General features: G+C 41.9%; 3 protein-coding genes across 8 annotated transcripts; 2 read left to right on the top strand and 1 right to left on the bottom strand.

Annotated features, from left to right (window-relative positions):
• Positions 1-1828: 1828 nt before the first annotated feature.
• On the bottom strand, positions 1829-3819 carry nkx2.5 (NK2 homeobox 5). The gene is made up of 2 exons (XM_010737507.3): positions 3235-3819; positions 1829-2670 (listed from the first exon to the last, which is right to left on the bottom strand). The coding sequence occupies exons 1-2, from the start codon at positions 3602-3604 to the stop codon at positions 2057-2059; spliced, it is 984 nt and encodes a 327-aa protein (XP_010735809.3). The 5' UTR covers positions 3605-3819; the 3' UTR covers positions 1829-2056.
• A 38976-nt stretch (positions 3820-42795) lies between these two features.
• On the top strand, positions 42796-49836 carry stc2a (stanniocalcin 2a). The gene is made up of 4 exons (XM_010737506.3): positions 42796-43297; positions 45371-45513; positions 46138-46349; positions 46584-49836. Exons 1-4 carry the CDS (start codon positions 43159-43161, stop codon positions 46948-46950), a joined length of 861 nt encoding a protein of 286 aa, XP_010735808.1. The 5' UTR covers positions 42796-43158; the 3' UTR covers positions 46951-49836.
• A 3462-nt stretch (positions 49837-53298) lies between these two features.
• LOC104924224 (cytoplasmic polyadenylation element-binding protein 4) lies at positions 53299-64314 on the top strand. Of its 6 annotated transcripts, none has more exons than XM_010737503.3 (12): positions 53299-53474; positions 54625-55744; positions 55851-55949; positions 56756-56846; positions 58194-58244; positions 59252-59275; positions 59665-59841; positions 59949-60038; positions 60129-60247; positions 60674-60788; positions 60922-61103; positions 61281-64314. In XM_010737503.3, the coding sequence occupies exons 2-12, from the start codon at positions 54680-54682 to the stop codon at positions 61506-61508; spliced, it is 2241 nt and encodes a 746-aa protein (XP_010735805.1). In that variant the 5' UTR covers positions 53299-53474; positions 54625-54679; the 3' UTR covers positions 61509-64314. The 6 variants fall into 6 exon arrangements, with proteins under 6 accessions (XP_010735805.1, XP_010735804.1, XP_010735806.1 ...); XM_010737502.3 differs by having other exon boundaries at positions 56753-56846; XM_010737504.3 differs by lacking the exon at positions 59252-59275.
• The last annotated feature ends 7775 nt before the right edge of the window (positions 64315-72089 follow it).

Genomic DNA, 72089 nt, shown 5'->3' with positions numbered 1-72089 from the left:
ATAAAGAGTGCGCACACTTCCCTTACCATCTCTGCCTGTGTTAGCTCGGCTCTGGTCAGCAGCGGAGCAGAAAAAGTTCAGAAAAACAGTGGCAGCGATCACACTGGCAGAGATAGAGCAGCATGCATCCCTGCCTTTCTTCAGATAAGACCCGGAAAAGCAGATTATTCCGACCCGTTTCCCTCTCCCTTTTCCAGTGTGGGTGGAGGGCGATGGGGGATATTTTTAGGTTTGTGTGGCGCTGTTATCTGACGTTGCCTTTTCAACACCTCAAAGGAGAGGGTGGCCAGAGGAGCTACATGACCTTGCTACCCCTTTCTGCAACTGCCTGGCATTGCCATTTTGTTTAATATATGTAAATGTTTGTCAGTATTGATTATGAATAAATACAAAGTCTTAACGTTTGACATGTTTCTCATATATATGTGTGTGTGTGGGGAGGGGGTGTGTATTGTTTAAAACAAGACAGAAGACAACAGTGTGTGTGGAGAGACCTGAGAGATGCCTAAGCATCTCTTACTCATGTAAAGTGGTGGCAGTTGCGCAGAGCCAGTTCCTAGCCTGTTCGTATAACTGCACACTTAGACAAGAGCTCTGGCTCTCTGTCAAGCAAATTGGACTATTCTTGCATTTAGCACCGCGATAGTGTCAATCAAGTGTTTGGATTCGTATCCGAACAAGTGGCCTCGGGTCTCAGCGGACTGATGGCGTAAACACAGGAACCAGACAAAGTCTCTCCAACGCTGCATTCGTGTGTTAACTTCTTCAGCTGAAGTTTAGTTATATATCTAAAGCATGTTCATCAGGAATCCGGTTAGACTTTATCAATCCTCAAATGAAACACAGTAGTTGACTTGATAGTTTCAAAAAGGGAGTTTTTAATAATCAAATATACTGTCCAAAAATATATATGCATATCTTGGATCAGGTAACATCTTGAATTTGTCCTCGTATTTACAGTGTATATATTGTCATCGTTCAAGGATGGCTTTTGACAAACTATAGAACATGGTTGCACACAGAATAAAATGAAATCAAAGAATATCAAAGCAAAGTTTGTACTTCCACATAATTAAAAGTTTAAATCAGGGGAAAGATTTTAAATACCTGTAAAACAGGTCAAGGTCACAGCTCACAGCAGTCCACGTCCCAGCAACTTTAACCAAGTGTGTGTCGTGTACATGTGGCTGACAGCAGGTTGTAAAATGTGTAAACTTGTAGCAACCTTTTAACCTTGTTTAAGCATATTGAAGGAAGCTTCCTAATAGCCACTTGAACAATTTAACCAGACACAAACCATATGAGGGTTGTACAAATGTTCAGGTCCTTTATGTTGATCTACTGTGTAACCAGTTGAACTATTATGTGACCCTGAAGCAGGGATTATATATTATCATAATTATAGTTTACTATTACATGCTGTCGACTTAATATCTGTCAAATATTGTTGTTTTTCTGATTCATTTTTAATGTATGGATTGAGTCAGGGCCAATTATTACATTAAACAACTTTAAATAATTTGAATTAAATGATTGCATGTCAGAAATATTAAGAAATAATAATAATAGTAATAATTATAGCCTGTATAGAATATTGATTTCCCATGGCCTAAATTGTTGCAGTCAGGTTTGTACTTTTTCATAGTCGGCCACTGTAAAAAATATTTAGCAATCCATCCCGAGACATAGTGTAAAAAATGTAAATTAAATTATAAAATAAAAACTGAGATTTAAAGTAACAGTTAATGGATGTGTTTTGCCCTCTTTTTTTTTATTTTATTATTTTTCATTACACGTCTGTGCGCTAACTTTTTTATTTTATTATTTTTCATTACACGTCTGTGCGCTAACGTCCCGAGAATAAATAAAAAAATGTAGACTATTAGACAAAAACTGGTGCGTAAAGCAAAAAACGACAAACTACTAAAAGTCAGTTATTAAATATAAGAGAAGTTACACAAACTCCGCAAAGTCTTGACACGTTTAAAAATTCATGCAGTCAGAAAACAACTCCGCTAAACTGAAAAGGTAACACGAGTATATGATTTTTTTTTCTTTACCATGTCCTAATGCCATGTAACGAAGACACCCCATTACTGGAGGAAAACGTGCTCTGGACATTATTCAGGTCCCCTACCCCAAAGTTCATGTAATTCCCGCTGTTGGAGGATCCTTGCATAGTTTGCATTGTGGCTGCAGGATAATTACAGGCATAGTTTGTGTTGCAGCCGGGGCTGGTGTAGTTACTGAAAGCTGGATAGTTGTTATAAGAGAAATGGTTGATGTGCCCCATGCTGTAGGGGGGGTTGTAGGTGGCTGTGTCTGCCGCCAGGCAAGGCTTCCCATCCCGCACTAGCACCGGCACCGACACCCTCCTGGGCGGCGGCAGGGACACCATCTCCAGGCTCTGGTCCTGCCTCTGCCGCTTGCACTTGTACCTCCTGTTCTGGAACCAGATCTTCACCTGGGTCGGGGTGAGTTTGAGCACGCCGGCCAGGTGGTCTCTCTCCGGGGCGGACAGGTACCTCTGCTGCTTGAAGCGACGCTCCAGCTCGTACACCTGCGCCTGGGAGAAGAGGACGCGCGGCTTCCTGCGTCTCCGTGGCTTTGGTCGGTCCGGGTCTTCGGTTTTTATGTCCTCCACAGGCTCGGTTGGAGGACTGAACTCCTCTGATTACAGACAGAAAAAAAGGATTTAAAACACACACACACATATTTAGCTATATATTTGACTTCTTAACACAGGGCTAGATGTTTTTTATGTATATGACAGCCTAATAATAATAATAACAATTCTAGAAATCATCATGCATTATCTTCTATAACATGGTTATTTGCTTGCATCTTCTGCCTGGGTTGATGGTTTATTTACCCGCCTATGGTGCATTCACTGTAGGCCTTGGACAACATATAATTTGGACATGTTTACAAGTGACACGTTGTTGAATAACTTAATTTAAACGGTATCATATTTGATAATGCAACTTTTTTTTGTCATGTTTTTACACTTCATAAATCTTTAAAAAGTCTAGCAGGCCTACAGAAAAAATGCTGACCATCAACTCAACTTTTAGATTTGTTTTAATTATTTTCTTTTCAATCCAAATCCTGACTGAATTTGTTTTGCATGTTGCTTCAGTGTATTTTTCTCTTGCGTTTTGCACAGAGCAGACATCATGAGTCTGCAGGCCTCATTTTGCACAGGGCCTACAAAACAGAATTTCGTCCTCTCACCTTTTCTACGTTTCCCCTCAAACGCGTCGGATTTCCCATCCCTAACTAAATCCATCTCCATGAGTGATTTCCCATAAAAGGCAGTAGCAAAGCTGAGTGCATTGCCCCTGCCGGCTCTGGAGTCGTGGGGGTCTTCTCCAAACAGCGAGGCGGCGGACGACATGTCCCGGAGAGGCTCCTGCTTCAGGCGGGCCAGCATGCAAGATGAGGAGGAGGAGGAGGAAGAAGAGGGGGAGGAGGAGGTCGGCACCGTGCAGCAGTCCACACGAGAAGAGACGTCCAGAGAAGACACCATAACGTCATGACTCTGCTCCAGGTTTAATATATCCTTTACAGAGAAGGGAGTGGACGTGCTGGGGCTGGGAAACATTGCCAAGAACTCCAAAAGTAACCAATTAACCTGTCATATGGAGGCAACGAAAAAGACGTGAACAAACTCTCTCTCCTTCCTGGTAATATTTACTGGATTTAAGTATTAGTTTGGTATAGCAGACTGATCTTGAGTGAAGTGTGCATTTTGAATGTCAACTCTTGTCTCCAAACTTTTTTTTGCTTGGCCTCCCTCTCCTCCCGGTGACGCAGGGTAGGAAGGGAGGGAAGGAGGGTAAGAGGGAGCCAGTGGGACCCTCTGTGTGGAGCCACTGGTACTCCCATTTCATGACGTAAAGTGATGTCTAGGGTTGATGTTGCTCTTAGGCCTGTATGTGTGTTTAATCACTACACACATACACAACCATCCCAGAGCTCATTGTCTGAGAAATGTCTTTCCAAAGCACCAAAGAAATATATTTGTAGATAATTTTCTAGATCCACATGTCTTGGTTCAGGGTGGTATTTATTCATAAAGTTCATAAATTAAGTCAAACTAAACAAATAACTTGCTAAATTGTTTTTTTTTAATTTAATGCAGTTGGTCATTACGCACAATGCAAACGCGTTTACTAGATAATTCTTCAAGCGCCGCGTTTGGACGGATGTTTACACATATCTTCAAGTAGCTACCGAGAGAAATAATTTGTCTAACTTTGTGTAAATCAAAAAAAATGTGTATATGTGGGCCAAACTTGTATTATTTAGGTTATAGAGGGGGATTAACAGAGATGAATGTGTCAGATAAGCCCAGTCTTGCGCGTGCACATGTTTTTGGGGGTGTCAGCCCCGTGTCCTCCATCCGACGGGAAACGGAGCAGACATGAGCTGCAGACAACAGGTTGGGTCCCTGAACGCGGAACCTGAAACCAGGAGCGACACACTCTGCTGTCTGCCCCCCCACCCCTACCCCAAGAGATTCTGGAGCCACTGTCTGCGTTATCAGGACGTGATAACAGATGACAACAAACCTGCACACACACTCACACACACACACATACTCTCCCACCCACGCTGCAGGCCACGTTATCCTAAAGATGTGTCATATGTGACACCTAAGTTTTAATCAATGAAACAGGCACATTTACGCGTATTTAAGATTTTATTATTCAATTCCATCTGCTTAAAGTTCACTCCTTTCACCTCAGGTGCGCACTCTTTAACACAAATACACGAAATGGTGTAAATTACGCACACAATCAGTTATTTCTAGGTTAATAATAACAAAGTGCAAATCATTTCACCGGACAGCAGTAAAAACCGAGACAACTGCGCATAATGACGCACACCCCTCATGTGTTTCCCCCCAGTTCGGTTGGCACTAAACCTGCTATTAATGCCTGTGGAGACGGTCACAGGAGACAGACAGTATTATCGTTTGTTTTATCTTCAGCGTTTAGCACAGCCACGGGGTAAATGGGTCCCCCTGTCTCCGACCTAGGGATGGTGTTTATAGTTTTAAAGACTATTTGTGCGCCTCGCGAGCTGATGAATGGTCGTAAAATCTTTCTCAGGCGCAGTGAGAGTCAACACTGGCCCGTCTCTTGCTGTAATAATTGGCGAAATAAAGTAAACGCGGGTGAGGTTGGATGGGGAGGGAGTGGAGGGGCAGAAGACATGAGAAAATGTTTTCATCATGATTGATTCTCACTAGCCAGGCGAGGTTTGAGTGTAATGTTTTATTCCCACTCTGTTTTTGCAAAAAAAGAAAAAAGAAATTCAAAATTCAAAACGATTTAACCTGCGAGATGATGAATCGTCCACCAAATTACGCACGTCTTCAGTTCTAGCAGATAGTAAACTGTAAATTGAACATGACAGGTCTGGCATGTGTTTCATATCCCTAATGCTTCGTCCTGCAGCAGCCCTGCGGTCCCCTTTGACCCGTCTTTCTGCAGCACATCTCCAACTCAGATAAAGCTTCAGATAAGGCTGCTTAAAAACTTCCGCTGCACGAACGCGTGGGTATTTTGAGGGTTGCGTGTTGGAGCCTCTCGTGTGCGCACTATGCTTGTGCGTGTGCATGTGACCCAAATTAAAATTTTTGTCTCCTGCCTAAACGTTCCTGGTGGCGCAAAGCGCAGCTTAAAAAAAAAAGTAGAGCTGCTATTCTCTGACCTGGAGGCCTATTTGGTGATTTAGATCCATTACCTGTTTTAGCGAGGAGACTCATTATGATACAAGAGGACCCATTAGGATAGTAATCCGGTTAAAAATGACATAGCAAACATTTTACACTTTCTCCACAAAAGCTGTTTAGTCTCGTCATGTTCTGCATGTCAGTGCGCGCTGCAGTGGTCGATAAAAGGCCAACAAAATCACAGCTCCTGCTCTCAGGACTTTGTATTTATAGTGGCTTGTTATACCCACATATACTATTATATGTGATTATGTCATTTTAAATGGCAAGGTAACTAACTTCATGTCAGAAGTGAGTAAAAAAATCCAACATTTCCCTTAAAATGTTGGGTTTTTTTTTTAAATAAATGAAAATAAAGAAATGTTAAAATAAAGATAAACATAAAATAAAGTGTCTCAAATGTTTAACTATCATACATTAGTAGACTACATGTATGTACTATCAAACTATAAAAACTAAAACATTAAAAGCATTAGAAACAGAAGCCTGACATATGTGTGATTAACTATTTGTAATCCACCTATATAAATATTTAACTGCATCTGTGCACACATACACCAACCGGCCACTTCATTCAGGTACACTCATACACTCCAGTGTGACCCAACACAACAACTCTGACATAAATTCTTAACTTTTACAAAGCTCATAATGTTTCAGTTTTTGTTGACAAAGTCAGAGAGAGAGAGAGAGAGAGAGGAGTCAAAATTCTTACTTTATGTTTATTATTGAGGTCTTAGTGGGTGCTGTTGTTGCACATGAGTGCATTTTGTAATATTGTGGCCCTCTCATGTATGTATACCTCTCAATATATTGCAGTCTAATTTAACACGAGTAGTAAACATAATAGTTAAATGAATATTTCTCTGACAGCATCAACAAAAACTGAAACGTTATAAGCTTCATGAAAGTAGAATTGATGGCGTTATGAAATGCTGTATTGGATCACATCGGTTTGTACAGCACAAGTGTAGCTAATGAAGTGGCCGGTTGGTTTACATTTCTACATATAAACACCAACGCACATAAATGTTCACACGCAGACATACAAATGCAAAAATATGTTCATGAATAAGGCAATAAGACCCATTAGAATGAAGTGAAATTAAGGGAAAAACATTTTACTTCACCAATTTAGAAAGAGAAAGTGAACTGCCCTGATCGTGTTCGCTCCTCCAAAGTCTAAATGCTTGAAAAGAAGAAGCTCATTTCTGATGCCTTTAATCTGGAACCCAGGACAGCCAGAAGAGCCTGTTTGAGGATCTTACAACACACCGCGGGTTCATCCAGAGTTACAAGACCTGTGATGTTGAAATCCGTAAAAACCTCATTAGCAACCAGTGTGTTGTTTTGGATACATCAAGAGTCATGAGACAATAATCTAGATATGAGAAATCTGTAAAAGTAATCTAGCCAACATTAGAAAGTTTTAATAGATGGTGGACAATATGATCGTATTGTGTTTTATTTTTTTTTCAGTCAAATTGAAACTTCATGGAAAGAAAAATAAGAATCCTAACACAACAAGTTCACACTGTACTAAGTCAGACATCAAATCATACAAACATACAACACAATGCCTGATTTCAGGTGTGAAGAAGTTTATTGTTTATTGTACACATTTTCTTCCAGACAACTTTTTTTTCTAACTTTAAACCCTGACACTAACAAAATGAGAATATAATGAGGAGAATACAACAATTGAACAAAATAAATGAATCACTTTCACATGTACAATAGTTAATGCAAACTTATGAACAAATACGATCTGAGAGTCCAAATGGGAGCTAGATATATACATATATATATATATATATATATATATATATATATAAAGAAAGAAAGAAAGAATCTGTGAATATATAATCCTAAAAAAGTCAAAAATTGGAATAAAATGAATTAAAAAAAAACTGGATGTCTTGCTGAATGAGTTGTCTGATGTGACATAGATTCACGTCTGCAGGGAATCTGATGGGTGACTGAAAAACCTACACAGATTTGAGGGTATGAGTCAGTTTTGTTCCTGCACAGTAATTATTAATAATTAATAGTAATCCATCATTGAATCAAAACAAAATGGGTTTCATAGTTTAAACAAAAATGCAGATTACCTGTTATCATTCAAGCAGCTTCTGCTTGACCTACATCTTAACAGTAATACAAAGTTATTTTTTATACTGACTGGACGTGGATTAAATCACCTTTAAAATCTAAATTTTATCTGATTCCCATCATCGTAACATCAGACATCACAGCTCTCGTGTGACCTGCATGAGGCCTGATACATTGTAAATCCATATCAGCACCTGTGTTTTTTCCATCCTTCTTTTTCGAGTGTTCATCATATATCATATTTCACATGATACTTTCTTATTTCCTCACACATCAGTTAATAGTTGATACTGTCCAGTTTGCTTTCAGTCCAAAGTCAGGCCTTGGCAACTGCATTCTCACGCTGTGTCTCCACCTCTGGATGTTTCATATAATATTAGTAACTGTGTTGGAAATATCATGAACTGACTCCTATTTAGACATGACTGATGTGGTTTACTGGCTGATCTGCTACATCTGTGGCTCACTGGCTCCGCCACTCCACTTTGAGTTACACCACCACCATGTGGCTGTTGCAAGAACGCACCCAAACTTTACTTGAATCTACTGAACATTTGCTTTCTTAATTATAACAACGTGGATGTTTATTATAACAGTGATCGAGGTGGAGGTCCTGTTGTGGCAAAGATTGCTCTGTGGTCACTGAGTGAGAATCATTTATCATGTGAAATAAGCATCCGCTGATCCGGAGTCGGTGTGTAACTGGAAACTAAACCGAACATGGCAGCGATGTCGAGTGCCATCTGTCTGTGCATCATTTGTCTTGTCTGTGACTGAACAGAGCAACATCCCCTTCATCTACCCTCCATCCTCTGCCTCCTCTAACCCTCACACACACACACACACACACTCCCCAGGTCATGTTCACAGGCTTGGCAAGGCTTCACACACTCTTCCACTGAGTTCAAGGTGGTGTTAGGGCCCCCGAGGGGACATAAGAGGATGCTTCTTACCCTGTGCCTGCTTTAGTTTTGTCTACAGCTGATGTCGGAGGTCAGTGGTGGGATACTGCTATATTGTAGCTTATGAGCTGATGAATGGATTTTAAGGGACAGGTTGTGCCTTGTTGACATATGCAAACTGGGTATGAAAAAAGGATTAAAGGATTTAAAGGAGTACTCCAGTGATTAAGTATTGTACTTTCATAAAGCTAGAAGACAAAGTTGCAGCAGTAGAGGCTGAGATATCCTGAATTTTATTCCTTAGTATGAGTCAAGCTTTAAAATAACTTGATGCTACATTTCCTGCTCAATAGCATGTTTTCCTGCCCCGTCCACGATAAATCAGAGACAAATAGCATGTTTTCCTGCCCCGTCCACGATAAATCAGAGACAAATTCATGTGAAAATTTCGATGCCCCAGGTTTATCTGTCCTGCTGTAAACCCGCAGGGTCATGATCATGAACTGTCAAAGCACTTCAATCAGCTGTGACAGTTTTTACTTAAAGGGTGTCGGTCAGAGACTGGTGGATCAGATCAACTTCTGGGTCACCAGAGATGCTTTTATCCAAAGCGACTTACAGAAAAGGGAAAACAACCCAGATGATGTCACCCGGGTTATTTTCTCAGACTTTAGAAAAGTCCCTCAACTTTATACATCATGACAACCAGGATTTCTTTAGTCCTGCTGGTATTTTATCCACCTCAGAATACCACTTTGTTTGTCTATTCACATATTTCTTATTACTATTAGCACTGTCACCTCACAGCAAGAAGGTCCCTGGTCCGGACCTCTGCTGCGTCCTTTCTGTGTGGAGTTTACATGTTCTCCCTCCTTCATAGGTTCATTGGTGACTCTAAATTGCCCATAGTTGTGAAGTGTGATGAACAGGCGACTTGTCCAGGGTGTGCCCTGCCTGTCGCCCAAAGTCAGCTGGGATAGGCTCCATCCCGCCCTGTGCCCCTGATGAGGATAAGCGGCTACAGGGCAGTGTGTAAACCACTGTGCCACTGTGGCTTGTGTCGGTTTTAGTACACAAAGTGACCAGAGGAGGGCAGCATCACACAGTCGTTTACTAACTTTCACAGTCAGACATCAAACTCATCATGTCTTTTTGTATTAAAGAAACATCACTGAAGGTTTGATCATCATTTATAATTAAATCAGATTGTAAAAAACAGACTTTTTTTTTTTTACCATTTTTTCCAAGTCCTCCAGGAGAAATTCTTTCAACGCTACATCAACAGCAGGTTTTGTTTCTTAGAAGTGTGTTTATCTGATCTGTTCATTGGACCTTTTCAACTATAAATTATGCTTGACTGGTGTGTTAGGAGCTATGTAATTTCCCTAATGCTCAGCCTATTTGTAAATATACAGTGTAGCTCGGCGTCCTCCTTTGTCCCCTCTTTAAATATTACTTTTCATGAGCTCATCATACCGCGGGCCTGCTTGTGCTGTATCAGCTGCCGTTGCTTTATGGCCCTTAATTCACCCAGCTATCCCTGAGCCCATTTAACATGCTGACTGCTCTGTTTTCCATGCAATTGGAGTTGACCAAGAAATGAGGTAAGAGCGTTGCTAATAGGCTAAATGACCAACATTGTAATAAGGCTTGCCGGTAGCATCTTGATTACCACACTTGGGCCTGATGGATAATTCATGTGGAGACAAAGGCGGTGTGGAAAGAGCCCTGGTCTCTGTGCACGTCTCTGGTCAAAGGATGAGCCCTTTGCCGCCCATCAGGTCCTGACACACAGACAAACTGTCAGCTGTGACGTACAGCGAGGCCACCGAGTCATTGGCATCATGATGACTGCTTCCTGTGCAAAAATAATGGCAGACACACACACACACACACACACAAACACCTCTTTCTGTGGCTCTGAATCCATTATCATCACTTCTAATTATGTGGCAAGTTCTGCAGCGTTTGGAGCATCCATCATTGTGTCGTCATCTTGGCACAGAGATTGTAGCTGGACAGGCTCAGACACTGCTTCATCCAACTTCAGCCCATTACTTTCAGTACTTGACAGTGGATTTCAGGGACACCAACGTGATGCCTTGACCCCGCAGTCTCTGGCACTCGCTGAGAAGTCTGTTGAGCAGGTTAAAATACGGCTGAGGAATTTAAAAGGAGAGCTAATTATAACGCACTGTGCAGTGAGAGCCACCAAGTCACCTTAGCAAGCACAGGGTTGCGTAAGGTTACTGTACGGGCACCGTGTGTGTGCGTGTGTGCATGTGTGAGAGAGAGACAGAGAGAGAGAACGTGTTAATGTGTGTCCTCTTCCTGTCTTTCATCACTGCCTGTCTCTCCATCTCTAATGGGGACAGTATGAGAAGAGAGCTTGTGCTCCGCCTGGACCTTTCTAATTGCCCCTGCCACAGAGGCCTGATACAGCAAGACCCTGTGTTCCCAACAGGTCAGGCGTGTGTGTGTGTGTGTGTGTGTGAGAGAGAGAGAGAGAGAGAGAGAGAGAGAGGTTGAGAGAGACTTGGGCAGACAGAATCATCACTCAGGTGGTGCTCCCTTTGGCTCCGCCACACACACACTTCAGGCCCCACATAGAGAACACCATTCATTATAAATATCAGAGCTACGGGAGCAGAGCAGGAGTGGTGGGAAGAGATATGAGAGGGGGAGGAGAAGGTGAAGGAGGAGAGGGCAGGACAGAGAGATGAGCAGAGAAAGTGAGTGGAGGAGTGCAGCACAAGTAGATGTTAGATATTTGTTAGATGATAGCTCGATAAATTCAACAGAAGTAAACTTTTTTATCAGCCTCGAGTCCAACCCACTTTCTGTAGGACACACACGTACACACACTCACGTATGCAGCTCCATCTTATGCTAGCACATAATCTTCCTGCAGTCCTGAAGCCCTCTGCTATACTGCCAGGCCAGGTTATGAAATCCACCCAGGGCCAGGTTACAAAAATCCTCTCTGTGGCATCTGCCAGGGAAGGCAGCTCCGTGTTGACAGATGGGCACAGCATTCCTGGGCCCTGGGCCTTGCCAGCACACTGCCAGGAGGTGGACTGAAGGAGCCATGGAGAGGCTGACTGGCATTTCTTTACACCTATGTGCTTAATTTCTGTGGCAACCTCGAGGCACGTACGACATGAGTTACATTCCCTGAATGCTGCTCCTTCAAACTGACACATAGGGGTAGTGATGGGTGTTACTGAGGAATGAATAGGGTAGTGATGGGTGTGGATTTATGCATGTGTCTGATTTAATTAAAGCTGCACTAAAATTGGATGGTAGCTATTGATTTGATCACCTCTCTGTGTTAATTCCCTGTGATTAAAAACTAAAATCAATAAAGGCACAGACACTGGGTTTATTCACACATCGCAGCACCATGTGAATGTTTACGAGTTCAGTTTTTCTAGCGGTTTACCTCCACACAGCTGAGGCAAGCTCAGTCCCATGTTGGCCCAGTTATGTGATCTATGTCCAGGCAGGAAAGAACAGTTCGACCCCTTCCCCCCCAATGCCTTCCACGGGGATAGTGTTTTGCATGCTCAAGGTGAGTGGAATACCAGCGCAGCTCCTGTTAGCCCTGTGCTTTACTCGCTCGGGGTCCACATCTCTCTGCAATATCCACTGACCACCTGCTCCCGACACCGTCCCCTAACCAGGTCACACTAATGAAACCTGCATGTGGCCACTTAGTAGACTGCACACGCGGACAAAAACTCAGACGACTTCAACAGCAAAGTATATTTAAATATATAGATATTTAATTCTTTGCAAAGTGAAGCCATTTCTTGTGTTTTCATGTGAAAAAATGTACAGTACATTCTACTTTGCAATTCAACAGAGCATTTGGAACACAAATATAGCTTTGGCATGGCTGAACTTAATAGGCTGACATTCTGCAAAACCATGCCACATTCTCCACAATCACCACTCTTTAACATCTAGCACTGCATGGACACAATGTTCCAAGACGCAGTGCACGGTGGGTGCCCCGCCAACTCCTCCGACAGTGAGAGATTACAGTGATTACTCCTAAAGCAATCTCACTATGGACTGATGTATGCACGGGGAGGTCAGAGAAGGAGACCAGACCAGCAAACGTGAGAAAGTCGTTGACCTCAATATCACTGTTAAAACACGGTGTCCCCATTTTGGTAATTATTCTCCCCCAGAGATGAGGTCAGGCTGAAAATCAGCTGAAAACAAAGTGGGATGATAATGGCAATGGTGACGGTGGGAGTGAGAGAATGAAAAGGAGAGGGGAAGAGGACATGACAGGGTGAAAATGAGAGAGAGAAAGAGAGAAGAGTGAGACAGAGAGAGAGAGAGAGAGAGAGAGTTTGGTGGAACTCACTGCTTGGTGTGAGTGAGCATGGGAAATGCGTGGGACTTCTGGACCATCACTGGCTCCAAGGGAATCTGTTTGGTGACTGACGCACACACACACATGGACGGACATATATGCATGGATACACATTCGCACACATACACAACTAAGTGTAGACCTATTCATTCCTCCTCTCAACAACCCTCCATTTAATGCTTGGCTACAGCAGACGGTTCATCTGAGCTACTAACCTGCGACGTTTTATAGCCGAATGTTTCTATTAAGTCTCCAGATTTAAGCTATAAAAAGGTGCTTTTAATCCAGAGCACGTTTCTTCATTTAAACACACTAAAAAAAAAAGCCATCATTTATCTGCAGCTGTTAGTGATGCTTTTCACTTGTCAAGGGGGTGGATGCAAAAACAGTGCTGCTCAAAGTGCACCACCAGAGGGCAAAATCTGGTCAGAAACTATAATGAAGAGCCTCTCAGACACATCCATGTGCCATGAGATGCACAGACGCACGCTCCCAACTATTTGACACACATACAGCGTGTATATCGGCATGTATATTATTCCACTTGTGGTAACATATAGTATATACAACATGAACCGTTTACGTTACGCATTCTGTCGAGTGTGTAGATGTATACCAGGCTTGGTGAGCACAGAGGTGATGATGAACAATGATTGACCCTTAAATACCAACAATATGGCATGTTTAAGGAGGAAAATGTGATGTATTTGGACCAGAATTCATTTTATTTCCCATCAGAATCAACACAGCACAGGTAGCTGTCATCTTTGAGTTGCGAGGTCTTGAGGCGGACTCCTAGATGAGCTCACCTCATGGTGGATTATGGGCCACCGGAGTTTGTCCACGTTTAAAGCCAAACTCTGGCAGGATTCAGCATGATGCGGTCTTTTCTCATGTCTAGGTTAGTTTTATGGCCGTGGTGGTGGTTGTGGAGCCATTGGGAGGTCTGATTACCCTTTGAAATAAGCCAATACAATCAAATCTCCTCTGCAGTGGCTGATACAGGGCGCTGCTCTGTGATTTCAACTTTGACGAAACTTAGACTGAGGGTGGTTGTGAGCGGCAGCATGTTATTATACAGAGTTTAATGTATGCTGCACATTCAGCTAAACCCAAGCCAGCCAGTACATTTTTATGTTTCATATACGTCTGTGCGGAGAAGTTAGCCATAGGTGGTTTAGGTCAGCTGTTGTCAAGCCCATGCTGAGGGCTGAGGGAAACAGCCGCTGAGGGCCATGACGTGTGCTGTTACTGCATGCGTGTGCACTTTTATACGGCTTTAATTACAGACTGTGAACACAGACAGACTTGTTTATTCTGCTGCGTAGTATACACTGAGGCCTGGTTGGCACCACAAACACACGTGCCACACACACACACACACACACACAGACATAGGCACACGCACACACTTTGTAGTAGTAAAAGTATCTATCCTGGACAGCGCAGCAGGTTGTACCTGCCAGTCGAGTGAGTCACATGTATTTTATGTCCATTTATTCAGTCATTTATGGATATCTGAACACAGGACATCATCACAAACAGGCGTGGTCCTGTGAAACGAAATTTTTTTGTGATAAAGAGCTCACATCTTTTTCTCATTTGTACGCGTTAAGCAATTCAAAGTTTTCCAGAATTATAGTAAGCTATCACCACCATAAAGTTGTATTCTAATTCCCTCAGCTTAAACAAACAGGCTATTTAAAGGGCATCAGCCTAACATAGGCTGCTTTATTTTGAGTAGACGAAGAAGGTATAAATAGACTTTGAGGAGTGCAACAAGCGAATGCTTCATATGAAATGGCTGGCGTTACATCATTGCCTGTGAGAGTGAAGTTCTGGAGAGGCGCTGGGCTCTCTGGGCCAGCCATTATGGTTTGTACTAATGTTCTGGTTTCACAATCCAAACATTCTAAGAGCTGTTATTTGCTCTCTTTTTCCCTTTTACTCAGTAATTCTGCTTCTTTTTTTCAGCCGAGCAAAGCTGTCAACAGAGAGGAGAAGCAGCTTTAAGTGGGAGACAGAAAAGGGATGGAGGAGGAGGAGGAGGAGAGAGACGGGAAGACGAGAGTTTGGATGGAGAGAACCGAAAACCCCGAAAAAAGTAAAACAACACAAACAGAATCAACGTCCAAGTCAATGTAAACTGCTTCACCTGCGGGGGTAAAGTTAGAACGTGCCACGTCGTCCGCATACGTCTTTCCATACGTGCGTTGTTTATCCAGGCATGTGCAGAAAGAAAAGAAGGTCAGTTTGATTAAAGGGTGAAAACTCCCTGGAGTTCTGGCACACTCCTCTATCCCCAACCATTCAAACAGCAAGGTGTATCTCTGTACAGACAGTCTGAGGTCTGAGGCCACTAGTGAGGCAGCGTCCACCATGTGGTTGGCATACTGCAACTCATCATTACTGTTGGCTTCAGCTCGCGCTACTGAAATGACTTGTATAAGTGAATCAGTGCCGCTGTGAGAAGTTCCAACTGGTAGCTAAATCACAAGACAAACCAGAGTCTCCCATCAGGCATCTCTGCTGCATTTATCCTCTGTCAGACACAGAGCCTGCTCTTTTTCAAACACAGCGTAATAAAGAATAGCTGAATCAGCATATCCCGACACCAGACTTGTGTCTCTCTAAGTTGGCTCGGAGCGTATTTCATTCGGTACGTCGTATGGTATTTAAAAAAAATAATAAAAAAATTCAATTTTGAAGTGCGGAGATAATGAGATGAAAATATAATTTGTGGTGGACACGTTTATGATGGCTGACTCTGTGTGTCATATGCAAAACTTGGCTTGGATGCGTCCCACTTCCATTGTATATTCTGTCTGTCTCTATAACCAAAATCAGACCACGTAATTTATGAATCTGGTCGATGCATTGCAGAACATATAGTCCTGCTCATGACTACATACAAATTCAACTTGTTACTTTAACACTTGTTAGTTAGTGAGCCTAAGAGGTGCTGGAGGACAGATTTTGTTACTTTTGGCCAGAGCCTGGCTCGCTGTTTCCCTATTTCCAGACTTTAAATGAAGCTGATCTAACCATCTGCTGGCTCGAGCTACATATTTACTGCCCAGATGTGCGGGCAGTACAGATTTTCTCAACAAGAAAGCTAATGTATGTATTTCCTTGTCATATTTTGAGCTGAGGACGCATAAATGTAGGTTTGGTACAACCTCAACGGAGATGAATACTTTCATTACAAAATGCTGCCTGTGAGTAAAATATTTGAATGCACAAATGGTATTTCTACAAACATGTTTTATTAGTTCATTGAATACAGCTTGGATTATACTACACTGGTCTCTTCTGTGTACCCGTGTGCAAGTATTGGGCAAGTACTAGCATCGTGCATGATTAGGAATTAAAAAACCACACTTGACGGACTGTGTTATTACGTTGTGGCCACCATCAGTCAAGTCAACAACTCTGCTGGACACTCAGCGATTGTACATAGAGTCCTTACAGAAGAATTAGAAATGTGATATTTTGACTAATAGTGTGTGAGTTGAAGGAAAGTCAAATCACCTCTGGTTCATTGAAAAAGTTATTGGAACACAATTTGTTTAAGCTTCGTTCAAATTTGGCAGGTCCCCCATCCCAAAGAAAAATTTCGGTTCATTACAAAGACAAATGTTGGAAAAATGAACCCAGTGTGCTCGCTGTGTTCTTTTCAAACTGGCATGCTGTTAAACATAACAATTCGGTCTTTCACCAGGTGATGGGCTGCTAAAGGCGTTTTTGTCAATGGGCTGCCATTATTTCATTGACACAACTCGTGTTTTCTTAATCTATAATTCAGCTGTAATTGCAAACCAGCTGTAATATCACAAGGATGTCTGTTCTCTGGTCTGATTTGCTAAACTGTTCCAGAATTTTCTTATTTATATAAACCTGAAGTGAACATGCTGGAAGTCACTAGGAGCATTGGATCCATTGGGTAGCTCTGCCATCCATCCTCTTAAATAACATTCCTAATGAAACCCTCACCTAAACAGAGAATCTGCTTGACAACAATGAATGCATAAACTGTCTCAATAGAAAATAGTAAAGCTTTGGCTACAAGCTTGATTAAAGATGGCAGAGTCTTCCAGATGCTTGATTGCAGTTCCAGTGAAAACAGCTCTTTGGGTAATTGTCCTGCCATCTCAATACCTCCCCAGTGATACATTTTATGAGGGAGAAGTGAAGCCTGAAAAAAAAAAAGCATGTACTCACTCGCTCAGGTTTGACAAAGACTCAGATACACAAATAGACAACAATGGAGGGCTTAGTATTTCTCTGTTATCATTCCTCGAGTAAGACACTATAGCCTTGCACGTCCAACACAGGGTGCATGTTGCAAGAGGCACCGAGGGAGTGCCTGGCATGGTTGGCATGGTGCCGTGGCCTGTGCTGCCTGGTGCATGCCACTCATTTCTGTGTGAAGCTGAAGCTGTCGCCACATGGACAGCTGGTTGTGAGCTGCAGATCCCTGCAAGAGCTCAAAGCGCTACATCCTTTCACGCCGTCAATAAGTTGGTGCATAATACCCATATATCTGCATCAGTTTACCCTCTCTAAATCACTACCAAAGACATTTGTCTTGAGACCATGAACCTGACCTTAAAACAGCGCCTGGAAATAAAATGACACCCTCCAGCGTTCCACAGCAGTGCAACAGGACCCTGTCCTGAGTTAGATGAGCCTGCTTTCAATCAGCACACATCAGGCTGTATATCAGGTCTAATTAGTGTACATGGGCCTGCAGCACAGAGCTTGCTGTGAGACATGAGCTTTCCGTGCACTGCGAGCTCTCCCCCGCACGGCACAGCCAGACCTCGTGCCTATACGGCTTGCATAGCGTGGGATGTGACGCACAACTTTTATGGGCTCGCTAGTTCTCATCTTAACAGCACATGTGTCTGAATAAGAATCCACAACAACTGGATCAAAAACATGAAACACGGATATCCATATCCGTGCTGCCCTTGCACTCACACACACAAACACACACACACACACACACCGTGGTGCTCATCAGTGCCAAACGTCGTTACAAGAGAGGGTGGATTTAGGCCGTAAAAAGATAACAGAGGGCTGTGGGGAAGGAAAGCTGTGAGGGAAAGGTTGGATGAGCGGAAAGGGGAGACATTACGTTATATTTGGTTTTCATGTTTTCCCGAAACTATAGTTCTTTCATCATGTAACACACACTTAAAGCTGCCCTCATCGATAGTTTCGCAATAACAATGGGTAAAATGTAAAGTGTAACGTGAAATCCGTCGCTCGTAGTGACAAACCCACAGAGAAACATACACCCGGCTCTGCAGATTTTCGTGTTGCTTTGTTTTTATGACTTTACTGTTTTGAATCAGTCATCGCTGTCATCAGTCTGCCTTCCTGCCCTGATAGGCAGATGTTTTCAGGGAGAATGCTTCAACAGAGCACCCCTATTATCCCACCATGTACTATAGCCGCTCATCTTCCCGGGACTTATTTTTGGCACACTGTTGACTTTTCTGCACATTTCTGCACACCAGTATTCAGCGTGTGAAACATATAAACCAGGGTTTGAACCTGCCTTTTCAAACACCGGCATAATTACAAACCGTGTGAAATGCAGGCCTTGCTATTAAATGATGACTACAGCTACAGCTTTATCTACTACATCACAAGCAGCAGATTATGTAGCCATATAAGCAGATGCTAATAAATATATTTAGTGTCAAAACTTTCCAGCGTACTGTTTTGCATTTCCATCTCTGTACTCTGTAGTCGACCAACGGGTGCAGACTTTTGGCTTCTACACATAAAGACATGTGGAGACTTATCAGATTGACTCTGTGCTGGCTTCCTGCACACTTGAATGGCAAGAAAAATATTGTACTAATACAGCTCTGTGAATATGCAAAGAGCCATATCTGAGTGACATGTGTCCATCATCACATGACCTGCACTTCCTGTTCCTGTGGGCCCCAGGTATAAGGAGTTAGGACAGTTCAGCAGAGAGATGTGCAAGTTTGTGACCAAGCTGCCCCTCTCAGTGTTGTGTACATCCCTAGCAGCTAAACGCTGGCCTGAGGGTAGAGATTGGCTGGGCTGTGTGACTTTATTGGGAAAATTAGGGTAAGTGGTGCGGTGGGGAGCATGTGGGCGGAAGAGAGGGGGCTGTTTGTAGCGGGGGTGGGTTACTGACAAGGGAATTTACTTACTGGCTCTCGGGAGACGTTCCTCAGTTACGTTGTGGCTGTTGAAAAACTAATCCTTGCAGTAAATCATGACATTATACATCCACACAGCTAAAATTATCCTGTGAAGGTCAGGCAGAAATTGTGACCAGGGTTTGGCTGCATTCTGACAAAGTGCTAGCAATCCAGAAGCAGACAAACATCCAGATAAACATAGTTCTATCACCCTGGCAGCTTCACACAGCTCTCTGACAATGTCCAAACATTGCAATTTCAATTTGCACGCCCTGAATCATTACACAAAATGCAGGTATTTTAGGTAGGCCGAAATTGTTTTATTATTTTTAACACAGTAATTGCAAGGCAAATGGTCTTAATTGTAACCCCAGCCTCTGAAATAAACAAGGCTGAAAAACGAAAGTGGTGATTATGGTTTCCCTGGGCCTGATGTGGGATTTATGAAGCTGCTGCCAACTGCGTTTTCATGTCACTGTTTCGAGTTCCTGCCCAATATAGACACACTGAATCACTCATCAGAACACATGCCTTAATGGAGGACAGTTCGAAGGCTGTCCAGCACAGGAGAGATACTGAATCTAACCACCCCCATCATTCCTCCTTTCGATGGAATGTTCCATAGGCTGTACCCTCCACAATTACCCCTGCCCCTGTGATGAATGGTGGAAAAACTGGATTTGACCAATAATAATCTACCAGTGCCTTCTTTTTCCCAGAAAACAGTTAAATCGTTATGGTGCAACCAGAAGAAATGTATAAATGTCATCATAACGTACAGTAAGGATTTCAACATATCAGTTTGAATAATGCTAAACGTCTGCGATATGATTGGATATGGGTGCCAGAGCTCAGTGGGACCGAGACTGCTGCGTCTCCTAACGTACATTTGGCAGATGCTCCTTTTTTCTTTTTTGAAAGATTAGACTACATTGGTTGATATTAGCATGTATGGTCGGTGTGTTAATTTGTCAGTCTAGCCTGTGGTGTGGCAGTGTGGACTGTAGGGCAGAGGTGAGGATGTGACCTTTTTGTGCATAGACTCGATTCTTGCTGCCTCAGCTTGGCGTTCTCCTCATAGATGCCAGGTGCTCGCTATGGCCATTTTGCTTCCATGCCAGTGTTGTGTTTGGCCAGACGCAGGAAGAACTGAAGTGTTGGCAGCACACAAACCTTCAAACACACACACACACACACACATACAGTCACACACACAATGCCCGTAGAGGTCCAAGCTTGTCACACACAGTTGTAATGATTTAAGACCCAAATTTTAATTTGGCTTCTGTCTGTTTGAGATTGTTTATAGATGATTTGCTGACTGATGAGGTGGCACAGTTTAAGATCCAGACTGGTACAAACGCACACACACACCACACACAGAGAAAACCTTTATATTCTTCCCTTTTGTAATTACTAGGCCTGCTTTATACAAAGTTACAGCTATAGCTTTAGTAACGGTTAATTGATTTTGGAAAGAGTTAAAGAATTAGATGACTGACTGACACTCACTTATATGAATGCTGAATATGGAGCTGGAGCCATTTAGCTTAGCTTAGCATAAATACATTACTGAAAGCAAGGACAAACAGCCTCTAAAGTGGCGTTTCTCAAACTTTTTACACCATGTACCACCTCAGAAAATATTTGCGTCTCCAGGTATTGAAATCCAGCAGTATAGGCCGACCCTGTTCAACTACAGACTGTTCACGCAGGAGGCAGGTTTATTACTAAGAATAATTCTAGTCCTAATTTTCTGTTTCTGTTCTGTTTTCAACCCTTTATTTCACCCTTTGCTTACTATCTCACACCAGATTTTAACTAATCCTGGATGTATCCGTGCACTACATGAATTACACCTACATAGCACATAGCAAACCTTTCTTAAATCAAATTCCAGTGATCCCCCTAGTTTAATTTCATCTTCAATTTTCCGTAAATGGTTTATATGTTTTTAGTTATTTCATTTAAAAAGAAACATTTCAGAGATTCCTCCAAGTACTACAACTACAGGAAGGTCGTGTACCACCAGTGGTACTCGTACCACAGTTTGAGGTCCAGTGCTCTAAAGTATAAAATTGACCAACCAGGACATCGAAATCTTTAAGGAATAAAAACTATTTCTCTGGCTGTATCTGAAATCACTCCATGGTTCACACATTCACCACTCCCTATACAACAGGTAATATAGATAATAATAGTTCAATTGTTTAATTGTTTATTTGGAGGTATGACAAATTACTGTGCCTGATGTTGTGGCGACCTCTGTGGCTGTGAAATAAAGCCAGTGTGGAAGAGCCAAAAACTGCAGTTCCTCAAACGTCCACTTGAGGCTGGCTACAGAACGAGTCAATTTCCATAAACCCCAATGTTAAAACGTCCAACTTCACAGCAGAAATAAACATGTTTGCAGTCTGGTACAAAAACCAGGCTTCATTCAGCCCGCCTCAGCTCCACTGATGATTGACATCTTTGGCCAATTTTAGATGGTGGCAGCCAGCGCCACATATTCTGAGCTTAAAAACCATCTTCACAAACCTGTGGGTGACGTCACGTATACAATGTCTACATTGATTACTCAGAAAAACCCTCCGCTAGTTAAATAACTTTCCATCTTAAAAAAGGCTGCAGAGTGTCTGACCCAAATCCATGAATTCACAATTTATCTACATTTATCAGGATAATTGTTGTTTATGTGTTGATTTACACAATCTATAATTACAGAGATGGTTGCTCTTTATAACGCGAGAAGCTTTATTAATGATTAGTTACTAAGTTCTGCTGTTAACAAGCCCATAAGTCTTATTACACCACAAATATGCAACGAGCCAAAAATATGTATTGTTATTGAGTTTTGGCTCGATTGCTCTACTGCTGCTCACTTGACTGTTTGTAGCCTTCCACATTCATGTATCCTCATTAATCATTGTGTTAATGAGGATACATGGTAAGTTCTCTGCCACCATGTCATATGCACCAACTCCAAATTCAATATTCCTCCAATATTTTCCTCGCTAGAATTAATTAACAGTGACTCTGGGCATAAAAAAACAGCATCTTGGCAAATCCCTGAATAGCCAGTGGCCACAATAGGAGCTACTTTGAATAAACCTCACTCTCTCTGCTCTCCCACTCTTTGTCTTTCTCTCTCAGCTAATTTGAAGCTGATATGAAGCCTTTACTGAGGGAACGCTGATCTACATAAGCCAGTAAGCAGTTTGCTGTGCTTTGCTTTGCTATTATACTCTTAACTTTCTATCCCCAACTTGTGCTCGACCTTTTATCTCTTCAGAGCTGCATCAGCGCCAAAGCTGTGGCCAGTTATTTGGAAGGGTTGGTATTAATTTTGGCTGACTGGTCAAGTACACTTTTCTCCAAAAGAGGAGAGATGATACCCTCACATTGTCTTATTTACATAATGTTTCTCCTTGGCTACCAGCTGGCCTTTAGTAGCTTTGCCTACATTAAGGAATCAGTCGGTTTTCTGTCACTGGGGCTAACAATGAGCAAGCTGTCCACTGTCAATATCTTGAAATGTGCTTTGTATCGTTTATGGTCATGTAACATGAAATGTGTTTGTGTGTGAAAGAAAATACTGAAGACTGAAGGAGGGAAAGTGAAGGCTGCTTGTGGGTTGTTTGGGGCTTACCTCAAATCAGCATCAACGGCTATCTCGAGCACAGGCCCCCCACAAGCTGCCAGTCCAAACGGTGTTTGTTGAAGACTTTTTTTTTGTTTTGTTATTTGTGGTTAGTCCAAAAAGAAAACAAATCTGGAGGAAGTCGGCTTAACAGTTCTCAGCAATAGACAAATAGGATGATCATATTTTTAAACCCAGAGACCCGGATGCTTAAGTGTACCACAAGTTCCAGATGTTTTCTGTCAGAATGGGCTACGAGTACAACCTTTCATTGTCGGGTACTTCATGAAGGTGTAAGCCTCTCGCTGATCTGACAATTAACATTAACATACTGACAGGATCAGAAAGAGCTGTAAGCGAATGACTCATAGGCTAGCAACAGGTTTGACACACATACAAATCATTGCTGAGCTGAGACACGTGTAGGACTGGACAAAATAAATGTGCACGTAGGCGATATAATCAAGTATGAATGAGTAATTGGTTACATTATTTTAAGTATTTAGCTTTATTTTAAGATTGTTAGATTTGTTCTTAAAGCAAAATAGTTTGACATGTTAGGAAATATTAGCTTTCTTGTCAAGAGATTGTTAAAGATTGGAAACTGCTACCCTGGTTTTGTTCAGTTAACAACATCCGGCACGTCTAAAGCTCACTAATTTGCTCAATAACTTGAGTTATGATGAGATGCAATCTTATGGGGGTTTATGTGCTGGAGTTTTTCTCAGCCAGACACTTCCTGAAGTCCCCGCTGGATGCCTGGCAAACTAATGGTGACAACAAGACTCCAGGAAGTTTCTGCACCAGACTGGAAGAATAGTCCCTCTTCATGCTAAGCTAAGCTAAGCATCTCTTGGCTGCAGCTTTGTATTTAGCGTACAGATGAGATCATCTCCTCATCTTACTCTCTTCCTTTAATACCTTTAGAAAATTGTAATCCACATTCTCCTCAAGAACTGGTGCTGTTACCAAACTACCACTGGTTTCCTTTGACCTCAACAGTAATAAGAGAGCTGAACAAAGAAAAGGCAACAGAAGGAGACAAAGGGAGCTGTCATTATTATCTGATGTGACCCGAGAGCTCAGATTCAGGTATGAAGCAATGAATGGAGTGAGGTAATCGTGGACCTCAGTGAGTTACACAAAAAGGAGTGAGTGCATTCAAGGACTGTCCCCCAACTGAACTTTAGTTGATCAATTAACTCCATTATGTTAATCTGGGATGCACTCCATGTTCCCTGTGGCTCTCAGTCCACCCAGAAACCCAGGGACAAGCCAAGACACAGAGGATGAGGAGACGAGTTCATACAGTGAATGAGGTCATCAAATGAGGAGCCTGGTGGCCATCCGTCCTCCTGTGAGGTCACCTTGGGGTCTGTTGCAGCCTGGAAATACAGCACATGTCCCGTGAGTGACCACTTTGATGTTTTCAGAAGAATACACGCTCAAATAAAGATTTATCAGGGACTGTCCAGTCTATTTTTATTTGTGTTGTCACTTGCCAAAGCTTTAATGGGGCCCAGATTCTTTTGTGCAAGATACCATTTAAACCTGATGCACTAAAGGCCACAGTCAAACACGCACACACTCTTACACGTAAATGTACACCCGACAACAGTCGCACGACAGAGCTGAAAAACAGAGACGATGCATTCTTTGTTTGACTACATCCAGGTGAGTGGTAACATCTGCTGCTTTTCAGCAACAACAAAGCAACACAAAGTGTTTTTTTGTTGTTTCAGTCTGAGATGTTGTGACTGCAGTGAAGCATGCATCAAAAAGGTGATTCATGACAGTTTAAAACCCAGGGTCCATTGCTTTGCGCTGACACACCACATCAAGACCACTTCAATGACCCAGAGAAGGAGCCGTGACTAAAAATAAAGAGGCAGAAAAGCCAAGAATAGCCTCGGCATGAGAGGAAAGAGTGAATTACTGCCGCGATAAGCCATGATTCCTACACATGCAGCTGGATCACGATGTGGCGGGGGCACGCAAATTGGTACCAGCTGTGTGGCCTTGGAGTATGCTGCTGCGGACAGGAGACAGGGTCCAACTATGCGGATTAATCATTTACTCATATAACACAGCCACGTTGGAAACCTCAGGCACTCATTGCATTTATCTCCATTCATGTGTGGTGGCACTCATGCTTGGCGTTTGCGCGGCAGCGTGTGTGCGTGCATGTGTGCGACTGCGAAAACAATGCCGCCCTCAGTGCCCACCACCTAGTTCATTAAAGTTGCCAAATGCTCAGGGGATCAATCATCCCAGTACTCCGAATCATGAGCAACATGATTATTATGAGACACCCCCTGCTCCACCTTCTCCTGTGTACCTCTCTATCTCGTCCCCGTATAATGCTCTCTATTGATAATCCAAAAAGTCAATCTGTTTCCAAGTTTGGCTTTCGTAGAAACCATTTCACCCACATTTTGGTTTTAGATACATTCCTGAGATTTAGCACCCAGTTTTCTAGGAACAACATATTCTGGGAACACTTCCACTATATAATAATTCAGAGAACTATATTTCACTAGAATTTGATTGAGGAAAGTGTGATTTTGAAAGTCAGGCCAGTGGGAGACACAGCCAACCAATAAAGTTTATTGCCATGAGAAACACAGACCTTCAAGGAAAAGCTGAGATGCCAGTAAAGTCACTGCAGACACAGCGCTAAGGAGACTACATCCACGCCGAATGCTATGGATGTGCAACACCTTCTGCCAGGTCTTATAAATTTCACATACATAGAGTCACGCCACTCATTTTACAGATGGGGGTTAAATACTCAGAATCATGATGACAGAATTTTAATGGCTGCACACACACGTGCACACATGTACAAAAAATCATTGCCTCTTTGAGATGTTAGTTCATAGGACAAGACCCCCATGTGTTACTCAGTGAAGCCTCTGTTTGTGGTGCTGTTTTTACAGGTCTATAAAATATTAGTCTGACCCACTCTGCTCTTGTGTGTGTGGAAAAGCCACATCTGAAGTCTGCTGGTTTGTCATGAGTGGCTGTGGGGAATAAGAGCTAATGCCGTGGCTTGGGACCCTTCCTGTAACAACACAGAGGGTCCCACCATGACAGCCAAGACCACTGCTTTGGGCCTTGCCTGCTGTATATACTTCAAACATCAAACGCTCTACAGGGGACCTGTGCCGTGTTTACTGACCGACCTGTGTGGCCCGATGCCAAGAGCAGCTCTCAGACATAAGTTGTTCCTCTGACATCAGCGCATGTCTCAGCCTGCGAGGGGGTGGTAGGTAGATCTGTGTGGGGAGACAAGAAACGGTCTAATGCATGCACGTGTATCTCTTGATAGGGAGAGGTTTGGTGAAAGTTGCCTTGTCATCCTGTCTCTGTCCCATATGTCTCTCTTGTGCAGGCTTCCTCTGCCTTCTCAGTAGAAGAATATGTTTGTTATATAACCGGATTATAATAATCCCCCCCAAGTCAGCTCAGGCTCCACAGGCTATGTCGCTAAAGCTACTCTCCTCCTGAGACCATTACCACTGTCTCTTCATCAGATAGAGCAGGAAGGAGACAGATAGAAAGTAAAGCAGAAGTCATCTGTATTCATTTATTCATCGCTCCATGCAGAGCCGAATCAGTTCAAACACAAACCTTTAATGGATTTCTACAAGCTACAGAGCGCAAACAGAAAAACTAAAATACCCACGTATAGCTCTGAACAGATTTCCATTAGCGAAGCCAAGAGCTCTGCTCAAATTGTGGAGGTGAACCCGGCTCACACCATGACAGGTACACTCAAAACCAACAGTGGAGAAAACGTCAACCTAACAGATTTTCTTATTTGTTTTTCTTGGATAGACAGCGGCTAACTATACAAACCAAAAAAATGCAAAAAGGATTTTGTTTTTCTGATGTGAAGCATTCACCCCCCAACCTCTGTCTGCAAACACACACACACAGCTAATGCACCTAATGCTTTGCGCATCATTACAAGGAGAATGTTTGGAATCTAACATACACACAACACATAAACAGACTGAGTTATATTTGTATATTCAATGAATAACTGCGTCTCTGAAAAATGTAAATAACTCAATAAGACAAACTGAATCTGTAGACGAGATATAAACCACGACGAGTGAGACAGGGAAAGAGAGAGGGGAAGAAGAAGAGTTGGACAATAAGGGATTATGATGGAAGATGGCCCACGGCATAGAATCTGGTGCACACATCCTATGCACCACTTTGTGTATTGCATGCATGCATTTAAACACACACAAACGCACAATACAAAGTGCATCCCATCTACCAACCCAGCAGGAGGAATGCAGGTCCAGTAAATATCTAGAAGGGGAGAGTTGACAGATGGCAGTCCTGAACACAATAATTACCACATACTTCCCACCACTGTGCATGTCTGCTACATCCTCAGCTCCTCAGGCCAACTCCCTCCAACCCAAACCAACGGCAGAAGAGCCCACACAGCAACTTCATCCAGGTCTCACAAAGAAGCCTGGCCTTGGGTTGGCCGCTAAATCTCACCCACAACACACAGAGGCTGGCTGGCTTCAGTATTTAGCAGAAGCATTAGCCCACAGATGTAAAGGTTTACTGTGAGCTAACTCGAATCATGTGAAACCGCAGCCTAGATCAACTCTGACCACAGATCCTTATAACCACAGAGGCACCGGAGGAGCCATTGTCTGCCTCTCTCACCAAACCTACCGTGACAGACTCCACTAAGACCACGTTTAGACCCCGGGGCTGCTTCTCACACCATAAACGCTCAACTTCAATTCACTAGCTGTCTGCAGCTCCCATCCAACCCACAGGTATGACTACGCACGCTGGGATGGCCAAGACAGCGTAATCATCAGATTGGGGGTTGGAATCCGCAACCATGAAGATGAGTGGCGCCCACCATCGCTATGTCATGAAAACTAAGCAGCACCTCGCTGCGTTGAGGCTCCCAGGACCTTAAAAATGTCTCGGTCTGCCATGTGGTCTCCAGTGATGGAGAGTTCAGAGCCAAACAAGAGGTTCATGCTGGAGGAAGACATCAACATTGCAACAAGTACTTATAGGTCCAGTTTATTTCAACTTGTTGCACAAGAGCAGCAGAGCTTCAAATGTTTATACCACAGTTCTCAACCTTGGGGTCGAGATGCTATTTGTGGTTGCTTATTATGCAAACAGGGTCGCAGGAGATTTGTCAAACTGATACATGAATGTTTTTTATATCATTTGTTTAAAAATAAGGAGTCTTAAATACATTTATATGTGATTTATTTGGAGGATCCTCTCGAAAAGACATTTAAAACATCTAGAATTCAGAAATAAGAAATAACTTTGAAATCCAGCCAAACACACAGAGAACAGATTTACTACACGGCTAAATAACATGTGCTCAGATGGATAAGTGAGGGTTTAAGGAACAGATAACAGATAGTGACCGAAGGCATCCCGCTCCCTCTCTCTCTCTCTTACTGTGATCTTTCAGCACAAGGTAATGATGAAGGATGAACCGGCCTTCCAGGGTTCACTGAGTTGGTCTACAGGCACGCCACTGACCCCCCTCTGTGCACTCAGCTCTGATGCTTGGCCATGCAAGGAATGTTCACACATACAGATACAAACACAAACACTCGGGCATGGCCTGAAAACTGGTAGCAGGTTATCTAACATTCCTGACCTGGAAGACATTGGCTAAATTTGGAGACTGGCCCTCTCAGGAAAAACTACAGCACTGGTTGTTTGTTCAAATGCCTTAACTGACCTCTGTTTATGATTTTCTGAGAGGGACCTTGTGTGGCTATGCGAATTATGACTGTTGTCTGTCAGAAGCAAAGGTGGAAGCAGCGTGATGTTGTTAAAACGCCGCAAAAAATCTCTTTGGGAAGAGGTCTGAATGGATGGTTGGGTGACACCAGCAACTGCTGTTTGCGTCCCCGTTTCACCATGATTTTCCACTAAACTGTACCACATAGTTTTGTTTTTATCCCAAACCACAATATTCTTCTAACCTTGACCAAGAAGCTTTTAGCCACACCAGTGGCAGGGCTCCAGAGATGGAAATGTCACTCCATTGGTCAGTCAGTCCACCGAGTTTGTCCAGAATGAAATATCTTGACAAATACATCTCTTGTACATACACTCATTGTCTCCAGAGGATGCATCCCACTGGCTTTGTATTGGATCAACTGCCACACAATTTGCTACAGACAGTCCTTATTCACAGGCTACTTGACTCATTATTACCTTACTAATCTAGCTGTAATTTGCAAATGTTAGTATGCTAATAAACAGAAATAAGATGGTGTACATGGTAAACATCATACTGTACCCACTCAGCATCAGCATGGTAATGTTATTGTGAGCATGGTATCATGCTGATGTTAGTATTTCATTCAAAGTATGGCTGTAGGCTGTTTTAACCGATCCAACCCTAAGTAAAGGTCCAGTGTGTATGATTTAGGGTGCTCTATTCACAGAATATGGCAGACATTGAAGATATTTTGCAGAATGTTTTCAGTGGTGTATAATCAAATAAGAATTGTGTTTTTTTGGGTTATAATGAGCCTTACACATCTACCGACCCTGCTGGTCCTCTTCCATGCTGTCCACCTTTTGCACAGGCATGTTTCTACAGTAGACCAGAACGGTCAAACCAAACACTGACTCTAGATAGTTTCTTCTTCATGCTAGGAAGGAGAGGGAGAGGCAAGGGCTATGCAACCAGCAACTTCACCACTAGATGCAACTAAATCCTACACACTGCTCCTTTAAAAGTCCTGTGTGTAGAATTTAGTGGCACATAGCAGTGTGCAAGTGGCAGATTGCAACCAAATTAATACTCTGCCATGTCTCAACCTGTCCTTACAAGCATGTAGGAAAAACTCTGGCTGCAAATATCACATAAAAAAAAAGCGAAAGGTCATATCTAGATCAGTGTTTGGTTTGTCTGTTTTGGGCTACTGTAGAAAAATGGTGGTTCAACATGGTGTACTCCATGGAAGAGGACCTGCTCTCACTGTAGAAATAAACGGCAAATTTTAAAACAACACAGTGATTCTCATACTCAGGTTATATTATACACTAATGGAAACATACTAATGAATATTGTATTCCTATTCCTGCAAAGCAACACTCCTAAATCTTACACACTTAACCAACTAGATTAACTAAATCAAACCTTCGCCATAGAGGTGTCACATCAGAAGTGGTTATGAATCAACGCTTCTTCTGGGGGTGAAGCAGTGACAAAGGTGCCATCCTGTCTCATTAAAGACTCTATGAGTTGCTTTGGAATAGCTTTTCTATAACACATTGGTAAAGTCAGCCAACACCTCTGTTGTAGACTAATATAGCACTCGCTAACAATGATTAGTAACCCCCTCAGAGCTTTTATATGAAGTTCATGGTGTTTATCCAACTGCTTCTGTGTTTTTTTGGTCCAGCATCACCAGATTATGATTCTCCCTTCTCCTTCTTCTGGTTCTATGTTTACCCCGTCTGTTTCTTTCTCCCCTTTTTCTTTCTCTTGGTTGGAGGGCATTTGGAAGGAGAGAGAAAGTGAGTAAGAGCGAGCCTTCCAACCTCATAAGACTGGACTCCATCAGCCACGCAGCGTCAGTGATGGAACCGCAAGCACTGGTAACCACACTCACAAATGCTTATGTCAGATGTTATAAAGTGCCCATGTGGGCCTTATGAAGGACCCCTGTGTGCCATCTCTAATAAAGGGCCCTTTTATCCCCACGGCGACTCACAGAGTGGTCTGGCCAGGGGCTTGATCCTAAAAATAAAGCAACATACATATGCATTTTAGGAATTGGTATATTTGTGTCACAGAGAATTCATGCACAGTCACTGATGTTACACCAAAGATTTATTTAGAACAGAAATTAAAAAAGAAAAAAAAAAGAGAGAGCACTTCATGGGTTTTAATTAAAACGATTCATTACGGTTTTACAGTCTGACAGCAGCACTAAAATAGGCAGTCTTCTGACCCTTTTTTTCAGACGGCATTGGGATGAGGTTGGGAACATGTTGGTCAGCGATGCTGTTTACAGAACTGCCAAGCACATAAATTCATCTTCACTCCCTGTGAGTTGACATATTGTCAAAATAGTAGCACTTAATCAGTGAGATTTCCCCAAGGAACAAAATGTACAGAGCAAACAGAAACACCAGTGCTCAGTTCATACCTCCCACGACTCACACGAGAGAATTTGTGTCCCAAAGCATTTCTGGCACATGAAATGAAGAGGCTGCACATAAAGCCAGGCTGACAACCCAGTTAACCAGCCCTGTGAACGGGAAATGTGGGAGCCAGAGGCTTGACAGTTTGTAGTTTTTCAAGAATCTGCATATTTTTCCAATATAAAGTGGCTTTTATCAATATTTTTATAGTAAGAATGGATCACATGACTACTAGGGGGTTGCTCGTAGTGATGAACCCACAGGGAATCATCTGCTCCCTGCAGCTCTGGGGAGCATTTTAGCCTCTTTCAGCTCATAGTTTCGATTTTCTCTTTGATTCACTCTCACTGCTCGCACTGCTCATGCGCAGAAGGCGGCTGTTTTTGGCAAACAACCTCTATAAACCTGATAGACTAGCTGCTTGACAGATAAGGCAAATCACAGCTGGTGAACATTGTGGAGCATTTAGCAGCTAACGAGCCAGCTGTTTCCATCAAGAGTCGATAGAGACCAAAATCAGAGCTAAAACTAGTGAAGACTGGAGTGAATACTGGACTTAAACTTGTTATAGTTGCCAGAAACATGACCCCAAATCAGTGGTAATGTTTCTTCATATCTACAGGATGCGTAAATAGGCAACTATTTGCTAACAAGTCCACCATGTCAAGTTAAAAGGTGATAATATTTCAGTGTTGTATTCAGAGCTTGTTTCTGCTGCCCCCAAGTGGGAAAATATATTAGTTATTGCAGAAGGAAAACTTTATTATTAATAGATGAACTAAATAAAGTATAGTTTGTTCATTCTAGTACAAAAACATCAACATTTACATCTACCTAATACCAGGGTGGATGCATACAGTTATGCATCTTTAAAAAAATCATTTTAATGTTGGATGATTGTTCTAATTTTAAACTTGTGAAAGTTTTGTGTACAAAGTATTAAGCCCTCATGTGGAGACGATGTATTTTCTTACCCTTAAGAAGACCTGTTATTTGATGCCAAAGACCTCCAGGAACTGGGCCAAGCTGAGGTATGCTCACCATACCTTTGAGACGCCTGTGTAGACAGAAAGGCAAATAGCAAAGACTGAACTTGAATCCACTTTCTGGCCTTACGATACCGCTGTCGTCCTGCTTCGCCTTCTTGCCTTCCTCTTTCTGCTCTCCATCCTCTCCCTCCATTTCCCCGCCACCTTCCGTCTCTCTCGTCTGTGATGATGCTAGTATAGAGGGGGTAACTGGAATGTGTGCACGTGCACGTGTCCGTGCGTGCGTGCGTGCGTGCGTGCGTGCGTGCATTCACACGAGCGTGCGTTTGTAATGGGTGCTGGCGTGGTGGGGGTAGGAGGGTTGTTGGGCCTCTGTTTCACGGATGTCATAATTAGGAACTGGAATTCTGGGAATTCCTGGGAAGGTTGGACGGTCCTAGAAGGCTTTTTTATCTGCTCCAGCAGCCCAGCCCCCTCTCAGCCGCTGGCCTTACGGAAAAATACAACATGTTCCAACACACACCATCACAGCAATCAATTACCCCTAACTGTAGAACACACATCGTAAACAACAAATATCCCAAAACATCCTACAATTGTAACCTCATGGCACTGAGGTTCACAAGCATCTGTGACATGTTGGTTTGATCTGGACTCAACCACTAATTCATGAGCTGGCTAATTAACCTCAACTATTCTAAATATATCATGCGCATTATTTATACCACTATCAGAAAATAGGTCTTTCTTTGTTGATTTTCTTTTTCCCAAATGGGGGGAAAAAGCTAAATGCCTATGGTACTCCTCAACAGTACAATAAAATCCTTTATTTTCTACAGACAGGTAGTCTTATATAAGACTTTTATATTATCACCATAACAGTCCAATGCTGTTTTCTGTAAACACGGGCGCCAGTATAGAAACAATTCTCTTCAATCAGGCCATGTCAAATAACACTTTTCTAATGAGCTGCTTTATTATTGCTTACCGTAGTCGTACAGAGTCCAAGATGTGTCTGAGGAGCACTGGATAATCTCAGACACAACTAAAAGTCTGGATCTTTCTCCTTCAGAATCTGATTTCTTCTCTTCTGATGACTTCTAACAACTACATGAATCTGACTTCATGAGTTGCTGAAATGGAAATAACATCTTGTTATTTCGCGGTTATGGCGCTAAAACCCAGCCGTGAGTTAGCGTTTTTTGTAGCCATTTTTAGCAGCTGGTTCACAATTACAATGGGGCTTTGGTTAAATTATGTCAGCGGTTAACACGAGTTTAAATCTATTTGAAATACTCCATCAAATTAAGCGTGTGTGAATCTTGGAGTTAGGGTTATGGTCGGAGTTATGGCTAATGGTTGCAAACTGAATGACAGTGGGTTTCGTTTTTCAAAACCATTACATGACCCCTACCTTAATGGAGCTCTTTTCAGTATATTAATATTTCTTTTGAAAAGAACACACACAATGACACGTGTTAATTGCATGTGGGCTAGCAGAGCATTAGTCCGAAGCTGATAAAACTTTTGTTGGAGTTGTTTAGATTTCACAGGTCCTCTGGATTACTATCATTTCCGGTAATGGGCACAGGGTGCGCTGTAAAAAGACTTTTTACAGTGGAAAAAGATTTTACAGTGGAAAACGGTCAAACCATGACAGTAAAGGACCTTAAATATGCCGGTATGTATGACTATTTTCCTGTATGAAGTAAAACACTGTCATATTTTAAAACCATTTTAGGGAATTTATACAGAATAAAGGACTGTAAAACACTGTAATATGTAATGACATATTTTATCATGGTCATGGTTTGTCAGTTTTTCACCAGAAAATCTACAGACATTTAAAAATATGGAATAAAACACCAACCTAAAACTTAAAATCAACACTACTAATATCCTTGTGCTGGCAACTACAGCTGTCAGTTTCTTTTTAACAGTGTGTGGTTACCTGTTCAATTGCTTGTGGGTGAGTATGGCTTGGATATTTTCTGTTTGTACTTTCGTTATAACTTGTTACGTTATGACACTTTCTTTTTATAAAATAAAATCTATAAACGTGACTGTGGAATCTTTGCTTTAAACCAGTCACAGTAAAGAGCCTGCTTAGCCTCTTAGCAGCCATTTGACATTTGATAGTACTCTACTACAGCTCCCCTTCAGAACTTCAAACAAAATTTAAACGTGGTGTGTGTGCACCGGCAAAAGTGCATGATGCAACCAAAGACAAGCTGCGATCACCCAAACTTTGCCTCACCTGCAATTGGTCAACAGTTATATTACGTTCAGTCCTGTAAGCTTTGTGTTCTAGGCTTCATGAAGTTTTTTTTGTTTTGTTTTTCTGAGGAACTAAAGAGTTATGTCTGCTCCCAACTTCACCCGTGTGATCTTCCTTCTTGTGTGGACGCCCCTTAAACAAACAGGACCAGGATTCACGGGGTACAGACTCAAACTCATATTACGTATAAGCGACAGATTTTTGCGCTCGCTGCCAAATTCAATTTAGCTTGCCAGCATTAGTGATGCTGGGGGCATACAGCATATTAGTTTTCTACAGATTGGCCTAGCACTAGCTTTTATTGGCAGCGTTGCTCTGTGGAGATAATCGCATAATAAACACGTCGAAAAAGCATAAGCAGATTTGCAGATTTGCAAAACCATATTTATAAACTCATTAAAGTGAGGCCACATCCAATGAACGGTGGAGAGCAAACCTCTGACGACGGGACCACTGTAAATATGGCAACGGATTCAAGATGTGGCAGAGGTTTTATGTGTGTGTGTCTGTGTGTGTCTGTGTGTGTGTGTGGTTAAGAGAGGCAGTCAGTCATTTGTTTCTGTCATGGTAGGAGCGCTGCCAGGAGAAGTGGTGTACTCACTTGGACAGGTGAAATGGGTGGAGCTGAAGAGCCATGCATGCTGTCCAAAAATGCTTCAGAAGCTATATTCGGTCAAAATGAGCTCACCTCAAAGACATATACATTACACAGACAGTTTATTCATTTATTTTCCATATTACCAGCAAGTGAATAAATGAATGCTTAAATGGATAAACAAGGCTGCCATATGTACTTTCAAACACGTTTGGACACCAGAGCACGTTTTGGTCTTACAGTGGAAAGAGGTATTGTTCCACTGCAAGAATACTGTGAGCCAGCTTGTCTTCTAACACAGTCTAATGAGGCAGGAACAAATGACTATCCACTCTAACACTCTTTCTCTACGTGCACTTCTCTGAACACTGTCAATTATCCCCCATGTCTTGGCTGACCTGACTCTGAATGTAGGTCACAGGGTACACAATCACCTGGTAATTACCACAGAGTAAACAAGCCAAACCAGGGGAGAAGTTTTAATGATTGTCAGGCTGCCACAAAGGACCCTTCATCTCTAATGAGGGGTAAGTGTGCACAATTGTTGAGCCTGACCATGATAAATATAGCAATTCCTGGATTCAGTATTATGGGATCTAGGAAATTTTAGCAGGGTCATTGTGATCAAATAGAAGTGTAACCCAGAAAGGCTTCTTTTGCCTTGGTGCTGTTGTCTAAATTGACCTTACATAATAAGCCCTTTGCCCAGTTCTTGAATCAGATGATTAATTGCTCACTGGCCTTTTCAGCAGCTATGACACTATGTGCCACCCACGGAGTCTGCTCTGGCCTCATGTCTCACTCTCATTAAATGGGGCCTTTGTGTCCCAGCTGCTCTCTTTTGTCCCAGCGTGCCCACCTATCAGAGGGGTCGACCCCTGTGTCTCTTGCCATGATGACATCACCTATGTCCTCATCGAGAGCAGCCAAGGTGAGGGCTCTCATGGGCAGCTATGGACCATCTCTTTTCCCCTTATCATTCAATCACTCCTTTGTGCTGGCGAGGGCCTGTGGGCTTATATGGACAGTAATGAGACGGAGCACTTTGTAATCTGCCAGCGCTGTAGCAATATAACCCATACAGAGCAAACTCTATAATAGCACATTGTTTGAGGGAAGTTAAGTGAGGGTCTGAGATGTGGCGCTTTCACACCGGTTGGAATCAGAGCCCAGAGCTGGCCTGCTGAGCTGGGCCAGTAAAATCTCTCTTTTCACGAGTCAGGTGAGTTAACGCACCAAAGAGCGCATTAATGGGTGGGGGAGAGAGAAAGAAAGATCTTGCAGCTCAATCTTACAAAAATTTAATTTTTTTTGTTTTTGTTTTGATTTCTTTGCTGCAGTACCCATGCTTGCAGTGAAAGATGTCTAAAGGTTTGCATGCACCTTAATGAGATGAGACACATAAAACTCTGTTTTGTTGGATGAGTTTTTCACCTGACACACATACACACACAAACGCGCGCGCAGACATCCACACAGTCATAAAATGAGCCCAATTTAGAAACTAAGATATCATCTTCAGGTTCCTCGAAGACTTTGGTATTTGATATTGCATGGCTCATGCTTCTCACAGCCCAACACTGCTCCCTTCTCATGCTCTTTCACCTTGAGTGGTTTTAGAAATAATGTTTACACTGCAAGACCTTCGACTGCTCGGATTGTTTTAGACTGTTAATATTTTATACGTTGTGTTTTTGAGGCCATATCCTGCATCAGTCTGAAATAACCATCTAATGCAAATAACAATATTAGGAAGAGTAAACACATCCTGAGCAGAAGTTTGCATCACACAGATTGTTACTTAAATGACAGTCTAGCTCTGACTTGTACTAAATTTCATATAATTTAGTTTCAAAAGGAATAATTAAACATTTTGAGGAGAAATATGCTTATTCGTTTCACTTGTCTGTACAATTAGCGTAACGCAACACTGGTGAAACCACAACCTGTCGTTTTTACTCTTTGCTTTTCGCACAGATTAAACAAATGACATATGTGTGTTAATTAGTGAGCTTTAGAGGTGCTGCTTGTTGGATTTTAATACCTTTAGACAGAGCCAGGATAGCTATTTCCCTCTGTTTTTCGTCTATGTGCTCAGTTAAGTTAAGCTAACCATCTGCCAGCTGCAGCTCCACATTTAACAGATGGGCATGAGAACAATATTGATCTTTTCTTTTTTAAGTGGATTAAGATGTGTACCCTCTATTGTTTTCTTGTCACTTTTTCGCTCATTTTTTGGATTTGTTTTGTTTTCGTTTTGGCATTGAGACAAAAATCCAAATTACATTCCAAAAAAATTACGCAGCCAGACACCTCCACTACTGCTGCACGTTGCCTTTTATCAAACACACATGCAGAAACATGACAGATTTCCACATATTCCTGTATATACTGTATGTATACATTTATGTAAAGGAATGAATTAATGCCGAAAGCTTTCCACTTACATATACAAGGTAAAAAATATCAGATAGGGGCCTCTTTTACCTTCAGTGTGAGCATAACTGTGTGTGTGAGTGAGAATGAAGAGGATTTGTATGAAGTCTCTGTGGGGTCACTCAGGAGTTATTGTCCGGCAGCTTTATACTACCAAGCCTGAACTTGTAGCCGAATTACGCCCACATGCTTCCAGTAAAGTACTATAAGGAGTCTGTAAACTCCTAACATTAATTGCTGTTACAGAAGCCTCCCTCCCAGTGAAGCGACCCACCATTCACACACAAATACATACACACTCACACACACCCTCAGCCTGGCCTCTCTGTTATGGTTTCATTGGTTGATCACTTGCCAGGGCCCCAGGGGTCCCAACTCAGAACACATGTCTGCTTTCTGTATGTTTACAGTACAGCAGTCAAAGTGAATGAATGTTACTGCTGTCAAAGCATACTTGTCTATTTTCTGGACAGTGTCACAAAAAGGAGACAATGCCTGTATGCAACATAAACATGAAATAGATTCTGAATACTTCTGAAAACAGACCAATTAAAAAAACTCAAGCTATCATGTGACCAACTGTAGTAACCAGGCCGCGACGGTCCTCACACTTTTGATGCACGGTTATCATTAGAGGCAGTGACAGGTCTGTAGTGTGTTCAGAGATTTCAAGTTGTGAAAGGTGTTTAGATGCTGAAGGTCTTCGTATGCATGTGCAATATCGCCCAGTGACACCAGACAAAACATTAAATTCAAACATATAGTTAAACGTTAATGTAGTTAAATGTACAACTCCATCTTTTAATCTACTTCTGTGATATGACTGAAACCTCCAGAATAGCCATTAAATTGAGGGTGTGAATGCATTTCTTAAAATGCATTTTGCAGCACCGGGCCCTGATAGAACTGCATTGATTGTGATGCCTCTACTGAATGTTTAATCACTTCATGAGAGACAGATTCACTTCCAACCACTACAGAACTTACAGAACCAAACACTGATCTGACTTTTAAAAAGGATAAACCAGAGGACGGATGTTCATCCTTCCAGCCTATCCCTTTGTTAAAGCTAGTTTTCAAACTATTATGTAAAGTACTATCCTCGAGGCTGGAGAAAATCCTACCACATGTTATCAGTGATGAACAAGCAGGGTTCATTGCTCAAAGGAATTTGTATAATAATGTTAGGAGGTTACGCTTTACTGACTGCATGATGTTGTACAGAATAAGAAAGAGGTTTGTTGCCAAAAAGGTTTTCATATATGGAATAAGGAATTTGCCCTGGTGACTTAGTGCATAACAAACATGAGGTAAAAATATATAAGATTAAAATGAATTAAAGAAGATATGAATATATGAACAATATGTTTTGTAAATGAAAAGAGCTGTACAGTGTTGTGCAGAAAATGTGCAACGGTAATGTGCAAAAGGTCGCAGTATGCAGAATATTTAAGTGTGCGAGATATTTATCAAAACGTAGTAATCAAAAAGATCTTGTCAAAAGGTGTAACGTCTAAGGTCTTAGGTTTTGGTCCTGATGGCACCCTCCTGTCAGAGTGGACTCAAAAAGTTTGTGTCCACTACATTCCTGCGCACATCAGGGTCCTGGAGGAGTACAAGTCCTGAAGAGTTTGAAGACTGTCAGTCACGTTGTCAGCAGACTGGAAGAGTCGCTGCAATCTGCCCTTGTCCTTGGCAGTGTCAGTAGTGTACCAAATGGTGGTGGAGGTGAGGATGGACTCATTGATCAGCTCCCAGTTGAGGTCCTGGGAGCTAGGTTATTTCTGAAGTCCACAACCATTGCCACTGTCTTTAAAATGTTGAGTTTCAAGTTGTTCTGACTGCACCACCTACCACCTGTAGGCAGACTCCAATGAGAGTGGTGTCATCTGCAAACTTCAGAGTTTGACAGACTGATGACTGGATTTGCAGCTGTTAGTATACAGGGAGAAGAGCAGAGGAGAAAGGCTGCACCCCTGAGGGGATCTGGTGCTGATGGTCCGGGAATCTGAGACATGTTTCCCTAGCTTCACGTGTTCTTCACCTCAGTCCACCTCACCTCAGTGTCTTAGTCCCTAATTTTTTGTAGTTCTTTGCATATAAAATACATTTTAATAAGTCAGAGGTCATCGAGTCAAAAGCCTCACACTCTATCACCCTTCCAATGGGCAATACAATGTTTGTTAGGTATATTTTTACTCCTGTGCTTTAAAAATGTACATTACCAACTTCCAACCTCTGCTTTCAAAGTTGGTCTTGATAACTTCTATAAGCCTCTTTACCATTCTTAATGTTGGGAAGAGTCTTTCCAACTGAGATGAATACTGTGCACAAAGTCCAAACAATTCCAATCCTACTAAATAAATATACTATTAAGACTTGTTGGCTATGTCTATGAAATTTAGATACAGACTCGGTCTGGATAGACACTGAAACATTGAATCTGTGTCAATCATTAACACTAGCCAGTCTCCTTTTTTATCGTGAATCATACGCAACGTTTGCAAAAAATATGAATCCTAATGTTTACATCCAAGAAAGCGAGACGCTTCTTCAGTGTGTTTGTTGACGAATTACTGCCACCTTATAGTTCAGTGTGACACCATTGGCTTACATGTCATCAGCATCTATGAACCCTTATGTGTATGGACAGGAAAAAACTAAAGTGAGATCTCGTCATGAAATGTGGTTATTTTACTGTATGTACATGCAAGAAAAATAGTAATAACTAATCTTAATAATAAGGAATGTTAAAGTCTCTATAACTGTAATACATGAATACCTCCAGGCTGTTGGACTTAAAGGGTTTAAAGACCTCCAGCAGTTTTTGCCATATGACTTAAATGCAGCACCAGTAGGCAGCAGTGACGCACTCCATTACAAGCCTGTGGTCCAGTGCAGCACACTGATTGGGCCAATTCGAGGGTGTGTTCACAGCGTGGGCAGCTTTTAACAGACGTGAATTGAGCAGGAGATTCCAGTTTGTGGTATAGGCACAACTGGAAACGCACCAAACCCATCTCCAGACGCGTGCCACGGTACGCTACACCCTCCTGTGTGAGCCTGCTGGAAATCCAGTGGACTTAAAATACTGCTGCATTGCAATTTCCGTTCTGTGCTTGTCAAGCTTAAGCCAATTTGTGGCACACAGACTGGAACAACTTTTTTTTATTGAGGAGAACAAAGTCTATGTTACATTTAGATCAGAGAATACTAATATCTCATCAAAGTTCATCTTTGTATTAGAGTAATATCATGAAGATAGAAGATAAAAATAGGACTAGATTATCATAAATTCATGACAGAAAAAGCCCACATCCACCAGAAGAATTTAATGGGAATATTGAAATGTTGAGGTTTTCTACGCTGCACCATCTCCTGGCCAAAATACCTCCAATTTTTCAGCTGTGGTGACTTCTTCAAAATTCATTCCACTGACTAAAAACCTCAATTAAAACGAGAGATACTGCAGTCTGAAGATAATAATTATCTATATTTAGAGCTATAAGTGATCGTCATTTTGGTTAGGTTAGAGCAGGATTCCAATTCCTGCTCTAGGCTAATTTCATTGATGGTCTAAATATAGCCTGGGTTTTAAAGTTTTTCCAGCAGACAGAGCCAGAGCTTCCCATGAAAAGGATTTTATGAAAATGAATGAAATGTTATGATAAACAGATTTCAAAGTCACAGATCTATGAAATTCAGCCGGCCACAATCAGATTGCCTGTTTGTCTGTCTCTTTCTATGTCTGTCTTTTACACACACACACACACACACACACACACACACACACACACACACACACAACACCCAATCGTTTCCCTATGTTCGTTTATGGGGCGCCTGAGCAGTGGCGTAACATACTTGTCTCAGGGTTTGGGTTTTACTCGGATCCCCACATCCAACCAATCACACGCAGACACAAAACCACCTCATCGTTTCTATGGAGGTTGAAGTTTGATAAGCAACTGGCTGTGGTTCGGGGTGTTTGCATGCCATCTATGGGTCTAACTAGGTGTCCTCCAGGTGCTCCAGTATTCTTCCAAAATCCATTGACATGCAGGTTAAGTCAAAGAAAAATCTCCTCTAGTTGTGGATGTATTTCTCTTTGTGTATGTTGGGCCTTTGGAAGTTTAGACAGCTGAGTGTTGGCTTTATTATGGTGAGGTTGCTCTAGTGCTATGCTGTAATTAAGGAAAGACAGGAACAATAAGTATGAGTCGACCCCGTAGAGGTTTGGGACCCAGGTGCATTTGTCCACCCTGCACACTCAGAGTCACTTGTTGCCATCTGTACCATTCCCTGTCCACCAGCGGGCTTTGGCGTGACAAGCGACACATCGACACGTCGACGTGCAGGCTTGCATCGCACCACTGGCTCCTATAGAGGCCTTTACCTGAGAGTAGTAACACCATTAGGTCACTGGAAACATTTTGAAGACAGAGACTTTATGTTCCTGCTGCAGGCTCAGTCTGCTTGCAGTTATTCCACATGGCATCCTCAAGTGTTGCTCTTGAAAAAGATTCCTCTAACGTCTCCAAATGTGCAACGCTGCCAATGTTGGTCCTCCAGCCTATTCTTAGATCGTTCTCTGTAGTAGTGGTTAGCAGACTTCATTGTCACAGACTAAACTGGGCATTGTGTAACAGACCTCTTCATATTCATTTACCCATAAAAAAATCAAGGCATTCTGTTTATAGGAGTGCTCAGTTGTAAGTATGCTGTTATTAACATAATCTCAAAACCAATATAGACCATATATATAAAGTGCTGCCACCCTGATGTTGGTGTGTCATCATTATTAGAACATTAATTGCTAGATTAGACTTTAGTTGAGTCTTTTAGCAGACCTTTCACCCACTTTCTTTGAAAGCAACGACTGCAGACACATTTTGAAACTGTTGTTAATTTAATTACTACCTTGCATTAATGACTTAGTAGGTTGTAGACCTCCAAGCTAAGCCTGTTTTATGTAGAGCACTTGGACATTATATGCTTCAATTTTCTCCGCTTTGTTGGCAAGCATGGCATTTTCTTGATCCTCCCACTGCTCTCATGCTTAGCCTTGTAGCCTAAATAAGTGCTCCAGTTTTATGGCAAAAAAAAACAGACTTTCTATTGACTTTTTCACTGCTGCAACAAGCAGGAACAGCAAGTTATCTTGTAATATATACTGAACATATGAACTGAAAGATGATTACAATGCCTGAGCGTGTTACTGGGAGGGGGGGGTCTATATTAGATATTATATGATTGACTTTTGCAGATTTGGTGTGTGAAACACTCATCAAAGAGCTGTCACAGTCAACTTACTCATGGATATTGCTTTATGGCGCCAGTTTTATTGCAAAAAGGGGACTTTCACTGGACACTCCCCTAAAACCTTGGACGTGGATGTCTGCGTCTCTGATTGGTTGTGAAGCCCCAACCGACAACACCTGCTTAACTCCTTCATCCAAATTGACACCCGGGGCTCTGAGAAATATAGGCAGCATCCCTTCCAGCTCGTGCATTCAGTCCCACAGCTACCCCATAAGACACCAAGCCGCAGCTGCGCTGATCACTGATCCAAGGTGAACCCTCACACACACACACACACATACACACACACATACACACACACACATACACACACATACACACACACACGCTCGCACGCTGTCGGATCTTTTGCTGGGAATCGAAGCGCACTGTCGGAGACGCAATGTTGGTCAAACTGGCCGTGGCGCTGCTGGTTTTGTCAGTGCTGGAGCAAGTAGTGGGATCGGATAATATTGATATCCATGACAGCCTCCCGGAGAAGCCTGCGAGCCAGAAAGGACGTCTCTCCCTGCAGAATACAGGTAAGAAAATAAGTGTCAGTGGTGATAAGATATTGTTTGGTGCAACTGCTTCACACATCTACGTGGGGTTTGTCCGTACACGTGTTTCTGTGGCTGCAAATTAAACCACGCTGGAAACTCTGATCCGACGATTTGAGCTTTTTTTTTTTTTTTTTTTAACTTAAATCCCGGCGTTACGGCGCACAGGAGTGACCCTTTTCGATTACTCAGAAAGACGATATCTTGTAAATACTCTCAGACAGAAATTCAATATGTTAGTAAACTATTAATAGAATGGCACAAGGTAATAGGTAATGTATACGGCAGCGCATCTAGGTGCGTGTGGTGTACGTGTGCGCGCCACTTATAGGTAACAGTTTTCATGGGTTTTCTGGAAGAAATCTGGCTTTTGCATGAGTTTTCTACAGGCTCGAAATGAATGCTGGGGTAGCAGGTTAGTAAGGATTGTAGTAATGTGGTGGTTGGTCAGCTCTGAAGTCAAGCAGGAGTTTATTTCTGGGGGGGAAATGTTGCTTATATGCCATAAAAAGACAAGTATGATTTGCCTAATTAACACAAGGCACTAATACCGTGTTGGACTGCAGCCCCCCCTCTCCACCACCACCAGATACGCGTCGTTTATATTGGCTGATTTTGTCTCTCATGCACAGCATGACTTTGCGACCCAACCACGTGAGCCTGTGTCAAAATATTACAGCATAATTGTTATCTCGCCTCCGCGGTGAAAAATAGGGACAAACTCCAATGCAGGTTTCACAGCAGAGACCCTGGTAACACCACTGTGTAATTCAATGCACGTTGCGGCCAAGCTCGTACGATCCAAGCACATTCCCGCGATGCCAAAACAAGCACTGCTGACAGCGGCTCACTTTTCCTGCGCACTAAAGTTCAACTCTGTGCCTACAAACCCCGCTGCAGCTCTATCCCCCTTCCCTTACTACTCCCCACCCCCAACAGAGGCTCTTTGTTGACAAGCGTGATTTCTAATAAGTCACATTTAATCCTTTTGTCTGCTGTGGTCCAGAGTCGCCTTTACGCAACTGGTGCGCACTTCTGTCTGAAGAGAGAGGGGGAAAAAATGTTCTTACCAATCACGCGTGTAATTATGTTTCGCTTCAACAGTTTAGGTTTTCATAGCCAAACTGAAACAGTAGCCTATACGGCCTGTTGGCTCCCAACCTAACCTGCAATTTGCCATATTAACTTAAGAATAAAACGCTCCCAACGATGTCACATAGGGTAAGCAGCAGTTTCTGTGACAGGCTCCCTGCTTGGTTAGTCAGATGTCTCATAATACTTGCTCTTAGCAATTTGGGGTTAAAACAAAGACTTTTTACTTTCTCTTGGTAATTTCTGCCCTTGGTCATCTGTTTTATTCCCGTCTTTCATGGCTACAGTAAAAAAGAAAAAAGGGCACTTGAAAGCCAGCCAGTGCTGTGCAGGAGCTGATATTATGTATTCACATGACATATACTTACATATGTCTCAAGTTTTTTATGTTTGTTTGTTTGTTCTTTGCCTGCATTGCCTGTGTTGCACCCCCCCCCCTCGTGTAGCTAATGATGCACCTTTTTAACATCGGGATTTGAGTATGCAATCTCAGCTCTCAGAAGACTTGTTGATGCACATTTAGTTGACAGACAAAAGGAAAAACTGCATTTGTGTTTCCCTTCACTAATAGTCAAGGCTGTATCTGCAATGCACCATCCCATCTCAATGCTAGGCAGTGCAGATGGATTGTGGTGCAGAATGACACAGTAATATCTGTCACCAAGTGTTTCTCTGCAGGAACCCCTCAGCTTGGGAAATTAGACTCCCCCCACCCCCTCTCCACCCTGCATCCCCTTTTCTCTCTCAGACTCTAGGTCATGAACACACGAACGACCGCCTGTGTCTGTGGAAATAGTTATACACCACATCAGCGATTGTGATTCGTGCAGCAATCGGTGCTCAAGTGGAGTTGTGCCTTCAAGCCGTATGGTCTTCATTGCCAACGTGCCTGTAACAATCTGCCGCCGTCTCTGCTGTGAACAGATGATAAGGTCCCTCCCCTAACCTGTTCTCTCTTTCCAGCTGAGATCCAGCACTGCCTGGTGAGTGCAGGGGATGTCGGCTGTGGTGTGTTTGAGTGCTTTGAGAATAACTCCTGCGAGATACGAGGGCTACAGGAAATCTGCATGACGTTCCTGCACAACGCTGGCAAATTTGACTCTCAGGTACTAAACTAGTCTGTCTGTGTGTTTGCAAAAAGTGGTATAACCAGAGGCAACATTCCCTCTCGTTTTCACTGGTTTACTGCTCCACACTCGTCATCCATGAACAGATTTGTTTATCTGTGCTTTTTCTTTCTACATACCTCCGAAACATATCAGTTTTTATTGATGTGCGGCCATACATACTCATCTCATAATCTCTTTTCCTCCCTTGGGAAGTTCACTTCCCCCTCAGTGGACCAATGCATGTATAGTTAGGATCAAGGATCCCAAGCCAACTGGCCGGAAGCCCAGTTAGCTCTCTTTTCATACATAGCGGAGGCCGGAGCCCTGCCAAGCCTGACTCGGGTCTTAATATGTCTATAGGGTCACATACTTTACTAGGAACTTGCATCTTTGGCAGACAAATCCAGAAGTTTTCAGCAGAAGAATAACAAGATGTACTATTCATGCAGAAATTCATCACCCCATTTTATATGAGAAGCGCATAGTTACACATTTGTACAAAGTTTGCTCTAACACAACTGCACATAAACCGCAACACAGCTGAAACAGGTGCACAACATCTCCAAAGTACGAATTTGTCCTGAGAAGTTGCTCAACAGTCGTGTCTCTGTGTGCACACAGGGGAAGTCCTTCATCAAGGATGCTCTGAAATGTATGGCACATGGGCTACGGCACAAGTTCAGCTGTATCAGCAGGAAGTGTGTGTCTATTAAAGAGATGGTGTTCCAGCTCCAGAGAGAGTGTTATATCAAACACAACCTGTGCTCCGCTGCTAAGGAGAATGTGGCCGTCATGGTGGAGATGATCCATTTCCAAGACCTCTTCCCTAAAGGGTGAGAATAGCTGGTCTGAACGGCATGTTTTGAAAATATTTTCTCTAGTCTGTCCCTTCTCTGATTGTTTACCTTCCTTGGACTCCTTCCTTGGACTGTTGAAGTCTGTTCTGTTCTTCCATGTATAGTAATAATACCATCTCATTTATCCCTGTCAGTTCCTAGACTTAGATGTATTGTTCTTCCAAATGTTAAATCACAAGCTTCATGTGAGTTATCTGTCTCTCTGTTTAGTCCATATGTGGAGCTGGTGAATATTCTCCTGAGCTGCGGAGAGGAGGTGAAGGAGGCATTGACACGGAGCGTCCGACTACAGTGCGAGCAGAACTGGGGGGCTCTGTGTGACAGCCTGAGCCTCTGCTCCTCCCTTGCCCCGTCTCCCGCCGGCTCCCTCGCTGAACACCACCGCCGCCCTCCCTTGCCCTCTCACCCTGAGCCAGAGCACCCTCGTCCGCCACGGCAAGGTGACAAGGAAAAACCCGGTAAGGCGGGCTTCAACGCTCACCCACGCAATCGCAGTCAGGGACCCCGCCGCCAGAGTCCAGAGGCCGGAGTGGTGGCTGAGCAGGAAGACCCCGAGGCCACCGACATCCGGAGGTGAAAGCGCAGGAGATTGTACCGACCTTTGACCCCCCCCTCCTACAACGTTTGAAAAACCACACTTGCAGACTTATGCACACCTCCACACAAAAACACACCCTCTCTCTCTCTCTCTCTCTCTCTCTCTCTCTCTCTCTCTCTCTCTCTCTCTCTCTCTCACACACACACACACACACCAACACACACTTCTCTCCGCACACATGCACACAAATTCCCGGACAGACTGAGCAGAAGGAAACAAGCCCCGACCTTTCCTGTCCTTATTCCACCCTCTCCAGTCATTCCAGCAGTCCCACATGGTAAACTTGCAGGGTAATTGTGGTGTAGCTTGTACTGTTATGCCAGACTGTAGGCCACAATTTTTTTTAAATGGAATAATAATTGTTATTATCATGATTATTTCAACTGTTAGGACTATTTTGGCTCTAATATAGCATTTCTCAAATCATACTTACTGTAAGATTTGATTATATTTGTATTATTTATTTTATTCTTTATGCAATGTTGAAATATCAAAATGTACATAGAAATATACTTATCTATATTTATATAAACATGTATAAATATAGTTACAATATGCAATACTGATATAGTATAGATGACATAGTATATGGTGTGCTGTCTGTTGTTCTCTTCACAGTATTGCACCCATCACACATTGGTCTGTAGATATGTAACATACACCATTTGTTGTTTCAGAGTGGGAATGTGTATTATAATTATAGATACTTGATGATTAAATACAAATTGTACAGGTTTCAAGTCCAGTTCTGGCACATATGAATTGTAGTGCATGATGGCCACGAAGCCAACAAACTTGTGCATTCTTAAAGTGAAAATCCATTTTAAAGAGGATGCAAATGTAATACTATGAATATGGACAGTTATTTCACACTTGTATGTATTGATAGGTCTCTCACAAAGCTAGAAATAAGAGAGCCAAGACTGATCTCCTATGTCATCAAGTTATACTGTCTGGGCAGCAATGATTGGGAGACTTAACATAGCAGATGCAGTTTTATGGATTTTTTTTGTGTTGCTGCAACTCTTGTGTCTCATTTGGATGCACAAAGTATCACAACACTCTCATTCATTGTTAATTGAGCCCCAGGAACTGTGTCTCGGTGACATTACAGATCATTAATTTGTAATCATGTTTATAGCTTCAGGAGACGTTATTGTTCTTGTTCACAAATAATAACTGAACTGTCCGATGTTTTACGTTCTCTTTGAGTTGCATTTCCATCTAACTGTCAGCTATCAGTGATCTGCAGCAAAGAGAGGAAGTCCTTAAGTCCTTTCAAATGTAAAATCACACACATCAAGGTGCCTAAACTTGTTATTGTCCACAGTGACCGCTTCTCTGTGATTTAAGTGAATGGATGATACTGTGTCATGGGGAGATTTATGTTAAGCTACGATGTTGAGCCACGAAAGTCTTAGATTTTGCACTTTGGATGATTGTCGGTTTGTGTTGGACTGCTGCAGGTTAAGAATTAAGACCAGCTTACCAGAGTAGTAACTGTCTAATGAGACCTTACTGTAAAGGATATTTCATTGCTTTTCCTTGTCCACTACAACACCAAGTCCTGTATCGCCACATGCTCCTTAGGACCAGATTGAGCCCCTTCTTTAGAAGAGCAATGTTACCCTTTTGTGGTGTCCCAGTGGGCAGGAAAGAGGCTTGACAGAAACCCTCCAGATCTCTGGCCCCTCTAAATTAGCCCTTATTCCTCTCTGGTCCCTTACCTAGGTCAGGAGAGACATGAAGGCCTGTTATTCTACCCGTTAGAGCCGCAGGCAACGCAGCGAGGACCCAGGAACTGGGTTAAGTCCACACACGGGGGCTCTGGCGCTGTTATTCTAAATGTTATATTTACCGAGGCCACCAGAGAATTCCTCTGGGCTGCAGCCAAGAGCCAGCAACACAGAGAGGCAGAGAGGAGTGGAAGCAAGAAGGAGAGAGACATCCTTAACCTTTTTTTTTTTTTTTTTAATGTGATGATTCACTCTGTCTTTACTTCTCCTTGTACTCTTCTTCTCCTCCTCCTTTAGGTCACAGACACAGGCTTTTGACCATTTCAGGTCAGTCACATGCTTTAGCTGTTGAAGTGCAGTTTGTGAGCACGCTACACCACATGCTGGAGAGCGACTGGTGCAAAAAGAAAATAAAACATGCTCAGATTTTGTGGCTCAGTTAAGGTTTTTTTTTCTTTTTTTTTCTTAACTTTCCCCCCCGTGATGTACGTACAGTAAGGAAATGCTTTTTCTCTCAATCATTTAGACACTATTATAAGCTCCAAGGGTTTGAATCATCAGTGAGGCTTTCAGGCTTTTCTTTTTTTATTCTGTTGTGGAAGTTGGGATTCCTGTGACATCCCGGCAGGAGACATAAGCTAATCCTAATGAGAATGTACTGTATGTGTGTAAAGTGACAATCTGTTTCAGCTCTGTCATTAGGTTTGATATGGCTTTTTGTAATAATGTAGTAGCTTGAATGGCTGTTCTTTATGTGTTCAGAGGAAAATAAAACTAACCACGTTTCCTGTATTGTCAGTACTCCATCTCCACATTACGTGTTTTCCTCTGTTAAGCACAAGGACTCTGCTTTTACCGTTGAAAATACAGAACATGGTCTAGAAGTTTGTAACTCACCTGTAAGACATTGGGCATATGATCCTATAAATATCTTTGGACTCATGAAGTCAGATGTATCTTGTTATCATTAAAATATGTTTGTCTGTATTTTGTACATGTTGTGTCTATCAATATGTCGAAGTAGGCATGAACAGCATAACAAACGACAAAGAATTAATGCAAGAGGACAAACGTTATGGACTTTCAGACATTCAACGAGCTCTGAGCAGGTCAGCAGAGAAGGCCTCCCCGTCTCAAGTATACACACAAGTTAAAAGACACCCTATTCTCGTTTGACTTGCAGCCTCCTTTCTGACAGTGAAATACAGGCTGTGTTTAAAGTTTCAGGGACTGGAAATATCCTCCCTATTGAAAGACCTAAACATTTACGTCAGCAGCTCTGGATTGTATGCAATGCTTGGGGTGTGTTCAGGGTGTCAGTTTTTATGAGTTGTTCCGACAGTGTACATTGCCTCACCAAACATTTACACAGTGCTCTGATTTGGAAGGTAGACTTCCAAACTTTTGTTTTGGAGCTTCAAGTCATTATAAAGTAGATAAAGTGCATTTGCACTGGCCATATGCGGGAACAAGACACAAGTATCCTGTCCTCTTTCTTGAAATCTGTCTACAGTGTGGCAGGGAAGAAGGGAGGCTGCATACCATGCTACAACTTAAACAGCATACACATAAAGCTTCTGTGATATCAGCACATCTGCAGCTCAATGTGAAGCTGTCTCGTCTGCCCCTGTGCTAAAAAAAATGTGCAATCAGCGCGTGTAGTGATATTAAACGACCACTGGGTGGTGACATTTCTCTTTTTATTGATGGAAAGAGAGCTGGTGGGAGCAGGTGCAAGTATTAGAATTTTAATGGGGTGAGTTGAGTTACTTGATTGAAGCCTACACATGCTTTAAAGTTTAAATGAATAATTAGGTAAAGTATTTTATGTCCTCAGATTTTAATTTGAAATGAAATGTGAATCTGCTTCCTGTTTTCCTTGTTTATACTGTATTACAGGAAGCACACGAGAACAGCATGCCTCCAAAAAATGTAATCTCACGAGGAACAACAGGTGCATTTATTTAAGGAGGAATTACAGGGATGAACTGAAGCTGACCTTATTGTCATCAGGTACCACAGCGGTTGCGCAATGTCACACTGGGGGAAGAAACAAAGCCTGTGTTTTAAAACTGGAGATGTTGAGTTTGAGAAGAGATTCAATAATAATGGAGGATCTATTGATTAGCACAATGAAGTTTCATTATAGGAAATCCAGTCATTTTGGAGTCTGACCCAGATTAGGATATAAAAGTCACAATATCTTTAATTTTGTGATTTTGAAAATTGTGAGACTTCAGTTGTTACGAAAGGGCAACACAAACTCACTCTTTAACATGATTCCTCATTATAAACTTGATACAGTCACATATTGCTTTGCTTATTTGGTCAGTAAAGACACTGCTAATAACTAATTAGTATTCCATTTTCATCTATCTTTATATTCAAAACTATTCTCTAAATATTTCAGCATCATCAACACACACACGTGATGATTAATGTTATACATCAGCCATTGCATGGTATGTATATATAGGGAGCTGGAGCACCATGCTAACACTAAACAGTATGCTGACATCATTGCCTGCGCACAGTTGTTGTCACACTAGTCGAGGAGCTGCTATGCAAGGCCACAGGGTGCAGTGTGCTACATTCACTGGGCCTACAGTGTGTGGGAGAAATTATGCTGTGTCATACTCACCATGAAACAATTAAATCGAGTCTGAGATGGATGACCTCCTGGCCAAACAATGGGGCTGGTGGCTGGACCAGAAATCTCCCAGCTTGCATGGTTGGTATGGCAACAGAGCCCTATCAATATGGAGGCAGGAGAGATCACATCTGAGAGAAGACTGAGTAGCAGAGAGAGAGAGAGAGAGAGAGAGGGGCACTGCACCTCTGCGCAGAGAAACCTGAGATAGTCAGCCTTGGGTACACTGTGAACATGTATACTGAGCTCCAGTGTGAACTAATGAATTAATGACTGGGTGCCTAAGTTCCATGGATGAATCATTTAGGAACCATCTAGGGTGAATGTGTACACCCCGCGTCTCCTGTTGGACCTCAGAAAGATGTCCTATGTCTACCTGAAGTTGGTGCAACAAAAAAGTAAAGTGGTGTGTATTTAATAACCATGTCTATGTCTATGTTTAGCTGCATACAATGAGTGGAACATCAGCAGCAATGCTCAGTTTCACTGGGGAACATAGAGCGTGTTACTCTCAGGGAAAGAAAATGCTGACACAATTGACTGTGCTCGAGTTACTGTCGGCCTCAAAAGACCTATAGCAGACAGCAGCATACACAAGATGGTGGATCCTAAAACACATTCAAACACTTGCCCACACACGGTACATGTCCCTGTGTGTCAATAAAGCACGCAGTGGTTTGCTCAGCTGGCTTGAGAATATCAAACCAGTAACACCTGGGCAAGTAGTCTGTTATTTTTGAGAAGAAACCAGAAGATCAAGACAAGCTGCTGTGTTGTTAAACCACCCCAACAGGCCCTGCAGCACATGGGAGTAGGGTGGGGTGATGTGGGTTACTACCTCAGGATACAAATGAAGGGTGGGTCCGTCTTGGGGGAGTGGAATGCTGTGTTAACAAGTCAACAGTAAATAATACTCTGAAAGAGTAGGGTGAAATTGGTGAGGTCTTTTCACTTTTTAGCACAGTGTAAAACCAGTATGTCTACCTTTGTTTAGGTCAGTTATATTGAAGGATTTTGCAAATAATCTTTTTATTATTGCCTACAGTTGTGATGTTATTTCACATAAAACTCTGTCCTCAATCAGACAATCTTTGGCCAACAGTCACATCAGAATTTCTGAACTGCACATAAATTTGTTGTATTAACAGCATTAACATTAATATTAACTGAACATATTCAGTGAAGCTGAATATAGGACTGTCAGACGAGGATCACACATAGATGTCATTTGTATTTTACTAAGTGAAGGTATGATATGGTGGCACCATCAGAGCACAGCACAGATCTGACCAAAGTCAAATTAATCAAGCTCTGAAGCTCGATTACGTGCTGAAAATAGCAGCGGCTTATTTTAATGAGATTGCTATGCAGTACTTTGCTGTGGGCTCGAGTTATAATAACAGTCAAACCAAATCCAAATCCAACAAAAGGATTTGTCTATCTATCTATCTATCTATCTATCTATCTATCTATCTATCTATCTATCTATCTATCTATCTATCTATGACTTATCTGATACATAACACACCACCTGAGCAACTGATATAGGCTGAGGTGGAGGAAAATATTTGCTTAGCCAAATTTACTCATCTGCATTTAGAGTGGTTGCAAACACCAGCCCTTGGATTTTAACCCTTTGCCTGTGTTGCCTGTGTGTCTTTAACATTGATTGTGTGTGTCTTGGCTGACATTATAGAAATTTCCTTCTTCCCCTTCTTTAATGTATTTCCCTTCAGAACAACCCCTCCCATTGATTTCAAGGCATCCTTATTTGGGAGGAGAACCGTCTTGAGTGCATGTGCCATTCATTGAAAAGAGGGGTGTTGGATGGGGGAGCGGATTGGGGGAGGGGGGCGTGACCTAAGGTCCAACCAACCAATCGCGTGTTAGAGTTTAGCTAAAGTGGGCGGGGCGTTTGAGGGAAATCCTGACACACAGTGGCTGGTGGCTTATGGCCGGGGCGGGGCTTGTAGACGGAAGTGTCTCCCGACTGGTCCAGCTGTCATCTAGAAGAGAGAGGAGACCATTTACACCGGCTTGCCTAGGAAATGCAGAAAAAGGGAAAACGCTAAAATATGGCAACATCAAAACGATAAGGTCATGACGCCGAACTGAAGGTAGCTATACCCGACATATCTCTAATGAACGCGCATACACACGCACACACGGTGTCTGTCGAGAGAGAGGGGGGTTTAAAGAACGGCGAACGTCGAGGGTTGTGTTATTTCGAGATGTTAAAATGATGACATGGATTTGGCTGTGTGTGTATGTGTGTGTGTGTGTGTGTGACATTGAACATACAGGACACGAAACAGACGAGGTCGTCTTTTAAAAAAAAAGAAAAGAAAAAAAAAAAGAGCCATACACCGTTTAAACACAAGCTAAGGTGGAAACATTATACCGTCGTGTTTTGTCGTTGGTAAGGCGTCAGTTGGTGAACATTCGATAGACGTTAGTAGCCGTTGGGGAGAGAGAGAAAAAACGTTCTACAACGAACGTCTCTCTCTCTCTCTGCGGTAACGGCTATTATCCTAGCCTAGCAAGCTTCAAGCTTGGTGAAGGGAACTACCCTAGATTCAAGAGCAGACAGACTAGGAGACGTCATCAACATTTTCCCCTTGTATTTAAATGGTTGCGTTATGGGGAAGGTCATTGCTTTTAGAAAAAGAGGAGAGAAAAAAAAAGGGGGGGTTTAGGGAGAAATTATTCGGTAAGTGTGTATGTGTCGTGAGGACACCATAGCTCCAGTTGACACGGTAAATGCGTTAACACGTACTTTAAATAAAATAAATAAATAAATAAATAAAAATGGACCGCTGCATGATTTAATAGGGCACATGGAGGAAGGTGGTGGTGGTGGTGGAGCAGCTGTTAGCTTGCTGCTAGTAGCTGCGTAACGACCTTTTTGGAGACGTCAGCTTCAACCTCACAGCCCAGGCTGGGTTTTTTTTTTTTTTTTTTTTTTTCCTCCTACACTGGTTTGGTGTGGGTGTTGACCGTGGTGGTAGTGGTGGTGGTTTGCCTTGTCTGATATTCGAAGTGTTGTATTTCATCCAGGCCTCCCATGATGGCCAAGCGAGTCAATGATTTAATCTCATTGATTGCATCACAAGACCAGACAGGGTGCAGCTCAAGCACACTCACTGGCTTTGGCGAGGCATTTATTTATTAATCTTTTATTTTTTTAGATTAACTTGAGGTGTAACAACCTTTTTAATGTATTTTTTCTTTTTTTTTGTCATCCCCCTTCCTCAACTCACATTTTAGGTTAAAGAAGACGGTGAAAGCCAAAAGTGAATTGAAGAATTACTGGGTGTCCTAAATGGGGGACTACGGGTTTGGAGTTCTGGTGAAGAACAGCAGCGGTAACAAATCTGCTTTCCCTGTAAGGATCCCTCCTCACCTCCAACCCCAACACCCTCACCACCCATCAAACCCTCCCAGCCCCCCTTCCTTCGTAAACAACACCTGCTCCACCAATGGGGGCAGTGCTTGGCTGTTCCCTGCCGTAGCCCAACACAGTAACATGCAAGATGAGATTCTGGAGTCAGACAAGTCCAAGGCCTTGGACCTCCAGGACATGCAGGAGAAGTCTCAGGTCCAGGCCCAGCCTCAGGCCCTGTCACCTGGTCAGCAGGAGGCTGGCGGAGGCCTAGGAGAGCTCGAGGGTGCTCTACCTGAAGACGGCTCATTGGAGAAGGGCTCTTTGGAGAGCAGTGGTGGGAAGGAGAAGCTGAGGATGGAGTCCCCAGTGCTAAGCGGGTTTGACTACCAGGACAACCTGGGAATGGGTACAAGCTGTGCACAATCCACCTCCTCCTCATCCTCGCTGACCAGCTTCAACAACTGGTCTCCTGCTGTCCCATCCACCCAGTCTCCAGTAGTTGGAGAAGACGTCGGAGGGTTCTTCGGCCCCACTGGCTCAAATGCTAACGGGCCTCCCCTGCTGTTCCAGAACTTCTCCCACCACGCCGGGCCTGGCTTTGGAGCGGGAGGTAGCTTCTCACCACAGATTGGACCAGTTTCCCAGCACCACCCACCCACCCCTCACCCCCAGCACTACCACCCTCATGGTCAGGGGGTCCCACAGCAACACCGGCGCTCCCCAGCAAGCCCTCACCCACCCCAACCCTCCTTCCCTCCGCATCCCCATCGCACCGGACCCTTCACCCAGCTTCCCCACCTCGCTCCTGCCCAGAGCAAACCCCCTTCACCTTGGGGAAGCTACCAGAGCCCCTCCACCCCCACATCCACCTCCTGGAGCCCCGGTGGGTATGGTGGCTGGGGAGGCACGCAGGGGGTCCGAGAGTACCGGCGGGGGGTAGGTGGAGGGATGACAGGTCTTAACTCAATCTCCCCGTTGAAGAAGTCTTTCCCTAACAACCAGGTAGATAAGACTGTCATGACTCATTTTCTAATTAATGTTAGCACATGTAATTGATATGATAGCACACAGTACATTTGGTCATGAATCCCATCCAACTGTCCTTCAGGTACCTTCTCAGAAGTTCCCCAGAAATAACTCTGGCTTCAATCACAAGGGCTGGGTGGAGGACAGTATGAGCCGCAGTGACAGTGTCTACCCTTTCCAGGTGAGCTTATTACAGGTAACACCTGGGCCAGTTAGGGAAATACTAGGTGTGACTCATCATCGAGCGAAGTTCAGTTTAGTTCAGACAGTCACTGCAGTAGACTTGGGCTGTGGTCTATCCTATCCAATGTGTGAACACATCGAGTGTGTCTCAGGGGCAAATGGTGTTAATCCTATTAAACACACTCATGTGTATCTAAAGCAACAAATACACCGTTGAGCAAAACAGGAAATGTGAGGTTAAACTAACTAAACAGATGAATTGAAACTTATTGTGTGTTTTGTTTCTGAGGTCTTATCTAGATAATTTCTTTGAAGGAGAGCAGTCTTATCATCTGCTCTGATCACATGGCCTTCCTCTTGTCTTGTGCTCTACTGCAGCTTTGCATGCACTCAACCCATTTAGATACGCAGTGAAGCACCATCACTTGTATTATGTATTACTCATCATAGCCTTTCTGTGTTTTTCCATTTGTTTCAAATGCAAATATATCTTTTCACCTCAGGCTAATCATTCAGAATTTGTATTTTAGCTGTGTAAATAGTATGCGTTCTTCTCTGATGCTATCAAATCCAGTGGAAAGAGATGATGTGATTGCAGAGGTTTTCTGTATCATACTCTGGGCTCCATGTTCTGTTTACAGTTCTTTCTGCTGACGGTCTCTAAGGGGTTATTCTCTGAAGATTTTTTTTTTTATTAGCTTTATAGCAAGCTATGTCAGGGCTCCTGCAGCAGCAGCAGCAGCAGCTTTAGATGGTGATGTGGGAAGCGAGGACGCTAATTGTTGTCTTCCTCTCTTTCAGCAGGAGAGAACACGGTCCTTTGATGGTTTTAGTATGCACTCTCTGGAGAACTCTCTGATTGACATTATGAGGGCTGAGCAGGATTCCTTGAAAGGTTGGTTCCCACACTAACAATAGCAAGGAAAGGTTTTCTCACTACTGGCTGTAGATAAATACGGCCGTCGCTTGCATGTTTTTGACAGAAAGTGTGTATTTTTACAATGTTGATAACTGATTTGTGTTTTCAGCTTGACATTAGTATTATTCGCTCCCAAAAAGGGTTAACAAAGTCACGGAAATTTAGTAAATACCAGTCTGATGTTCATACTGTTGGTATCAGGAAATTCTTGAGGCCATAGTTTGAGGTTTTAGTGTGTGATTACACTTCTTTGTTAATACAGTGGCATGTGTTTTCATGAGTCACTGTCTTGCAACATAACATTACCAACACATTAATAGCAAGAACCAATACAAATTGGTGTTACCAAATGATATTCAGTGCAGTGTTATTGTGGTAAATATCGATTACATTTGATAGATGCTAAAAGGATGCAATTTGATTTAGTACTGAGGTTAGATAACCAGCACTAGATATAAGATGTTGCTATTTTTGTCTTTCCTCCTTTACTCTGCACAATCGACCTTTCATACTAGGCTCGGGGAGTATCACACAACATGACATGTACAATATGTGATATCATATTTACTATTGGACAGTAGGAATGTATCTCCTTATGACCCCTCCCCCCAAATGCATATAAGCAGAGATGGATATTAAGCTTTAGTACTCACCAAAAAGTACCAAAAGTATGTCATTACATGTCTGTTTAAATATGGTTTTCAAAGCGTAGGGTATGGGCACAAAGTCCCACTCAGATTGGTCACAGTTCTCTTATATTACAGTATGTTTCAGTCTCGTCCTCCATAACTCATGAAAAGAATCACCTGCAGCCTTTTTGCTGCAGCGTCTCTTTGATCTCAACTAACTCTTATTAATAAAACATTTCAGCTTCGTTTTTGTTGAAGTCATCTTGAACTTAAAGAACCTTTTTTTTCCCATCACAGACAGCTCTGCTGCCGTTAACCTGCGTCAGCTCATGCATATCTTGTTTTTCTCTTTTAAACTTCTCCTTTATAACAAATGGCTGTCCTCTTGCCATTTGCCTTATCAACTAAATTTACAAGTCCACTTCCTCAATAATATGCTCAATAAATATGTTCATTTGCATAGTTGTCATGTACTTTGGTTTACATGTAGAAATAAGTTGAGCTACATTATAAGACATTATTTCCTGAATACTTTCCCCAACAGAACATACATTACACCAAGCCATTCTAACATAACATTGGTGGATTGCAGAACAAACTACATACAAGGACATGAATTAATGTAATTATTACTCCTGCTGGGAATCATTTCATGACACGGTGTTCTGAGGCCTCTCCTGTTTTTGTCACGTAGGACGCTACAGCTTCTCTCACCAGGGTGGAGATGGACCTCTACCAATGAATGGTATGCAAATGACATGCATACAAAAATATGAAGTATGTAGCAGAAGTCTGGGCTTGAAATTAATGTCTGCCAAATACAGATATAAAGTAATTCTTTAAAAATGCAAGTCAAGATTTAGTGACTGGCATTTAAACGCAGCTGACTGGAGTTTGCTCCCATAAAATGGGTGGTGGAAAAAACAACACAAACCTGGATATCACATAACTACACACCATAAAACAAGTGGTAAAAGCATAAAACAACTCCTGTTATATCACCTGTAATATACCTCCAAACTGCTGCAGTAGTCATGTGACACCTGATTAAAATGGCTCACTGAGAGGAAACCAGACCAGACCGCCTTCTTCAAGTGCGAAAATAATGTGGTAGAGCGAATAAACAATACATGCTGTCAAAGGCAGATCACATACTTTTGTAAGTGATATTGAAAAGTCTAAAGATGAACATTTTATTTGAATAAATATTGACTCACACAGTGTTTGCTTAGTCATGTAGAGTTACTGAATGTGTAGCATAAGACATGCAAAAATGCACGTCACCTTTAGTTTGTTTTACATGCATAAGTGATTAATGAGGTATTCGATTACTCAGGGGTACAGTTACATGGCATGTTATGTGATTAATGATTTCAACTGTCTCTAGTTTATGCAGCACATATTTATTGAACGTGCTTTCAATCACAGTTTTGTTATAGATGCCGGCAATAATATATAACATTTTCTTTTGTCTCTAGAGGTTTAGATAGATGTGATGAAAAGCATGGTCAGTGGAAATGTGAGGGGGCAAAACATAGCTCATCCAGTATCCGAGTTAACTGAGGTGCTGTAGCTATAGGCAAAAAGAAAAGCATCAGCCACACAAAATGGCTGTTACTTTAAAATGCAGTAGCCATTTTGGCTGGTGATCCAATGAATTAATTTCAAGCCCTGGTAGTGTTTTTACATTTTTATTGTGTGCCCTTTTTTATTTAGCCGTTTCAAGAGTGTTCTGTGTTGTTTTACATGCAGCGAGAAGTTATGGCAGAAGACGAGGTAAAGCTTGTGAATGTGTCTTTGTTTCCTTCAGTGTTATTTTGAAAGAAGTAATGACCCCTGAAATTATGACTTTGTGGTTTTGCTTCTGTGTTTGTCTGCTTGCCTGTCGTCACTGATAAATCTGCCCTGAATATTGTCATTGAGTTCTGGAGGGTTTCACGGTCGCCTGCCAAGACCTAGTAGTGATAATACTCATGCTTCCAAACTGTGTCATCAAAAATAGAAATCATGGCTGCTTTTGTATGCGTTTCCTGACTTCAATTTATTTATATCTAATCAAATTCCCTGCTCATTGTAATATTAATACATTCTCAAAACTAAGAATTGTGCTTCAGCCTGATTAGTGTTGAAACAACATGAGTAATCCAGATCATTCTCTCCACCAGGCCATTCGTCTCTGTTCCCCATGGAGGACGAGCGCTCTTTTGGAGAGGATGAGTCAGGTGACCAGGGGCTCGCTGGCCTCGGTTCAGCCCACTGTTTCCCCCACCTGAATGGTGAACGCGTGGAGCGATATTCTCGCAAAGTGTTTGTAGGAGGGCTGCCCCCAGACATAGATGAAGGTACACACGTTATAGCGTTCTTGTCTATAATAAATCTATAATGTTGAACTGTTTCCTATGCAGTCCATAAATTACTGATTATTTCCTAACTGAGTTCCTTTTTTCAGATGAAATCACTGCCAGTTTCCGCAGATTTGGTCACTTGTTTGTTGACTGGCCCCACAAGGCAGAGAGCAAATCCTATTTTCCACCAAAAGGTCAGTCAAACCAGTCAAACGTTATATCGCTGCCAGAATGTTTCTGTGACGACGTGCTCGCTCACTCTTCCGTACTTTCAACCTTTCCAGGATATGCATTCCTGCTGTTTCAAGACGAGAGCTCTGTTCAGGCCCTGATTGACGCCTGCATTCAGGAAGATGGCAAACTTTACCTGTGTGTCTCCAGTCCCACCATCAAAGACAAGCCGGTGAGTTATGTTATTCTGTTCAGCAGCCGCGTGTGTTATCCGGGGTTGCCCAACAAGTACCAAACTTGCACAAATGTTAAAATTATCGACTTACACAAGTGTTCTTTGTCATTGTATCTCAGAAAACTGGAAAGTTCAGTTGGGTTTGTGTTTTCAGTGCAAACAGTTGAAATGTTGACGATTGTTTGGTTGGTTTATTCATTCACTTATATTACGTAGATGTTGCACTATTTCACCATCATTTCAATGTCTTCCTGTAAAAAAAGCCACCATGAGCAACATCTTGCAATAGCAATCAAACTGAACCAAAGAAATGTGTTAATCCACATTATATAAGCAGCAAGCAGCTTTTATTTTCACAATCCAAAATGTATCTTGCTCACAAAAGAGTAAAGTCTGACTCAAAGAAAATGAATCTTTTTGTAGGTCCAGATCCGGCCCTGGAACCTAAATGACAGTGATTTTGTAATGGACGGCTCTCAGCCATTGGACCCGAGGAAAACTATCTTTGTAGGAGGCGTCCCTCGTCCCCTACGTGCAGGTGAGTGAGTGTGAGTGTGTGCGTGTGTGTGTGTGTGTGTGTGTGTGTGTGTGTGTGTAATGACACACTAAATCTATTGCAGACTGAAATAGTTCTGCTCCCATTGACTTTGCATTGTGCATTGCTATTCCAGTTGAGCTTGCCATGATCATGGACCGTCTGTACGGGGGAGTGTGTTACGCTGGGATTGACACAGACCCCGAACTTAAGTATCCAAAAGGGGCAGGGCGAGTAGCCTTCTCCAATCAGCAAAGCTACATTGCAGCCATTAGTGCCCGATTTGTTCAACTGCAGCACGGGGAGATTGATAAACGGGTGAGTTCATCTGATGTTAGCAGCTTCCTATTCAGGTCTTTAAAAATGAAGAGTGGATATTCATAAAATATTAATTCCCACCTATCTAACGTGCTGCCGTGCATGCAGTGAAGTTTTTCCTCGACCTCCATTTTAACACAGTTTTCCTGGCATCCATTTCGTCTCCCTCTCTCTCAGGTGGAAGTGAAGCCATATGTCCTGGATGACCAGCTGTGTGATGAGTGCCAGGGCACCCGCTGTGGGGGGAAGTTTGCTCCTTTCTTCTGCGCCAACGTGACCTGTCTGCAGTACTACTGTGAGTATTGCTGGGCAGCCATCCACTCCCGGGCTGGCCGCGAGTTCCACAAGCCGCTGGTGAAGGAGGGAGGGGACCGACCACGACACATCTCCTTTCGCTGGAACTGAGGCGAGAGGGCAAGGGAGGGAGACAACGCAGGATCGGGGAGGGATTGAGAGAAAGGGGTAGTTAGGGAAGGGGTACGGGCTACGATATGAAAAATAAATGCACTTTTCTTTTAAGTTAAAAAAAAAAAAGATACTTAATTTATTTTTTATTTTATTTTTAATTCGGCCTTCTAAAAGAAGTAAATGCTAAGAAGAGAGTGAAATCCCATTTATGTTTTGACTTTAAGTGTGCATGAGCATATGGATGCATTAGATTTGGATTTAGATGTTTTCTGACTTGACTGTACTTTCTTTTCGTGTTAGCTGGCAAAGCTGCTTACATTTGTTGTCAAGAGTAACATAAAATTTAAGTGAGGTTCATCATACCTAAATCAGTATACTAACTATGGAGGCTGAGTTTAAGAAGGGTGCATTTTCTTACTTTTCGCTTGCAGGATTAGAGAACAACTGTACCATTTACCAAAGTTGAGTGCAAACGGTTGGGTGGAACAGAGGAGGAACACAGTTTCAGATGGTCGGATTGAGTTTTTTTGTTTTTGTTTTTGTTTTTTTGTTTTCAAGAAGCTACGTGTATAGCATCAGGCCACGTCACAAAACAAAATCTCCCCTCAGTCTGGCACACATGTTTAGATTGCTGGCATGAGTTTTTAGGTCTTGGTTTAAAAGTCGACACTTTGTAACCAGAAAGGGCAAACCAAAGATTGGCCTAAAACACATCTTCAAAAGCAGATGTTGATCTGAGGGTTTTCAGGATAATGTTGTGTCCTCTTTGTCACACGGCGGAGGAAAGGCTGGAAGTTGGCTGGAGTTTCGGTTTGTGGGTGTCGGCTAATAAAGACACAGCCCTCAGGGCTCAGGTATTGGCAGTAGTATTTGCTCACTTTATATTGTCAGGGATATTAGCACTGGAAGCTAACATGCTAATGTAGTACAAACTAATGGGAATGCACAGTCCAGTCTCCCTGAGCTGTCCTCATGGTGTACCACTGCACGCTCTACCATGACTGGAGCTTCTATCACAAGTGTTGTGGTTGGATATGGTAGTAGCTAGAATTTGCTGTCACAGAGATAAAGATATTATTTTATACATGGCCTGCTGATTTTTGTACAGTGTTTTATAGCTGATTATTTTGTCATGAACATATATACATTTATTATGCACTACTTTTCTAAATATTTTTTTCAATAGTCATTTTAGGCACATTTTTCACAGATGGGAGAACTCCTTTTGCAATACCTCATTTTTTTCACTTGGTGAAAAATAATTTTGTACCTTTGTTACTAAGAGATCTGCATTTATGGTAAACTTAATTTAAAAAAGAAAATGAATGATATTAATATAATTTTCAATTAGCTTTTATATATTTAAGTGCTGGTAAATCTGAAAATTGTCTGGTGCATTGGTGTGATTCTGTAGATAAACAAAAAAAGATAAGGCTTTCATTAGCCAGTCATATATGGATTCTCCTCTGTCCTAATAAACATAATTACAGGATCCTAAGGCATGACAAGACCTTTCTAAACAGATTTTGATAGTCTTGAAAATATATTCTGACATTTCTCTCCTAGGTGTAGTCAATAAGATTATCAGTAGGGTAAATGTTTTGGCTTTGGTCAATGTGAAAACTTCCCTTCTATCACCGGAGTGGATATCAGCTGTTTGAATATTTAGATCCTCTTTCTGGGACTGCCTGTAAGTTCTACTTATTCTTGGCATGCATAATGTAATACAGAAATAACATGGCTAGTGTTAATGCAGGACCTAATGTAATGCACTAGATCTCCTTTTTCCTTTTTAACTTTCTGTTCCTTATCTCTTTGAGATCACCTCTCTTGTAGCCTCTCTTTACATGATGGAGTCTGCCTTCCTTACACAGACATGATGTTTATGCAATCTACACAGTGACAACACTTTGGATGCGTTTTGTAATGTAGAGGACACTCAGTAGGACATAGGTGAGGAGACTTGATCACTTGACCCCCTTTGTGATGTGGCATGCTTTGGGACATAACCTGAATGTGATTTAATGTTGCAAGTTAACTTTGAGCCATTATGTGCAATACTTATTCTTTCCAGAAACAAGTCTCCGCAGTGTAAGTCATTTAACCCATATAAACCCATGCAGTCATTTACACATTATTTGTTTCCTATTGTTCATGCTGATGTCTGCAAGAAAAAAAAAAGACTAATTTATACCTGAATTTATTTTTTAACATTAGTTTTGTGCTTATTTACTTATTTTGCTACTACCATGCTACTGTGATTGAAAACATTGTATATACTAGGTCGATAATGTATTTAGCATTTGCTATATTTTCAATTGAAATGTATAACTATCATTTGGATCAGATTTTTGTTATATTTTTGGGGTGATGTGTTAAACTCGTTGATGTGTCTAGTTTTTCTAATTGCTGTATTGTGCTCCACATTTTCAGATGAAACGAATATTGATTATGTCTGTTAGTATTACTTGATTGCAAAATTTCAATAGTTTTTAATTGTATGCTGGGAAGGTTATATTTATTAACTTTTTTCTTTTCTTTTTTTTTTTTTTTACCTGATATCATTTTGATTTTTATTAAGTCATTTCACATTTATACGTAAGTTCCAATTTTTATATTTTCTTCCTGATTAATTTACGCTACAATACAGAAGTCAGTTTTTATAGTTGGTTTGTAGTATTGAAGTAAAACAAAGATCTAATGTCATATATTCATTTGCTGCCAACTGTTTGTAACTGTATGCATACATTTGAAGTATTTGTTATGTGAGATGTTGAACGAATAAAACAGCTGTGAGGAAGAATTATACGCCTAATGTTGATTTACAAGATTTATGGTTTTTCCCCTTTTTATTTAATTATTTTGTGAAAAGCCTGTGTTAATATGCCCCCTAAAGGTTTTCTCGTAAATCTCATAGCTGATGCTATTGTTGTGTGACAGCACTTTTTCTTTTTTTTTTTGGCACATCTGGTGGGTTAAGTTTAATCAGGTCAGAGGTATTTATAGGCTAAGGCTTATTTTGGGCCTTAGTGAGTGCTATTTAGCTCACCTAAAGCCTTCTGCCTTTTGTTCCAACAAAACCTTTTTCTAGTCTAATAAAAGCCTGTTTTATAAATGAAAAGAGTGCACACGGACAACAAAATATCATGAACTAGGTTAGTGAGAGATTTTCCAACCCTATTACATATAAACAGTATTCCTAAAAATAGCTGAAACTAGTACTGAAATTATTCCAAATATAATTTATCATCAATCAAACATGTTTTTATGATATGATACTCTACTCAATAACACTATTCAGGGAGGGAGATGTACTTTTTTTTTCTCTATAGTACATGTATTACTAGGAAATATTCTGTACTGTATTCTGTAATATATGCCTTTTACTTTTGACAGTATAAAGCATGGACAGCATATGTGTGGCCATGCTGGCTGTCCTGCTTCTTCCTGCTAGTCTAAAAAAATGGGCCAAGACGTGGGTCATCAGTGGACCTGAAGTGGTGCTCGAACAAGCCACCTGCAAGGCACCTACCTGCCAATCAAAGCAGCAACACTGTTAATTAACTTTAAGCCTTTAATATAATTAAAAGAAAAGATGAGCCAAATATAGAAATCCAGACTCTGTACAGTTGTCATGAACAGTGAAATTAGCTAACTGTTTTTGTACCATGCTGTGAACATTTATTTCTGATGTGAAGTTGGATATTTTGATATGGGCGCTCATGGAGACTGACATGTTCTGTAGCCAGCCTCAAGTGGACAATCAAGGAACTGCATTATTATTTTTTTTTTTTTGCATTTCCCACATAGGATTCATTTCACAGACGCATAGTTTGCCGCTTTCGTTACTGCTGTAGTTTCTCAGGTTATAAACACATCTGCTAATTTTCAGGTTAAATTAATTAAATTATTTTTTTGTCTTCATATAGACATGAACCGCTTTTTTTAAGAACACTGCCACCTAGTGGCTGGAAGTGTTTCAAGCACAATTTAGGACAACAGAGGTGGAAAAAAACTCGATCTAAACTTTTAGTTATCCAAAGTGAAAGTCCAAACTTTAATGAAGAGTTTAAAGAGAAATAGGTCCTTAGTTAGGACTGAGTATGTGCCCTGGTTTGACTCACAGCCAGGCCCAAGTCAAGCACCACAACCAGAGGAGACGATGGACCGGACCGAGCCTCCCTCCGAGGGCCAGAGGGGAAAACGCGGGAACAAGCAGAGAAACGTTAGAGGAGAAAAACCTCGATTTGTTTTTAAAGTTAAATTACCAAAGCTCAACAAAGTGACAGATAAGAAGGAGGACAGAACAACGAGAAGATGGATGTTAGAGCCCACAAGAGGACAAGGTTAGGTTAGCTGCTATGCTTAGCTGGCCGGTGTTACGGTTTAACAGGTGACCCTGCTAACTGACGACCGGTGGTTGTCATAGTTACGACAGCTAGAAAACAGCAACATATATATATATAGCTGTCCTGGTTGCCTCTTTGTTTATTTATTTGTTTAAATTAACGTTACACTGTCAAAAACATACATATAACATACATTCATCTTTCTTGACCTGCTATGTTTATCAGTATTCTCCTCCTGTTTCAACAGCTGTCGTAACTATGACACCCACATGGGGCCGCCAGTTAACGTGGTCGCTCTTTAAACCAGAACACCGGCGAGTGTTAACTATTAACACATTTACAGTGATGTTATAGATATATAATGTTTGTGTGTGTGGTTTTATATTATGGGTTTGTTTTGTGAAATACTGACTATTTACTGGTGTGTAGGCCACTAAAAATGACCTTAGATAAACAGATTTAAAACTCTTCATAAGTAATGTAACACAAAAAGGCCATGACCTTTAATTTGGGATAAAATGCAGATATTGCTTCATTGACATCATATGCTTAAAAAGACTGGGAACTGCTGTAATCCAATACAGGATTCCTGCAGCACACTACGTTTTAAAGATGTTATATATTATTCAGTTTTGATCCGGCTGAATGTTGTTATTTAGTTTATTGTTTATCATCTGTTTCATGTCAAGTTACACACACACACACACAGACGCAGGTCTGTTACTTTAAAACCTTTACAAAGGTCAGAATCTTAAAAAGTGGTGATCATGGTTTAAATTATCATGATTAAGAGTGTAACTAGCTAGACAATAAAATATCAAACACGGACCCGCTTTATTCAGCCTAAATAAGCTATGAACTAGTGCTGTACGTTGTGGTTTAGATTAATCAGAAGACGCTTTATATTCACATTCATTCATATTAATTTCTTTGTTGTCAGGTGCTGCTGCTGATTCTGACTCTGCTGGTGGAGATGTTTTCGTTTTCTCCCAAAGAACCTCCAGCAAGACAATAAACGAGAAGGAAAAGGTAAGGCCTTATCGTTAATGTTATCAGTAACGTGTGTGCTTTTCCTACTATGACAACTGTTTTCTGCGAATGTCCTATTGATAAAATTGCACCCATGCACCGCACGTAGTATGTGCACGCCGTTACTCCTCTTTCTTTTCCTTCAAATGTGTCTCAATAGGCCAAGCTCACAGTTCTTAGGACTATCTCCAAGGTGCTGGAGGAGAACCAGCTTATCAGACAGAGACTGTCCGCCCTCAGCCAGGCCCAGTGAAGCTGCACTGACTGACTGAAATGGCCCACAACCTTAGCAGGTCACTTTATTTAAGGCATCATCAGTATCAGTTTGAATTTAGTTCCTCAAGATTGTGCCTTACAACAACGCACAATTTGGTGGTTCAACTGGAGGTGCACACAAATTTGTGAAACATAATAGTCTTTTACACAATGTTCAGTGGACAGTGTTATTTTATTAAAAGAGTCCATATTCACATTTCTGTGCTAAAGCGTTTATTCAAATAAGTCTGGTATTTTACAGTATGTGAGTTCGAGTTTGGTGAACCTTTGCAAGGCTTTTACCCTTCAGTGTAAGCTGAGAGACAGTGTGTACATATTGTAATATTTTGTTCCCTTCAGTTACAAAACATCGTGTACACATTCACAGCATAATAACACCTCAACTTCCTCCAACCCGTACAGCTCATTGCAGGAATTACCACAAGATTATCTCAGATAAAACCCTCTTCATCATCCACCAGAGGGCACCACCTCCTCTAACATCAACGTCTGCTGTGATAGTTTCGGTTATCGGTCACACAACACTATATTTATACTGTAGACACACTCCATTTTACTGCCCTCTGTACTATAATTGAGTACTACAATATTTGACACTCAACATGTAAACGTTATATTTGTTACTGGTGTGTTTTACATACACGTACTATGAAGTGTGAGTGAGTGTAGCTCACCTCATTTGGCAGCTCATGCGGATACAAAAAGGAGTGAATGAATAAATAATAGTATGATAATGTAAGATAGATTTTATTGATCCCACACTGTGAAAATTCACTTGTTACAGCAGCTCACGATACACAAGCTGGGTAAGAAAAGTACTCAATGAAAGGCACACGAAAGGCCGAGTCCTCCGCCGTGCGTCATTCCTCCCCCTCTCTCTCTCCTGTCCTGCCTTCAGCTGTCTGCTCTCCTGTCTGCTCTCATAAGTTGAAAGCGAGTCCAGAGTGAGTTCATCTCGGTGATGCTACGCTCTTCATACTCCCTCTGTAGCCTGGCGCGTCAGCTCCTCCGTCTTATTGGGGGGTGAGAGATCTTGGGAGATCTTTGACCTGAACTTGTTCATTAAATGTTTCAGTGATGCATCTGTCACCACAAGTTTACTTTTTTTATCAGGATTCATATTAGTACATCAACTTGATAGCAGCATATGGCTGCGATTATTTAAACTGTAAAATAATTGCTGTTAAAGCATGGACAATTGACTTTAAATCGCTCTGCAGTTTCTTAATGATTGATGAGCCTCATTGCCTCTGTGTTTAGAGGCCTTTTTTTTCTGCCCTGAACACAACATGGCAGTCTTATCAGAGTTCTCACTAAAGTTCAGAGACGTCTACAAATGCAGTCTGTGCTTTAATATACACCAGTGAAGACTATAACGCAAAAGCCTTTCAGTGTTTATAGGCTTTTCATATAGATAACTGACGTTTAAGACATTATTTTGTTGTCCTGGCAAGCTGTGATCATTTTCCTACTATTATATAAAACAAGTTACATTTCTGCACAGCTGGTTTGAACATCTTATTTTAAAAAAACACCATTTTATCAGTTCCCTTTATATAATACGAGTCGAAGCAGCTCGAGGGTACTGAGCTCGGTTCGGCTTGTGTGTGAACGTAGAAAATTTAAGACGCTTTCATTCTGTTTCACAAGCAGATCTTTACGTTCATAGGCTGATGTAGCAAATAGACGGCGGTTTTGAATCAGTAAACAGGCGGTTTATTGAGAGTTTTTACAGCATGGAGGATAAATGGCTGTTGGGGTGATGATTAGCAGTTAAACAGGCCTTTTAATCAGTGCTGCGGTCTGCTCGGAGACTGGCAGACTGTGGCAGCTGTACCTCCAAACCACACTGCGAAGCCTGTTGACCAGCGGTTTGCTGCATTGTTTACATGGACAGACAGAGGCCCCAGGATGTTGTGCAAGTTTGTTGTAGGGGACCTGTTCAGAAAATAACTTAGTCAGCAGAAACACTGAGCTATAAAATGTAATAGAATGCAATAAAAGTGTGTGGTGTACAAAGCGTTGTTTGGTCCTTTGGCTGTGAATTCATGTTGGGTTTATTCAAATGCTGACATCCTTAGACAGCAGCAGATAGTTGTGCTTTTGCTTCTGATAATGACTGATGTTTCGTAATGTTTTAACACCTCTAGTCTTCCACATCCTGACTGAAACGACACAATGTGAGAAACCTGATAATGGGAGCTGGAGACCTGGAAATGTCAGCAGAATTGAAAGTTGAAAGTGTTGTTGCAGACTGCAGACTCTAGAAAGACAAACACGGTTTCAGAGCAGAGCAATAACCACCTGTCGGCTGAAACTGCAACAAGTAGCAGGCGAGTTATCTTTTTTTAATCAGTCACATCCTCAGCAAAGGTTTCATTCGGGTCGAACTTTTTCACTTTAGTACTTAAAACCTCCAAAGATAAGTAGTCACAGATCCAGCACCGCCATGTGCATTAACAGCTTCAACTGCAACCTCGAGATGAGTTCGATCGCAGACCAAAAATATGACGTGTACATTTGTACATCCAGTGAATAGACAGGGTTGTTGATTGTAAACATTGAACTTAACCTACATTTTTTTCTGCCATTTGTGGGCAGCTCAACAATCTGTTTACACAACACTGACATATTATCATCTTTTAAAGTTGTTATGGTGAATATTATCTCTGTTTCTGGTTCCTTTAGCTGCTAAATGGTACACTATGCTCAGCAGCTAACTGCTTTAACCAAAACAATCATTAAAAAAAAAAACTTAAATCCAGAGAGCTGGGTTTAAATGCACACTCTTATTATATCTTAACATCAGATTTTATTTTAAATTTTGCCTAGTCTGTCCGGTTCAGCTAAACTGCAAATATAACTAAATATATCACTTTGTCCCGAGTTGCTCTCAATCAATGTGATTTTTTTTTTTATGATTACAAATCGGTTCATTTGCAGACTGCTCTTCATTTCGATGCCTCGTATAACTCTAGATTGAGAAGTTAAATGGGTTTAAAATGACCCTGTCAAATTACATCGATTATCTTTATTCTCTGGATTTATCTTTGATACAAAAATAAAGTCCACATTTTCTGTTAGGCATATTGCTTCTTTGTAATTTGGAGAGATGAAACACAGGGGATGGTTGCTTATATTTTAACACACACATATTAAAACCATGAAAGGCAGAACATTGATTCTCCTTCATCTTTACAGTTATCTGTGATTACTTTGGAGATGATTTTACAAATGACACAGAGACCAAAGACAAATGAGGGCTGCGTAGTTTTAGAAAAGGCGACGGCTTAACCTGTGAATCACCTGGTTGTAGCTGTACTGCAGCGTAATCACTGAGAAGCCGCCAAAGTCTAGCAGAGGGCCTCCGCACTCACTTCCTGCAGATGCTGCTTGCGTTTGTGTGTGCAGGGGTTAGAGACAGAATGTGTAAGAGACTTTCAAAACTAAGGATGTGGTTTACATGTCACACACACACACGTACACGCACACACACACACATGAACACATATTCATGGCCTTCGTGGCTAATGATGTTCATTAATGTACAGTTGGATTAGATTTGGCTCATGTGTTAATAATGGCTGGCTACACATTTACACATGGTAGAGAAAAGACTCAGTGACATGAAGTTCCTGTTTCTCTCTCACGTGGTTCTGTCACTTCTCATCTTTAATCGTGCAGTGACTAATGTTTTCCAAAAGTTCATGTATTCCTCGATCATATGAACCTGCGGTTCACTTTCAGGAAGTCTTTAATGATTGCCACTGGTGAGATCATACTACAGAGAATCTTACAGTAAGTGTAGACCAAGACTTTCACACGTTTATTGCATTTGCATATATGTATAATATGTTGTGGTGAAATGGGGATTTACTAAAAATGCATTGCTTTCGTCAGCCGTGGGATTAGTTTAATATTATAACCTCACTTGTGTTGAGACACGGTGACGCACTGAAAGATCAATCAACTAACCCTGAAGTGAAGTGGCGATAGCACTCACTGAGAGGCCAGAAGAGGTAATAATGAGAAAATACGCAAGATAATTATCCTCTCGGACTGAAGCTGAACTCTTCACTTTTATTCCGAAGGTCATATTAAAATAAAGACACAACATCTTCTTCACTGATTATATTTGCATTCAACAGCCATAGTATACTTTTTGTTATCTCATTTTGTGATAGTGCCAGGCTAAAGCCCGGTAAAGCTTTTTTATTTGTACGGCAACCTTAATTCAGCTCAGCTTCAGGAGTGCACAACTCATAATAATCGTCTTCTCTGTGCTAGAAATGTGTTATTTTATGATAAAGTATAGAGGTTCACTCACAAACATTAATATGTAGAACAAGACTGCAGTTTAAGAAAACACCCTAACCACCACGCTTCAGTAAATAAACATTTTTGGGAGTGGTGGGTGTCGACGTTATAACACAGGACTCATCTGAAGGCATACAGGCCAAAATGCACCCCAAATAAACTCTTTCCTTTAGTTTTAGGAAAACATCTTAAGAAGTCATTTTACTTTCAGCCGTAATCCACCCTACCCTATACTTAAAACAACATTAAACATCAGTTATCTTGAAGTTGTCCGTGGTCGTGCCTTTCTTTCTTTTTTATGGGTGGTTTATTTTGACTGTCTCCAGATGAAATATTGATTCTGTCTTGATTGGGCTGTGATGACAAGAAATCAAAAAAAAAAAAAAAAAAAAAAAAAGTCTGTGGGTTGCTGTGTGTAGCGGCAGTTAGTGTGTTTAATTCAGCTTGACATGATGAAGCATGTCCTGGAAATAATGCCGCGGTTCGAATAGATTCGAATCTCACTTTGAAAAAATTGTGTGGGAGGTTATATGACGTATACATATTTCATATGTAAGACATCAGGTTGTGGATCAAGGACACAGAGATAGAGACTGTGAATCATAAA

The sequence above is a fragment of the Larimichthys crocea genome, chromosome I (genome assembly GCF_000972845.2).
Source record: "Larimichthys crocea isolate SSNF chromosome I, L_crocea_2.0, whole genome shotgun sequence".
NCBI lineage: Eukaryota > Metazoa > Chordata > Actinopteri > Sciaenidae > Larimichthys > Larimichthys crocea.
The sequence above is the reverse complement of the archived record's forward strand: the minus strand, read 5'-3'. Positions and strand labels throughout refer to the sequence as shown.

Coding starts and splice junctions, on each gene's coding strand:
- nkx2.5 (XM_010737507.3), bottom strand. CDS start 3,604: ATGTTTCCCAGCCCCAGCACGTCCACTCCCTTCTCTGTAAAGGATATA. Junction 2,671..3,234: donor TGAGGGGAAACGTAGAAAAG/GTGAGAGGACGA, acceptor GTCTGTAATCAG/AGGAGTTCAGTCCTCCAACC.
- LOC104924224 (XM_010737502.3), top strand. CDS start 54,680: ATGGGGGACTACGGGTTTGGAGTTCTGGTGAAGAACAGCAGCGGTAAC. Junction 59,276..59,664: donor AAGTTATGGCAGAAGACGAG/GTAAAGCTTGTG, acceptor TCTCTCCACCAG/GCCATTCGTCTCTGTTCCCC. Junction 61,104..61,280: donor ACGGGGAGATTGATAAACGG/GTGAGTTCATCT, acceptor CCTCTCTCTCAG/GTGGAAGTGAAGCCATATGT.
- stc2a (XM_010737506.3), top strand. CDS start 43,159: ATGTTGGTCAAACTGGCCGTGGCGCTGCTGGTTTTGTCAGTGCTGGAG. Junction 45,514..46,137: donor CTGGCAAATTTGACTCTCAG/GTACTAAACTAG, acceptor GTGTGCACACAG/GGGAAGTCCTTCATCAAGGA. Junction 46,350..46,583: donor CAAGACCTCTTCCCTAAAGG/GTGAGAATAGCT, acceptor CTCTCTGTTTAG/TCCATATGTGGAGCTGGTGA.